This window comes from Geospiza fortis, unplaced genomic scaffold (assembly GCF_000277835.1).
Source record: "Geospiza fortis unplaced genomic scaffold, GeoFor_1.0 scaffold11, whole genome shotgun sequence".
Lineage (NCBI taxonomy): Eukaryota > Metazoa > Chordata > Aves > Passeriformes > Thraupidae > Geospiza > Geospiza fortis.
In genome coordinates, this window is record NW_005054304.1 from 477081 (window position 1) to 543099 (window position 66019).

Below are 66019 nucleotides of genomic sequence, written 5' to 3' on the forward strand. Positions count from 1 at the left end.
CCGCCGACACCGGCCGGGCTGTGGCTCCGCCGGGGAAACACGGTGCGCGGCTTCCGCCCGCTGCCCGCAGGTGAGTGCGCTCCGCGGCCGGGGAAAGAGGGCAGCACCGCGGGGTCAGAGCACCGCTGGGGTGGGGCCCGGAGAGCGCGGTGGAGGGGAGAAATGAGAGAATTGGAGGAGTATCTCTTCCTGCGGGGACTGTCACGTATTAGGTTATGTCCTGTACTTTATTGCCTTACTACTTCTGCTCTGCATCGAGCATCGCTGTCATCAGGCTAGCTGAGGACAGTGCGAGGGAGGTGGAGTAATTAGCGGATCTTCTCCGGAGTCCCCCGTGTGTTAGTGGTGTTCTGCACATGTAGCTTCTGTTGAAGCCAAAGGCTGATCTGCGCCTGACAGAGCCGTGACATGGCTTGGGGTTTACTGACAATGAGATGCAGTGGCAGATGAGCCTCAGTTGAAGCATGACTTTGGTGTCGTAAATACTTCATCTTGGCATCTTTGGAAGGGGCGCTTACACCTCCGTGATTACACACTGGCATGCACAGGTAGATGGGTGAAAATGTAAAAACATTTTCGGTAAGGGAGGGGGATGTGTTTAACATGCCAGCATCTCAAAAGAGCCATGTCCTAGCAGAAAGCGAAAAGTCACTGTGTTGGTGCTAACCCTAACCCTTCCCTCTTGTGGTTTTTGTGCATGTGAGCTCCACAAGGGCTAAATGGAATGGCCAGAAGCCAAAGATGAGCATCGCGGGATGTCCTTCCCTTATCTGCTGCACCCCAAAACCTTGCTGTGTTTGGGACAGCTGTCAGGGCACACGCAGAAGCCCCATTTGCCAGTCTCCTGCTTTTCTTTACACCAGTGCACTGACCCAGTGGCTTTTTCTTAGACAAGCATCAGTAAAAGTGAGAGCTGTCTGTGAGGTTCAGTGACTTGCTTCAGGTCCTTCCAGTCCTAGGAAAGAGAGCTGTGGGTGGCAGGCTCCCTTGCTTCTTCAAAAGCAATCATGTCTTTCATAAGGCAGCTCTGAGCAGAGATCAAATACAATGAGGAATGAGTGGCTTTGGTGTCTTAGGTTTCAACCCTGCAAGTATCTCTGTCCACAGGACAGGCTTTAGGCTCCAACCCTGGGTTTGGAGCATTGAGAGCCAGGACTCTGCCCAGCTGCTGCTCTTACTGAGGAGCTCTCTTGCCTTTCTAACGTGACTTGTTTGCTTCGTGAAGTCTCATGTCCCTGACTCTCACTGACTTAAGCCTACCAGAAGAGGGGAGGATGTAATAATATTCACTACAACCCCCTCCCAAAAAAAGGAGAGGTTGTTAATGACCCTAGCAGAGCAATATTTGCTCTGTTACAGCAATATCTGATTAAAGCCATTTATTGTTCTAAACCTAGAATGTTGTTGGTTGAAACCCCATCTCTGTGGTCTTTGTGATTATATTAGTACTCTCACTTGATGTTGAGTGGCAGCAGTCCTATAAACACACTGCTTGCTAATCCCTTTCCTCCTCCTCCAATACTTTCACAGATCGAGTGCCAAAGCAATAAATTGGTTTTAAAAATTGTTGACACTTTAATAACTATTTATGCAAAGTATTTAACCAGTTAGCTGTTGTCTTTCTCTTGCCGTTGGCAGCAGCAGCAGCTTATTTTGTGTGGTTATTGATGGCAGAAAATCTGTTTCCAGAAAGCCCTTATATTTGATGCTCCTCAGGACAGTGAGTGCAATGGAAAGACTTTTTCTGTCTTCTTCCTTGGGCCCAACTGCCTGACAAGGCCTGCCATGAACATGGCACATCCAGCAGTATTCCCCTTTCAAGGTACTTTGTCTCTAGATCCTCTGCTTTCACTGTTGCACTCCTTGGCTCCAAATTTCAGTCTCCCATAGGCTTTCCCTTGTCCTTAATGGGATGCATCAGTTAATTTGTGATGTTGCAATTGCTCCTTCACATTTTACCAGTCCCTCTGCCAGCCCCTTCAGGACTCAGCTTTTTGTCTGCTGGGAGCAGAAGTTCCCCCAGAATTGTCCCATGTCTCCTTCATCTACAGCAAGAGGTCTTGAAGCAAATTTTCAGTGGTTTCATTTGCAGTTTAACCTGGCAATTTAGTCTGACATATTCAGGAGAGAAACTCTTCCTTTTCTGAAGCACAAATATTCTGAGCTCTCAAGTGTAGCTGTGGAACCTTTCTGTTCTTGCTTTTCCTCTGCAGAGGCTTCTGCTTCTTCTGCAGCACATGGGAAAGGCCCTTCCCAAGTCTCCCAGGTAACCCAGCAGACAGATTTTGGAGGCTCTGGAGTGTTGTGTGATGAGACCAAAAGCTCATAGGATTTGTTGAAGCTCGTCCCTGTTTCTAGTCAGAGAACAGGGGTGTTGCAGCTGGCAGCTGTGGCCCTGTAACCAACAGCCAACAAAACCCAGCTAAGACTGATCGATCAAAACAAGCATCCTCATTCCTGGTAAAAGCAAGTTTCTCTTTCTGTGGCTCAGTTCTCTGAGGGGATGGGACCAGAGCTTCAGCCCCATGTGGCACCTCTTTGAAGCCTCGTGCCCATGCAGGAATGTCTGTACACGACTGGTCTCTCTTCCTGGAAGAGACCTGAGCAGAAATGTGCTTACCCTCAGCACTGCCTCTGGAGGTGTGCTGGTGGTGGCTGCCCAGGCTCAGGAGTTGGAGGTCATATACAGCATGAAGAAATAAAAGAGAGCGGAAAGATATAAGCCTCAAATGCAGATAAGGTTTGCTTCTGAAAGCATTTTTAATCCTAGCATCACTTAAGGAACACGGCTTGCAAATGTGTCCTGACTTTGTTTGGAAGGTCCTCCTAATGATGTTATAGTAAAGCTATACAGTCAGAAATTACTTTAAACTCTTTTTTAATGACTGAAGTTCAAGTAATTTCAGGTATTACACCTGCCCCTAGGCCAATTCTTGTGGTTTTAGAGCTATGTTCTCCTCCCTTTCCAAAGGCCTTTCTTTCCTTTGTTGTGGGCGAAGTGCCCACGCAAATGGGGGAAGCGCAAATGGGGGAAACGGAGCTCACTGGCTGCCATCAGCCTGCAGAAACCAGTCCAGGCCAAATGCTGGCCCCTCTGAGCACTAGAGTATCAGGGGTTCTTTGCAACAAGAACTTTACAAATATCCAGTCAGGAGACTTGTGTTTTTTCCTTCTGTGTGTTTCTTCAGTTTTGGGGTTTGCTGGGTTTTTTTGCTGCACTCATGTAAATACAATGCAAGCAGTAGCATCCTGGTATTTTTCAGGAACTTGACAAACATTAAGCTGAGATTTGGGTAGATGAGCCCAAATCTGCAAGCCTCTGAGGCAAATGGGCAGGATCTGTAGGTTTGGCCTCCCAGGACAGAGTTTTCTGGCTTCTGTCACTGTGTGTCTCACATGCATGTGTGTGAGCGACCTGTGTTGGCAGTTCCCTGCCAGTCCCTGTTTCTAGAACACATTGCTTCAGCCTGGGGAGCTGTGGCCTCGGAGCACAGGCTGTGCACAAGTTGCTTTTCACCCCAGCAGCCCAAGTGCAATGAATCATGGCTGTGAGGATTCTGCCTGTATTTGTGTCTGCTGTGGATGTACCCCCTTAGCCTGCTTGGTGTGTGCCAGCTTCGAGCTAGGTGCTGTGTTTAGTCTTCACACCTGCTGTGGTCCTCCTGCTTAAAATATAGAGAAAAGAGATCAAGTGGCCACTATGCAGTACACTTAGGCTGTGCAACATGCAGATTTGTGGGTTTCATACCATGAAACCCTCATGTAAGTTAGGTCCCAGGTATGCAGCTTTGCTGTTTCTACACAAGTTATTTATTTGAGCAGCTGATTGCTTTAGTCCATGGTGAACTTGCTGCTGTTTTATATCAAGTTGCTAGCTGCTGTGATGTTACCTGCTTTGCTAAAAGAATTGGTAAAACCAGTTTGGCACCCAGTCCTATGGTCTTTCAAAAGGGAGAACTGCATCCCATCTTTTTCTTTTGCACACAACACAAATTGGTAACTAGGAAGCAGCAGCCAAGTAAGAGGAAGATGGGAGAATAGAGAAAATCTGGTTTCCAAATCTGTTTTTGTTGAGGAGCTTGTTCCTGTCTCCAGCTCCTTGTGAACTTTTGTACATGGGCTGTGAAGTGATGAGAGCAGGATTTTACACCAGAAACACCGATCCATTCTTAACCAGGCCCTGGCGCAAGGGCACCTCTTTAATATCTCCTTTAAATGATGGCTAATGGTGACTGTATAACTAAATAGTCCTTGTTATTGCATCCTTTTTCACCCGTGGGATAGATTTGGCAGTCCATAAAAATGTCAGGGCATCCTCTATAAAGGTAAACACGCCACATGTTGGCAGATTCATTCCAGCTTATTGATGCCTGAAATCCCCCTTGTGACAGGAATCTGCCTGTGCCAGCGACTTTGGTCTTGACAGACGTACTGCACTTCCTTAAAAACATGTTTTTAAGGCCAGTCACAGGCCTTCCTTGCAGCTGTGGGTTGGTGTGGGGAGGTGAGGAAGTGTGAACCATGCCCCTAAGATCCAGCAGGTACAGGTACTTCGGCTGCTGTGCCAGGAGCTGGATTTGAGTAAACAGTCTGGAATGGTTTCCAGCAGAGCAAAAACAAAGTCTTGTTTCAATGAAATGAAATTTTCCTGAGCAAAAGATGCTTTTGTAGTATTTTAAAGCTTCCTTGACGTGCCTGTAATTTTTAAGGGTAATTTCTAACCCAGGGAACACTTATTTCAGTGCAATGCTCACACCTGGGAGCCAGGTATTGGTGTCACACAAGTGGTGTACTGGACCCAGTGCTCCCAAATTTTAATGGAACCCCAGGTTATGCAGTTGGGTTTCTCGAGGCGGAATCTGGTGGATCCACAGATGTCTGTGCTGGCCACTAGTAACTGTTTTGAGGTGATTTTGCAGATGAAAGACGGGAGAACTCAGAGCTGCTGAAGCTTGGAGGTGGTTGTGTAGGAAAATAGCACCATCTACTGCAAGTGCTTTGTCTTGGCATAGAGCTGCAGGCTGGAATTTAGCTTTTAACCAAAACTATAGACTCCCTCTGTGTCTGCCCCATGCTGTCCAGAATTTCTTGATGAACAAAAGGAGCTTCCTTTGTCTTCCAATACAATATGCCAGTTTAGAAAAGGCAGGATTTTTAAAGTGGCATTGGTAATAAAGATTAAGATCAAAACTTGTCCTTCAGCATACAGCAGTGATGCAAATAATAACTTCTTAAACAGGTGCCCATGAGACACCATGAATTCTGGCTCCTGAGACTGACCTACTCAGTGCCCTGCCAAAGTGTGTTAACCTAATTACATCCCAAAATATGTAATAACCTTATTACATCAGTGGTTACAAACCAAGCAGAGATCAGGTCCTCATGTATGCCTGGTGCAAGCATAATCAAGGGCTGGTTTTGGCTTGAGGAATAAAAAGTGGGATGGAATTCCAGGTAAATTTAGTTCCCTAAGCATCTGTTCTGGTGATACGTGAGTTTTCAGCACTTAGAAAGTTACCTATGTGCTCTGCTGTCAGATGAGGCTGAACGTGTAAACAAAGATGATTCTTTATATTTGGCCTTTTGACTCTTTTGGCCCTGTTCTACTGAAGAAAACATGGAGTTTTTTTCCATAATTCCGTGAAGTAGTGCATCTGCTACGTTGGGGAGAAGGGTTCTCTCTTTCTTCCTGCTTTTTTTAATGTACCGATTGGAATACTGTGACACAAAAATGTTCAGAAGAGGAGGAAGCTGCTTGGATTGCTGGGGTAGGGATGGGGCTGCACAGGGAGAGTCCAGGCGTTTGCTACACTTACCTGAGTGGCACTGGCCATTGGGATACTGAAGGCTGGAGGCACAGAACATGAAATTGTCAATGTCTGTGAAAGATGAGTACTGGAAATGATGTTTTCACTTGCCTGGGCAGGGGACTCCTACCTTGTGTGGAGGGTGGGAGTGGTGTGGCTGGTCATCCCTAGTCCATGGCTATCTCTGTGCTTCTCATTGCTTGGACTGACCCTTTGGAGAGGCTTTTCACATACCATGGTGTCCAAAAAGCATTTAATTCTGCATGCCCTCATTTCCTTAATGTGTCAGGATGTTTCCAGCCCTTTGGGCGGGGATGCAGACTGTACCTTAGCTACACTGTATTTGAGTTTTCCCGGCCAGCCTGGTTTTACAGCCTGACATTCTGATCTGTATTTCTCTTTTCTCTGAAGGACAGACATAACTGCAGCCCGCAGGGATTTTTAAAAGAAAAATTACACCTTCCTCTTGAGCCTTGCTGTTGGACTTTTTGGGGGTTAGAGTCCCCCACGTGTTCCACCCCACGACCCCTCAAATCTGGTTTTGGATTGGCTTTCTTTGGGCTGTTGGGGTTGCTCTAGTACCGTCTGCCTGCCTTCAGCTGTATGAGTAAATACCTTCTAACTCTGGCATGAAAACTGATGAAGTGTCCAGGATGGAATGGCTAAATGTACCCAGTGTAACTGATGGCTCTAGAGGGAAACTTCAGGTGTGATTAGTATCTGACTTAGCCAAAAGGCCATCAGAGCAGCCCTGTGTCCCCTCTGGATGACGTTTTTAGATGCCTGTATTCTTATGTGATATTCTTGTTTTTCTAGGGAGCCCTGAGGGCCAGGAGGTGTACGTTTTTAACCTGACATCACTCACAGAGTCTGAAAATGTCCTGTCAGCGTCAGTGTACTATTATATTGGTGATCTGCTGCACGTGAAGTGGAACTGTTCCCAGCCCAGTGACTGTTCCCATCACCAGCACAGGAAACCTGAAATGCAGATACACCTTTCAGTTTGGACCTGTCCTTCAGCTGGGAGCCCGGCTCGGAGCCTGGGACATTTCCTCATCAATGTCTCCTCTGCTTACCAGGATGTCCTCTCCTGGCAGTGGAAGGATATCACTCGGCTCCTGCACGAGGCAAAGCAAAACAACGAGCTGCTGATCAGCGTTAAAATGGATCTGCCCGGCCATCATCCCTGGGAAAGGGCGTCTTCCTCCCACGAGCCCTACATCCTGATTTACGCCAACGATTCCGCCATCTCCGAGCCTGAGAGCGTTGTGTCCACTCTGCGAGGACACCATCATCCTCTGGCCAGGGTCCTTCCCAAGCCACAAGGCCACAGGAGGAGGAGACGCTCTGCAAATGTCCTGTTGCCGCTGCAGAACAACGAGCTCCCAGGAGCCCAGTACCAGTATGGGGAGGAGCAGAGGTGGGAGGGCACGAGGCCCTACAAGACCTTCCAGCCACAGCTGGCAGACAGGGCCAGGAGCAAGAAGAAGCAGAGGAAGAGCCATCTGCAGAAGAGCCAGACTCTGCAGTTTGATGAGCAGACACTGAAGAAGGCGAGGAGGAAGCAGTGGAACGAGCCCAGGAGCTGCGCCCGGCGCTACCTCAAGGTGGATTTTGCAGACATCGGCTGGAGCGAGTGGATTATTTCCCCCAAGTCCTTTGACGCCTATTACTGCTCAGGAGAATGCCAATTCCCAATTCCAAAGGTATGGTGCTTTTTCACTGTCTGTTACCATAAACTGGGCATTTTGTTTGCCGTGTCCGAGGGGATCCAAAAGCAACGGATCCAGGCCCACTCACTTTCACAATATCCCATGGTTTGTATGAGCTGGTTGCATGTGAGTAGCAGGGGAGGCTGATGTGCTCCTAGCCCTGTGACCTGGATTGATGAACTCTGCTCCAAATGTCCAGTGTCATTCTTAGCAACATTCTTAGTAGGTCCTGGAGGCTGCTCAAACCTGGGATTTGAGGCTGGCCTAAAATGAGGGGCATGCACAAGTAACAGCTGCAGGAAACATCAGTAAAGGCAGGGCTCTTGGACTCACTGCAGCCTTTCATTCCAGAGTCTTTGGTCCTGCCAAAGACAGAGAAGCCAGAGCAGTTGGTTCCAAAATATATGTGGCATTCCAGCGGCTTAGGGAGCCAAGGGTCTCCCTTTGAAAGTGGTGGGTGGAAGAATGGCACCCAAGGGGATGGAGCCCAGGCAAAGCAAGCTGCAGAAGGTGGGGTCCTCTCCTTGGAGGAGGAGAAGACTTGCCTAGCTCCTGCTGCAGGGGCAGGCTTCAAAGCTGGGCATCACAGGATCTGCTGCTACTGAGAGTGTGTTTGCAGAGGGATACCCTGACCCTCAGGCAATAACAGACTAATCTGTGCCTCTGGGTACATCACATTCCCTTGCTGAGGGTGAGCCCCTAGAGTTAGCAACCTGGTGGGTAATGGAGAACAGATGTGCCCCTCACACCTCCAGATGTGCATGTTTTAGCCATGCCCTGGTTCTAGCCAGCTGGTTTGACTGCTGTCCAACCCACCTGTGCTGGGAGCATGACCTGGCACAGAGCTTGTGGGCCACAGAGATGTTCTCCTGTCAGGAATGAGAGCTCACAGCTGCCTTTTGTGCCCTGCTTGTAGCCCAGCTGCAAGGACACCCCGCAGGGCAGTGGGTGTTCTACCTTGCGGCATGTGATCAGCAGGCTCAGGACAGCTGTTGGGCCCCCAGTTATTCTGGGGAGAAAGCTGCCCAGCAGCTGAGTAAGGAAACGTGGCTGGGGGCTACCAGAGCTTTCACTTCCCTTTGAAGACAGAAATGATACAGAAATCTGAGTTGTATGATATTCCAAAACTTGTTTTTAAATCTCTGGCTGCTACTGCTGAGGGGTATAGGTACTCTTGGATTCAAAGCAAACCAACAGAAATGTCTTTGATCAGCTTAGATGGGGACTTAAAACTTCATGTACTAATGTGCTGAGCAAAAGAGATGACAAGCTGGAATTCACAGTTATTCCTGCTCTTTTTGCAGGGCCATATCTAACCCTTAAGACTGACTCTTTTTCCCAAAACCGAATAATCTCTCATTCTGACAAAACTGCAAGTTGAACATTTGGCCAAAATTACATGGTTCTGTGTATCTCTCAGGGACATGTGATGGGATACACACTAAGCTGTTTTGATTCCCAGATTGTGTGTGTAAGAACAACTGTAAAAGCCAAAGCAAAAGTCCCTGGCTAAAAGCTGTATCTTGTGCATTTTTCATGCTCATCTATCTCTTGTACAGATACTTGGATCAGGAAGCATTTCAGGGTTCAGAGAAAAACTTTGTGCTTTTCATTTCTCTGCGTTGGTTTTTTATTTTTATGAACACCTTAATGGCTTCTGGTTTTGTGACCAAGCAGTTATCTTACCAGGCAGATTAGCTTTCTCTTCAGAGCATATCCAAGCTCTGGTGTCCCTTTTTATGAATTTAGGGAACTTTGCCCTTTGAAGTTTCCCCTGAGGAAAATGTCACTTTAGTATGAGGCAGAGCTGTCTTGGAGGCTCACTTCCTCAGCAGTGCCACTGGCTGCAGATGTTCCAGCTGAGGGGTCTCAACAGGGCCCTTCAACAAAGCAATGTTATTGTAGAGTAGTGAATCCATGGCAGTGTGGGTGCAGTGACATGTTCTGCCGTGTCTTTCTCTTGCAGGCCATGAAGCCATCCAACCACGCCACCATCCAGAGCATTGTGAGAGCTGTCGGAGTCGTCCCCGGCATCCCCGAGCCTTGCTGTGTTCCTGACAAAATGTCTTCCCTCAGTATCTTATTCTTTGATGAGAACAAGAACGTGGTTCTGAAGGTGTACCCCAACATGACAGTGGAGTCCTGTGCATGCAGATAACGCCTTGGGAGGCTCTGGGCAATGCCAGGGTGAGGGCTTGCTGTCTGGGGAAGGGGTGGGCAGGAGTCTCATCATACCTGCTTCATATTTGCACTGCCATGCATCTCCTTTGGACAAGAAAATGTAAAGAAATCCAGTCAGTTGAGAGTGGGAGCAGGATGGATTCCAAACAGCGATTCCAAGGGAAGTGAACACAAACTTCATTTGTCTGTGATCCTGACCGAGACACAAGGCTTGGGAATGGCACCTGGCTGTACCTGTTGGAAGTGAGAGGGGAAGGAAGGATCTGCAGATTTTTGAGACTGCCCAAAGGACATAGTGATCTATTTTTGTACAAGATTTTGGAAGCAGCACAGGCTGGTACTTCCTATCTCTGTCCTAATGGTGACTAACGGCGAGGGGAGGTTAGAAATGTAATAGTCTTCATTTTAAAGCTAAGTTTCTTGCCTTAGGTTTTAGAGTAGTACAAGGCAGCAAAACAAATCTGACATCCTGAAAGCCATAGGTAAGCCCAGGTGACTGTGCATCTCCTTGGTAGGAGGTTACCCACCTTGTGTGCGAGTTCCTTTCCCCTGGCAGTGGTCTGTAATTGAGCCCTTGGGAGCTCAGCAGCCCCGGGCACAGGAGCTCCAAGCAGCCCTACTGAGGGCATCCCTCTGAATTCTGCTACGGACACTCAGCAGGCCAGGGCTGTGGAAATGCCACCCTCAGTCCGGTGGCTGAATGACTTGTTCACCTCGAGTTCTAGAACAGTCTTCCAAATAATCTGTGGGTTGCCTGCCTGCAAGGGCCCTGTGGCCAGGCTGTGCAGTGGCCTCTATTCCCAGGTAACAAATGACAGGACCAGGGATCACAGCCTCCAGCTGCACCAGGAAAGGGTCAGGCTGGACATTAGGAAGAATTTCTTCATGGAGAGGATGGTCAGGCAGTGGAAGGGGCTGCCCAGCAAGGTGCTGGAGTCACCCTCCATGGAGCTGTTCAGGAAAGGGGCACTCGGTGCTCTGATTTAGCTGGCAAGGTGATGATTCAGTTCTTCCATACTCGGGGGGCCCTGAACTCATCAGCAGCAGGGTGTCACTCCTGGAGCAGGGCTGGTCCCAGAGATTGGCATCCTCAGTTGAGGAGAGGCTTGTGAGTTTGCAGGATGAGTTTAGTGGCTCCTTTTTCCTTCTAAAACCAGCATTTTTAAATGATTTCTGGGGAAAGGTTTATCTGTGTACAGACTGTCAATTTAAAAAACTGAAAATCACCACCAAGAAAGAAAAGTTATTTTGTATATGGAAAGAAACTTTTACAGATGCTTCTAATTTATTTTGTATCCATGGCCCTCCTAATGTGTCCTCTGTTATCTCAGCACCCTTCAAGCCGTGCAGTTTTCTCTGTCAGTGCGAAGATGAGCTGCCAGGACTGTAGGGGAGCTCCAAAGGACAAGAGCACCCGCAGGGTGAAGGGCATGTTTCACTGCTGAGGGATAAGCTTGTCTGCTCTGTATTGTTTTCCTTCGGTCATGTGGATGTTGTGCTCGGAATTATGGAGAAGCGGAAAATAAAATGGCTTTTAAATGAACATCCATGTTTTCCTGTGTGGCACTCAGATGTTTCCAAGAACATTCAGGGCTGCCTGGGAGAGCCTTTCCTGAACCTCTTCAGGCTGCTGGTGCTCGGGGCTGTGGGGTTTGTTGTGCAGAAAACATCCCAGGCTGTCTGCCCCGGGTCTGGATGTGCATTTCCACAGTTCCTCAGAGTGGGGAAAGGCCAAGAGGCTGGTGGGAAGGGCTTCCTCCCAGGCCTGGGCAGCCTCAGGACACCTCAAGTTTTGTTTTAAAATGTTTGTTCTCTTTTGTTTCCAAGCCCAGGGCTAAGCTGGAGAAAAGGTGGAGGGAGTAGCAAGTGGGACTCCCATGTTTAGATCCATCCTTGGATTCCAGGTTCTCCCAGTGGATCTGTGCTGCCTGAGGGAAGGAAATGTTGGCAGTACCTGTTTGTTCACCTGTGCAGCTGGGAGGAGACCCTGAGCATGGAATTGCAGGGAAGCTGCACTTGTGTAGTGACTGGAGGAGAAGAATCCTGCCCCATGTGCAGTGGTCATTTCCCCTCTGGATCCTTGTTTCCCTCTATGTCTCTGTATCCCTCTGTCCTTGCTGTGTATCTGTTTTTTTCTCTGTCTTTCTCCATGTCTCACTCATGTTCCTTTTTATTCTCTGTGGCACTCCCCGAGACATTGTTCCTCACAGGATCCTTGTGTCCCGTTCCCTGTTCCTGTTTTTTTTGCCTTTTTTTCTGGCCTTTCTGGCCTTTTTTTCTGGCCTTTCTTGCCTTTTTTTCTGGACTTTTTTCTGGCCTTTCCTCTAGCCTTTCTTCTTGCCTTTTTTCCTGGCCTTTCTTGCCCTTTTTCTTGCCTTTCTTGCCTTTTTTTTGGCCTTTCTAGCATTTTTTCTGGCCTTTTTTCTTGCCTTTTCTCTGGCCTTTCTTAACTTTTTTTCTGGTCTTTTTTCTTGCTTTTTTCTTGCGGTTTTTCTTGCCTTTTTCCTTGAAAGCTATGTGTCTGGAGCAGTAGAAAATTTCAGGCTCCCAGGGAGTAAATAGTTTTCTTTAAATCATTATAGTTTGGGGTTCTTTTACTCCCAGGTAGCCTGAAAGTTTCTACTACAGAAAGAAAGAAAGAAAAGAAAAAAAGAAAGAAAGAAAAGAAAGAAAGAAAAGAAAGAAAAGAAAGAAAGACAAGAAAGAAGAGAACGAAAACAAGCCATAAGCAGTAGAAACATTCAAGCTATCTGGGGGCAAGAAAGAAGGCCAGAAGAAAGGCCAGGAAAAAGGCTAGCAAGGCCAGAAGAAAGGCAAGAAAAAAGGCAAAAAAAAGGCAAGAAGGAAGGCAAGAACAAAGGCAAAAAAATAAAAAGGCAAGAAGGAAGGCGAGAAAAAAGGCAAAAAAATAAAAAGGCAAGAAGGAAGGCGAGAAAAAAGGCAAAAAAATAAAAAGGCAAGAAGGAAGGCGAGAAAAAAGGCAAAAAAATAAAAAGGCAAGAAGGAAGGCGAGAAAAAAGGCAAAAAAATAAAAAGGCAAGAAGGAAGGCGAGAAAAAAGGCAAAAAAATAAAAAGGCAAGAAGGAAGGCGAGAAAAAAGGCAAAAAAATAAAAAGGCAAGAAGGAAGGCGAGAAAAAAGGCAAAAAAATAAAAAGGCAAGAAGGAAGGCGAGAAAAAAGGCAAAAAAATAAAAAGGCAAGAAGGAAGGCGAGAAAAAAGGCAAAAAAATAAAAAGGCAAGAAGGAAGGCGAGAAAAAAGGCAAAAAAATAAAAAGGCAAGAAGGAAGGCGAGAAAAAAGGCAAAAAAATAAAAAGGCAAGAAGGAAGGCGAGAAAAAAGGCAAAAAAATAAAAAGGCAAGAAGGAAGGCGAGAAAAAAGGCAAAAAAATAAAAAGGCAAGAAGGAAGGCGAGAAAAAAGGCAAAAAAATAAAAAGGCAAGAAGGAAGGCGAGAAAAAAGGCAAAAAAATAAAAAGGCAAGAAGGAAGGCGAGAAAAAAGGCAAAAAAATAAAAAGGCAAGAAGGAAGGCGAGAAAAAAGGCAAAAAAATAAAAAGGCAAGAAGGAAGGCGAGAAAAAAGGCAAAAAAATAAAAAGGCAAGAAGGAAGGCGAGAAAAAAGGCAAAAAAATAAAAAGGCAAGAAGGAAGGCGAGAAAAAAGGCAAAAAAATAAAAAGGCAAGAAGGAAGGCGAGAAAAAAGGCAAAAAAATAAAAAGGCAAGAAGGAAGGCGAGAAAAAAGGCAAAAAAATAAAAAGGCAAGAAGGAAGGCGAGAAAAAAGGCAAAAAAATAAAAAGGCAAGAAGGAAGGCGAGAAAAAAGGCAAAAAAATAAAAAGGCAAGAAGGAAGGCGAGAAAAAAGGCAAAAAAATAAAAAGGCAAGAAGGAAGGCGAGAAAAAAGGCAAAAAAATAAAAAGGCAAGAAGGAAGGCGAGAAAAAAGGCAAAAAAATAAAAAGGCAAGAAGGAAGGCGAGAAAAAAGGCAAAAAAATAAAAAGGCAAGAAGGAAGGCGAGAAAAAAGGCAAAAAAATAAAAAGGCAAGAAGGAAGGCGAGAAAAAAGGCAAAAAAATAAAAAGGCAAGAAGGAAGGCAAGAAGAAAGGCAAAAAAGGGAAGAAGAACGTCAGGAAAAAGGCAAGAAAAAAGGCAAGAAACACCCACAGCAGGACTTTGAAAAAGAGTATAATTCTATTGTTTACATTATAGGAAATATGCCTTTCTGACCCTGCAGTGGTTCTGACGCTGGTGGATGGCCCTACTGGAGGCAGTGACAGTATGATCTGTGTAGCACACTGGCATCAGTTTGATTTAACCAGTGAGAGTGCAGGGGAGTCCTATAGATTGCATCATGTTGAAACAAACACAGTAAGTTTTCATCAGCTGAAACTTTTTTTGCAGACCCTCACTGAGCATAATTTGTTGCAGACTCAGTGCATGCGGTGCTGACCTCCTAGGAATGTGAGGAGCTCACGTGCTGCTTTTTGCTTTAGGACACTGAGGTATTTATTCCTTTGGGGATACATGATGGTAATTCCCAAGAGAGGTAGTTATAAGATATGACGTTGGGAAAAAGCCTGTGTTGTTGGAATGTTGTTGTTGTCAAAAGTTAATTTTTCCTCCTTTCTTAGCCAGTAGTTAGTTTTTTGCTTTATTTTTGTGGTATCAGTATTTTATTGTTTAAAAAATTGCTTCAAAATAACTTCAGTGGTTGACCACCAGTATCTTGTTCAGATTTGCCTATTTGCTTGTAGCTAAAATGTTTACATATTGTTTATCATTCTATTTAAGAAACTGCTGCCCAGTCAACTGGATAATAATAACTGAATATCTATCTGTCTATGATATAGGGAGAGGATTTAGGTAATGTCTTTGTTTTCAGAAAAATGTTCCAGTGTAGTTTCTAAATGGAGATGTGGACATGTAGCTTTAGACCCAATTTAAAAAAAAAAAGGGCTTGAAGGAAGCACTGCGCTGCTGTCCAGGGCAGTTGGACTCATTCTGTGCCTTCTTTAGGGTTGAGGAAAAGGGGGTGAAGACTCGGGGCTCTGATGCCATTGGGGGCACCCCAAGGTCCCCTGGAGAGGGAGCCACACTGCAGTGGGGGAGCAGGTGGGTGGTGGATGAGGGGGATCATGCTGGGTGCCGTCCCCCAGAGGGACCCAAAGCTGCACAAAATTCACAGGGAGGAGTGGATGTAGAATGCTAAAACCTGTCCAGTTATTAGTTTTTATAGGTATTGGTAAAGAGTAGGGATTTGTCTCTGAATTCATTTGGGGAGAAACCCTCTCTATCCATTCATTTGTTTACAGCAATGTAGGAAACTCTGACTAGAGATGGGTAGTAGTTTTGAAAATATTGCCATAATGTTTTTATCTAGGAATGAACCAAGCTGTGCCCTGAAACCATAAGAACAGCTGCAGGGGCTGAAGGGAACGGAAAGGGCTGTCTGGTACCTTTTGCCTCCATTCTCTGCCAGTCCCCAAATCGTGTCACAGTCCTGGAAGAGGCGCTTGTCATCCAGAGTGCCAAAACAAAGACCTGTAAAATCCTAGCTCTGCCTTGTGTTTCATGTGGTTTTCTTACTTCATATTTATGTCATTACAGAAAGCAAGGAAAGAAGAAATGTGACTGGTTCCCACTATTGCTGTGTGAAGGCTTTTTTTTAAAGGCTGGTGTGTTTATATTCTTTTTTTTTCACTCCAAGCTTGACTTTTCCCCTCATTTTTCGAGGTCTGCTTCATTGGGTGTCCCAAGGAGGGTTGGATTCCTCAGCAGGGGCCTTAGGAATTGGTGCTGATTCTGCTTTTTCTGAAGGTGTATCAAAGTGTGCTACCAGAATGACAGTTTTCTCCACTGGAAAGCTTTCCCTCAATGCCATCAGAGCACGTATGTGTTTTAATTTTGGAACCAGACGGACTAAGAAAAGCCAACACCCGTGGCAGATTTCTGTTTGCTCTGTTTCTGTGAGAAGCGGGCTGTGTGCTGGACAGGGAGAGGCGCTGTTGGAGATCAGCGCCAGGTGTGAGTGTGAGGATGATGAGGGCTCGGAGCAGCCCAGGTGTGAGTGTGAGGATGATGAAGGGCCGGCTCCTGCCGGGGGGAGACTGTTTTAGGGGGAGGGTTTGCCTCAGCTCCCTTTTGCATGGAGCTGCTGAGTAGAGGGGTTTATGGGGGGCTCCCGGAGCTGTCTCATGGAAGGACTGTGAGAGCTTCTCACAGAGTCTGGGGGAACACCTGGATACGCTCTTGGATACGTGGAGCATTGCTTAAAGGAGGTGCTGAGGGACGAATCTTTGTGCTGGGAAGCAGCAGCCGAACAGGTGAGTCCGTGTGGATTTGGAGCAGGGACTTTTGTCCTTTCCCTTTTCAATTCCATCTTGCCAATCCCTCCCCGGTGCCCCCAGGAAAAAAAATGGAGCTTATGAGGACAAAAGAAATTAAGGAGAGGGAAGCAGCAATTCTTCTATTATTGTCTGTGTTTGAACTGAGGGGATCCCCCTTCACTTGTGGTTTTAAGGGTGTTGATTGAAGGAAAACTGCCTTTTCCAGGCTGTTAGGGGTATCACAGGGGTGACAGGGAATCCCTGCGTTGTATTTTAAGGAAATGGGAAAAGTATTGCTGTCATATTATGGGTTGAATTCGAAGGTAGCTACCTCATTTTCAGCATCCTAAGGTTTAAATTGAGGGTGCAGCCCTGGTGTCCCTCCTTTTAAAGGGTTTGAATTGAGGTCAAAATCTCCCTTTCCCCATCATTTGAAGGCTTTCATTTGAGGAACACCCCTTCTTTTCTGCTCTTCTAGGGGATGAAATTGAAGGGGAGAAAGTAATTCTTTGAGGTCTAAGCCTGTGGGGCGTCTTCTTGCATTTGTCACCCCCAGGCTTTCCAAAGCCCGGGCTGCAGAAACCCTCGGGGTTAACAAGGACTGACAGTGATTCTGGCAGCCAACACTGCCCTCCAGTGGGGGTTGTTTGAACTCCATTCTACAATGGCTTTCCTTTTTGGGGTTAATAAATGCATTTAGAGTGCATGGACGAGCATCTCACCCCATGACTCCATCTAAATTCCAGAAAATAATTTTAAAATCTTCACAAATAATTACTTACCTTTTTTTTAGGAATTACTTTGAAAACGTAAATGACTGTGTAAATATAGAAATATTCCTTCTAAATTTATATACAGTTTTATGTCCTGTGTAGTCATTTTTAAAAGCTGTACAGAACTGCTGGGTCGGCTTCAACAGGAATCTCTTCAGTGAAACTTGTGAGAGAGAAAGGACTTCATTCCTCCATATACTGAGCATTCAAACTATGATCTACCACAACTCACTCAAAATAGAAAAACATGGTGAGGTTAGAAACAGGCAGAAGCATTTTGCCATAACCTTTGCACATCTTTAACACACCATCAAGAGAAATCAGAATGTTGTCAGACTATTATCCCAGCAGATTTCTGACAGTCCTTATAGTATAAAAAATAATAAAATTCTTACAAATCTAAACACCTTCCAGCACCCTCAAAACATGAAGAGCTGTTCATCTCTAACCATGGAACTCGTGTCACAGTCTGCACATCACGTGGATATACAGAAACATGTCAATCTCCTTCAGAAATAACTGGGGCCCTTTCAGGCATAGCTGATTTTAATTTATTATGTAATCATCTTCTATCATTCATCTAGAAATTCCTGTGAAATTTCAATCCAGGATCGCAGTCCAAGACAGCATTAATACAACATTGAGTTAGTGTGCTCAAGTAGTTCCAAACAAGTCACAGAAAGATTAATTTAACCACATTTTGTCTGTCTTTACTACCAAGTAAAAGGGCTAGGACACAAGGAAATAGCCTCAAGTGGTGCTGGAAAGAGCAGGACATTTCTCCCTGAAAGCCTTTCAGGTTTCTTCTCTGCCCATAGCCCTGTAACCTCACTGTGCCATAGGGAACATCCCAAGGAGACCGGGAAATGCACTGGATTTACTGAAAATGAGCATGTTCTGTGTCCCATACACTTCCCGATGGCTGCAAAGGCACAGGGGCTGCAGTGACATGCCATGTGCCAGGTGGGATCTGGTGTTACCCAGGTGCCCTCAGCCCCAGGCTGGCAGGGCTCTGGGCCCAGGGCAGCTGCCCCTGGCCCCTTTCCCTGCAGCCCTCCTGGCCCCAAGGCCACAGGCCTTGCCCAAAGCCAGATGCCACTGGCAGCTTTCCCCCTTTGGCCCTGCACAATTCCCTCACCCTGAGGGGCACCACTGGCGCCTGGCCTGCCTGCCTGACCCCTGTGCACTGCCAGCCTCTTCCAGGGCACCCTGAGCCCTGTTCTACCCAAAAGGATGGCAGCAGCCCCTGCCCATGTGCTGGGGGATGTTGCCGGCCGGGGGTCTATGTACATGAATGGGATGGGACTGCTGTGGAACGCTCCTCAAGCTGTTTGTTTTTCAGCATCAGTCTCATTGCATGGTTATGCCAATGGGAACATGCCAGCAGCTCATGTCCCCGACAGCAGACAAAGAACTCAGTGTTACAACACAAAAGTTTTTTGACCAATCACACAAAGCAAAAGCATATTGACAGTAGTTCTATCCAACCACTATAGGCACATGTACCTTTGGTTAAAAGAATGCTTGCTTATTTTGAATAAAAGACCTGCTTGTAAGCCTTAAAACACAATGCACAGAGCTCTATTATTGAGCTTAGAACTTCCTAACATCTGGCTAAATATACTTTTCTGTAGCTTAGGGAGTTTTTATACACAAGCATTAATACACAGACCATTGTTCTATTTGTCCTTACTTTTCTACTTCTTATATCATTTTTCTGCTGACAAATCTTATGGCTACTGCTTAGTTCTAACTGCAGTTCTGCTGTCTCTGAGGCCTGCCTTTTGCAGCTTTCCCCAGACTCTCTGATTTTAAGGATTCCCACAGGGGATGTGTCAGGAAGCTCTTGGCAAAGCTGCTCAGCCCTTCTGAGCCTGGGAGCTGCAGCTGCCCTCAGGCTGCCAGGGAGAACAGCAGCAGGCGCCTCCCAAGCCTCCTTTGCTCCTGGCTGAACATGCCCAGCTCCCCCAGCAGTCTTTCACCAGCTCCAGTGCCATCTCTGGACATGCCCCAGCCTCATAGTGTGGTCCCAAACCTGAGCCCAGGGTTCCAGATGCACCCTCAGCAGTGCTGAGTACAGGGACATTGGTCCTAAATCATAGAATATTCTGAGCTGGAGGGGATACACAAGGGTAGATCCTAAAGTATGCCAAAAATTCTCACAGTAATGTTCAAATGTTTGGAGCAGCACAAGAAAGGAAGACATTTTTTATATCAGAGCATCAAACAACCTGAATTAAACAAATTAAATGAAGAAACAGGTTACAATGGAATAAACCTAATTTATTCGTATATTGCTTTCCATAATTTTAAAACTTGGCTTTATGTGATTGGTTTTTGGCATTTGTCACTTTCCTTTTTTTGAGTAGAAATAAAATAATTCATTTAAAAATAACACCAAGATGTACCCACCCCTGGCAGTAATGAAGGCCATCAATAATGGTGGTGATGTCTCTGGGATAAAAAAGTCAAGGTAAAAAAAAGAAGATGACCCCAGATTGCAGCCAGAGAAGAGGCCACAGTGCCAAGAGGGAGTCTGCCCTGGGGAGAGCCCGTGCGCTGCTGCCTGGCAGGGCTGGGTTCCCGCAGGGCAGCAGGGGTGCAGGCAGGCTCCAGCAGGGTTCCGTGCCCTCTGACCCCCGTGGCACCTGGACACTGCCCAGCCGTGCCTGGGACATTCTGTTGCCACCCGGGCTCTGCCAACGGCAGAACTGTCTTTGGGCAGTGCCCCGCAGAGTGCAGCAGCACAGAGCGAGCGCAGCTCCGTGCAGGGAGCACTGCTTGGCCTGAAAGCCAGTTCACAGCGCTTGTACTGCCACTCGGGAGCCATTCGTCACCCACAAGCCTGGTGGCTTGTGCCAGGTAATTCTGTGCTTTGTTGCCATGGGGCAAACAGGCCAGCCATGGCTGTCTCTGCTGCATTCCAGCACTGAGCATCAACAGAAACAGCTTAGAACCCAGGCTCTTGCTCCTGCCTCTGCCAGCTGACAGCAGTTTGCTTGGAAAGAGTCACTGACCAGGGAAATTGCCTTTAAAGCCTTCTTTATGCAACCATTTAGCATTATTACTCCCCAGCTTGCAGTGGGACAAATCACTTTCAAGTGGAGAGGGCAAGGTTGCAGGAGGGCTTGCTGCTGATTCAGATTGAATTTTAAGTGTCTCTGAAGAGCAGAAGAGCCAGGCAATCCCTGGGAAAGGAGAGTGACATGGGAAGCTCAAAGGCCCCTGGGTTCTGCCCCATGCACTGCCAAAAGGTGCCAATACTGAGAAGGAGAGGCTTAATTGCAGACCTGTCAGATGTGTGGCAGGGGGAGCTCTGGGCTTTTCCTGGGCAGGGCCTGCAGCAGGTGCTCCAGCTGGGGCCTGGGATTGCCCCGTTGGAAGTGGGAGCAGCTGCTAGAGGCTGCTCTTACAGTTGAACTGTCACAGCCAGGGACTCCAGGGAGAGGTTGCAAAGTCCATGTGGAAACACCCACATCCCAACATGAAGCCAAAGCTATTTATTTATATTTTTCCAGTTTTAAGGCTCAAGGCCATTATAATTACAATGGCCTTGTCTATATGTATATTTGTATATCATATGTATATAAGAGCAATGGCCACCAGAATGTTTGAATCATTCAAGGATAGGTTGGACAAGTCTTTGAGAAACCTGGTCTAGTGAGAGGTGTCCCTGCCCATAGCAGAGGAGTGGAACAAGGTGAAATCTTAGACCCCTTCCAACCTAAAACATTCTCTGCTTCTATGGTTTTATGGGGCTGTGGTTCTATGAATCTGGTGTGTTCTCTGACTCTATGTCAAGTTTTTCCCTTCAGATACCTCAATATATGCGAAACACCAAGCTTTGTCCATAAAAATATCACGTGAAGTTTAGTGATAGCAACATTTGAAGGAAAAGCTCTTGAGGTGGGTACATAAGGTTTAAGTTTCCAAGCAGCTTCCAAGCTTCCTTGTTTCATTAGAACACCTCTTTGCCTGTGGCTGGATGGAGAAGGCAGAAAGAAGAGCAATTAAATATGTCCTGCTATGGGATGCAGAAATGAGCCTGGCCAAAAAAAGTGCTGTCAAAAGCTTTTAAGAATTCCCATCAGGGTCACTGGGGTGTCTGCTTTCCTCTCCACAGTGAGGAAGGTTTATGTTCAGAAGCACAGCTTGGTTGCAAGAGCATTTGTGCCTTGTGCGAATAGTGTCAGGTTAATGCCGCCCGTGCAACCTCAAATCCATGGAGCTCCAGTGTGGCTGAAAACCTGGCCTTGTCAAGGGCATTTGACTGTTCAGTGGGATCTAGATTTCCTGCTGGCCACTTGTATGCTTTGTGGCCATCTTAAGGATAAGCTGGTGACAGAGCAGGCCTCCCAGCCATGCTGTTTATTCACAAGTAGGTGTGCATGTCTCTCTACACACATTATGTCAATGCCAGGTCCACTCAACAGAAGTTGGAAGAAAGTTGGAATGACTTCTCCCTGTATGCACTTGCTACTTCTCCCACCTTCATTTTCCTTTAAATTCAAGTGGGCACCTTGTTCTTTCAAGGCAGTTTGTTTCCCAGCCAACATTTTGGTTTTCACGATGGTGACGAGGCAGCAAAGATGCAGCGTTGCTTCCAGATGTGTCCTCTGAGCTTAGTGTGAGTGTCTATTCTTAGGCTTCCCAGCTGCATGGGGAGGTGGGGGTTTGACAGGGTTCCCATCTGTAATGGCCTGTGTCTCTCTGTGACTTGCAGAATGGCTCCTGCTGCTCCCTTCCCTGGTGTTAAAGCCATGGCCTAGAGCTCAGCTGCTTCACCTCTTCCCCCAAGTGTCTGTGCTCTTGTTTCACACCAGTTGTCCTCAGTGGGGCGGTTCAGAAGACTTCACAGGATGCTCCTGTAGCCTCCTCCCCAGTGAGAAATCTGCTCCCTCTAGAGTGTGAGATGCTGCAAGTGAATATCAGAAATTTAAATGTAAATGTTTTCAGTCCTTTTTCTGCATTTTTGAGATCTTGCATTTCAAGATTCCCTCTTGCATCTGCTGAGGGAATATTGTTACTTTTTCATATAGAACTGTCTTTTTACGGTTTTACCCTCCATTTCTTTCCTTCCTCTTTCCACAAATGCTGCCATTCATGTGGGGCCCATTTTGTTGTCTACAGGCAGGGTTCTTAGGGCACTTCTGTTCTGAAGATTGAACTAAATTTCCTGGAGCCTGTAGCAGTGGCCTGGTTTGTTGTGCTCTTGGCCAAATCTGGAGTTAAGTGCTGACTCAAAATGCAGCAACACTGCTGGGGGAAGGGGAAAATGCATCTCTTGGTTCTCCCATTCTCAGCTACATGTGTTTGGATGGTTTACATTTAGGAGCCCTGGAATGACTCCCAGTTGGACACTCCAGGTTCTAAGTGTAGCAAGTCCCTGGAGATCTTGACCTCCCCTTTAGGCATGAACTTGTGCAGAGAATCACTCCTGGTGATTATCTGTTTGTTCTCTTCCAGAGAAGGTGACTCAAACTGAGGCTTCATAATGGAACCGACAGACAACCAGAACAGCGACAATAGGTAGGAATTAATTTGAAGTAATCTTGGTTTCCCAGGTGCTGTGATGAATGTTGTGATGGTTTAGAAAAAGAATTCCTCCTCCAAAACAAGAATCAGAATTCCGGAGGGGGACAAATGAAGTAAGGATTGTCCCGTCAGTGAGAGTATCTTCAGAGAACATTGGTATTTTAAGAGCTTCTGTTACAGACCCAGGCCTGGATGTTATCATGGGTCAGGGCAGATTCTCTGCTGAACTTTCTGAAACCAATCTCTTATTACTGGAGCCAGGGGTCTCCCTTCTGCAGTTTGGGATGCTTTTGGCCTGGGAGTATTTTCCTGTTTCAGTCTGTAGCAAAGCACGAGTTATGGTTTTTTTGGGGTGGGGGTGATTTGTATGACTTTTTGCTGCTTGTGGAACATATTTGAAGATGATGAGAACTGAGGTGATATTTCAGGGCAGGCATTCAGTTTCATCTGCCTCCTTGAACAGTCAGGTTGTTGGGGTTTTTCTGGTGACACATCAAGTGTAGAGCAGCAGCAGCAAGTACAGGACTATTTTTAACTCTCCACTGCTGAGCTGTTTTCTCTCTGGAGATGGAGGGGTTGGGACTGTGCAGTCCCCCTGCACCAAGGCTCCCAGGTATTGGGCGTGTCGTGCTAAGCCAGGAGGTGCAGTCCCCAAAGCTTCCAAAGTTCCCTGGCCTCAAGGGAACTGTGCAGGGTTATGAATGGCAGCAGAGCTCAGCTTTGCAAAGGCTTTGAAGAGCATCTTGATAAGCAGCTTCAATGGCCAGGTCAGACATGGGCAGCAAAGGTGTCTCCAGGGCTGGGGAGACTGGGAGATCATGGGCTTATCTAAAAAGTCTGGGCATTTCAGTAGAGGGCAGACTTATATGCTCTGAATTAAGAATGCCATCCAGCGCAAAAACCTGTTTAGTTTAAGTAACGGCCCCTCGGTATGAGATGAGGCAGCTGTGCCTCGGCTCTAGGAATGATTAAACTTTCAGGAGCTGATTATTGGTGTGGTATTGAAGTGTCACTGCTGGAGCAGACAAGGCTCCCCCCTTGCAACATGGGACACTTGGGAAGTTGGATTTGCAGAGAAGAATTTTTGAATTGTATGTATAGAGAAGACTGTACAGTAGAGTAGAAATAGATACCTGCGTCCACTGTGCCTGCATGCTTTCCCTTCCCCAATGTCCGTAAATAGCAGAGCCAGAGTTTCCCTCATTTTGCAGTAGTCTTTCAAAGGCCAGGGATAGTTTAAAGGATCTGGTTTCCCACGATGGGACATTATTGGTGTTTTGTTGTGGGGCAGGTGTGATTGAGTGCATGCATATGTGGCTGAGGAGGAACAGGGGGATTTGACCTGGTGTTTTCTGAATGTCTGAGAACTCCTTTCTAATTACACAGATAGGATGGCTTTAAATGCAGCTACATGATTTTTTAGGGAAGCAGCTTTCCAAACATCTGTTTAAAGTAGAAAGTGAATTTCCAAGGTTGTTTATAAAGTGGACAAAGTTCAAGCCTTGAAAGTTGAAACACCTTCAGAATAAAAGATTCTGTTTGAGTCACGAGGGAGGAGACTGGGGTGAGAGGTCTGAAGGAGAACAAGACTGCCAGTTTCTCCCATTAATCATTGCAAGTGGATTTGCCAGCTCATGTGCTGATCACCCCTGTGATTTCACAAGGAAATGGGGGGAGAGTCTTTCCCTTCCCAGCCTTCTTGATGTCTGGGATCAGGAGTAGCAATCCCTGAGAAGGATGTGTGCTGTCCCCTGTGTGTCTCATTGCTCTGGGGCACAGCACACACTGGACAGAACTGATCTATCCACTCTCAGTATCCTGAGAATTTCAACATTGCTTTGCTGCTGGACATGTGCCCTTGTGGGAAAGCCCCAGTTTCTGCACGGAATATAGACAGGGGTCCGAGTGCTAACTCTCTTTCCTCTGTCTCTGTCTGAAAGCTGGAAAAACAACAGAGACTTGCTCCGTATTCTGGAGCAAGAAAGGCGGAGGAGGCAGGTAGCTCCAGAGGAGAAAGATCCATTTTTGGAGAGGACTCCCCTCTTTGCCAAGCCCTACAAGGTAATGGGAGTGGACTGCAGGCTGGAAGGAGAGAAGGAAGGAGGTTTGGGGTGGGAGAGGAGAGCTGTGTCTTCTGCATGGGCTGCAGACTTGAGCCTGATCCCTGCAAAGACAGCATCTTCCCATCTGCTGCACTGAACTTTCCTAACTGCCCTTGTGGGGATGCATGGTGATCCCATGAAGATGCTGAGCAATGTCTCTTGCTGGGCTGGATCTCTTGCTTGGGGTGTTTCTGACATTTCCCCCTCTATTCTTGTGTTGCAGACTGATAGAGAAGATGAGCTGTCAAGGCGCATTAAGAACTTGCTGGGTGATGAGGACTCCAAGGTGCTCCTGAGCCATGAGTCCCCTCTGAATCCCATATACATTCCAAAAAGGCCCAAATCCAACTTACAGGCCCCCAGTCACAGGCCAGCCTCCAGTAAGACAAATCCATATGAGGACATATGGAGAGAATCCTCACCAGAATCACTGGACATCGCACCTAACCCTAAGCAGAACTACGATGACAGCAGTGAAGGTCTCTCAAATCGGAGGTCAGAAGCCAAAGCTCCGCAATCCAAAATTCTTCCTGAGCTTGTCAAGGTGAGTTCAATTGTTGGTGCCCTCTGTTATTGGCAGTCCCTCAAGGCCAAGGGACCAGCACACAGGCCCTGCTTGGTTGGTGTCTCAGCCTCCCCAGAGGTCAAAACACTTGGTTCCAGGTGCATTTTGGGGTTTTGCCAGGCTCCTCCATCACCACTGGGATGTTGCTGTGCCCTATAGAATGTAGGAGCCCACAGTGCTGAGCCACAGCAGCTGGTCCAGGAGGGCCATGGCGATGGTTTTCAAATTGTGCTTGGCCTTTGGAAGGAGAAGGAAGAGCTGGAGGCTGCAGTCAGCTTTTCCTGGAAAAAGGTGTTGATCAGCTGCAAAGGGCTGAAGGCAACATCTTGTGGAAAATGAGAGGAAGCTGAGAGAAGTAGAGCACTGCAGGGCCTTGCCTTCTGCAGGAGCCATTCTTCATGCCAGAAAGACAAAGCACAATTCTGGATCTCAAACTCTTGAAAGTGCAGAGTACTGCAATCAGCCCTCAGGCTACCAGCAATGGGCAGTGTTTGTCCTGGCTGCTTGGAAGCCCAGCTGAGGGAGTATCAGTGTGGAGAAAGGAGCAGGGATGCTGTATCTTCCTTGGAGAGAGTGGTGAGGGAGGGGAAGGAGTGGGTGCCCAGAAAAATGTTTCTGAGAGAGGGGTGGATTCCTTGCCATCTTCTGCCACCAGCTGAGGGTGGACTCAGCTCTTTGGGGTAGCCCAAAGCCAACTTCTCTCCATAGTGTCTCTCTGGGCACCCCTGGGGAACCTCAATTGGTCCAAATTTGGCTGCTAAATCCATCATTTTGTCAAGCAATGGGAGAGTGAGAAATGAATTTGCATAAACTGTGGTGCATCTTTCCAGAAGTGTCAGAGGTCAGTGTCTTATCCAGACTGCTGTTGTCTTCAGAAGAATAAGGAGTCTCATTTTATTTGGGTGAATGAGAAATATTCCTCTTTCTCTAGAACTGCCTTAGAAGAATTGGGAACTATTATTTCTGACTTGTTTTCTTTTAACTAAGGAAGCTTTTTGAACAACTTTTTAAATGCAGAGGCAGCCTGTGCCTTTGAAGAAAAAGCTTAGCTGCTTCATAGTATAATAGTATAATTCCATAAAGGGAGAAGTCTGCACGGACATACTTACATAATAATAATAACAGTAATGATAACTAGCAGTAGTAGTAGTTTAAGAATGGAAACAAGATTTCCAGACTGCCAGGTTCCAAAGGGATTTCCTGTTTTTCTCAGAGGCAAAAGAGATGACATGGAATTTCAGCTGGTTTTCCACTTGGCCTCCATTATCAATTCCCCTTCAGTTGGGCCTTTTGATCCTTTGTAGCATTTCATTATTAATGGAATTGCATGACATTTCTAGAGTTGTTGGTAACCAAATGCTGCTGTGGGTATGTCAATTAGTAAAAAACCAAAACAAACTTGTTCTGCCTCCCTCATTCTTGTTTCAGAAAAAGAAGCCCATTGATGTGTCATCCACTGACAAAACTTTGAAGGTTGGTGCTCTTCCATAATAGATCTCTGTATTTGCTTATGTTTCACATACGTTAAATAAATGACTGGGGAAAAAATACATGGCTCAGCTCCTGTTCACTCAGCAGATGTTGCTTGCCCTGAAAGTATGTTCTGGGGTGGGCTGAGAAGCAGGGATAAAAGCTGTTGTTGTAAGATCAGCCTTCCTCTCAGTCTGTGAGCGTAACACTGTCTAGAGCAGTTCAGGAACCAGACTGACAACTCATGCCAGGCAGCCAGAGATGCTCCTCCCTCAAGCTGGGGGTTGCCTTTCCTGAGCACCCCTCATCCAAAGGCTCTGGACCTGCTGCCTCATGTCTGGGCTTCTAAATTTCAATTTGGGAAACAAAGGAAAACCAGCCCCATGCATTACTGAGAACCAGATGCCATTGTGCCTTGGAGTGTTTCTCATTGGGCCAACGTGGCAGCAAACTTCTCTTCCCTCTTTTCCATTGTTTCCAGGAGGCTCTGTATTTGTAGAGCTGTGACATGTTTGAGCCAGAGGAGGTAGATGAATGGAAAATGCTTCAGGGACTCATACTTTTGTTTCAGTTCTGATCTACAATGTGATGTTTTTCATGAACACTTGGAGCATGTCATCTGTGTGGAAGCACAAACCCCATTTTATCTTGATTGTCAGCAAAAGCATTATCTGAGAGTGTTAGACAGAAGTGGGAGTGCTGAGAGCGCTGCCAACCAAGTCAGTTTTAGATGTTGCCTACACCAGGCACACAGACACGCCTTTAAATCATCCCCACCTGTTGCATTGTGCTGAGTTCCCTGAGCTAACCTTGCCTCCGCCTCTCCTCTCTGTTTTTGTGAACAAAACAGGTTGTGGAAAAGCCAACTTCTTCACTTGGTCCTCCAAGGTACAGTTGTGTTCCCAAACTGCCCTCTAGGCCAAACAAAACTGCTTTTCATTTGAGGGGGACAGGGGAAGGGGTTCCTGGTTTCCCTTGAAGCTGCAGGCTTTGGTTTGATGCTGCTGAGGGCTGCTGTTGAAAATTGGTTTCATTTTTGTGGGGGTTTCAGGAAAGCTCCCATTAGAAATGAATAATCTAGGCATGCTGGAGTTTGCCTAAGAACCAGGCTTGTATTTCCCCAGGTGTTCCGTTCTTTTCTCTTCCTCTCCCCCAGTGTGTCTGTTGATCCTGTGTTTTTGTATTGACCAAGAATCCATCCTGAAACTTGTTACCCTTTATTGGAAGTGTTTCTTTTGGGGGTTGGGGCTTTCAGAAACACATTGGGCCGTTTTGGTATTTTTTTCAACTTTAGTCAGCTGAATGCAGCTTTACAATGTAGCAGTGAGATCCTGTCTGCATTCTTGTCTGGCTGCAGGTGAATTAAAGGTTTGATTATTCCCAGAGTGTTTTTTCATGTGGTGCTTTATTTTTGGAGCACGGCAATGTCTTCCTCTGGCCTTCTCCCCTCTGCTCTCAGTGCCCAAACACAGGGGTCAGTTCTAGTTTTGAATGCTGCCATGTCAGTGGAATAAGTAAGTAACCTTCCCCCCCTGCTGCTTCCTAATTTTGTCACCTGGTGGCCTTGCAGAGTTTGCCAGTCGCAGCACAAGAGGGTGGCACCAGCGCAGCCCAGCAGCTCGGAGTCAGGGAGCACCAGAGACTGCCACAGCTCCTCAGTCTCTGCACTTCCAAGAGCACCAGCACCTGAGGTGAATGCAAATCAAATGCAGAGGCTGCTTCCATAGCCCCTTGCCTCACACTCTCTGCTGTCTGAGGGCAGCCAGGAGAGGAGACCTTAAATACTGACGCTGTTCAGGTGTCCCCTTGAGACCTCTGCAGCAGCATCAGACATTTCTTGCCCTTTGCTTCCTGTCCAGATTTTGTCATTAATAAACCGTTCCTGGACTTCTGGTGCCAAACCTGGCAGTGTTCCTACTTGTCCTTTGGCATCATTGTCTAGCCCTTCTGGAGTTTTCACTCCAGGATTAGTCCATTTTGCAGCTGAGGGATGAAACTTTGAGTGAATATGCTGAATGATCCTCCTTTGCAGTAGGGATCTCTGGACTGTGGCTCCTGAGTGACTGGTTTCTTTTCATGGGTGTTTTGGACAATGGCTCTAAGTGAAAAATCCCTTTTTTCCTTTTCTCCTCATTTCTGTTCTGCTGATGTCATATAGTCTTCCTTCTACTTGCTCTGAAAGATGAACCTGTCTTTGGTAATAGAGTCCTGCAGTGCTGAAGCCTGGAGAGGGAGGAGGAGGAGGAGGAAGAAACAGTGAGGCTGCAGCCCTGGATCTATAGCCTGTGTGCTGGATGTTCAGCATGGGAGAGGTGACTGGGCCACAGGGCTGGGCTCCTTGGCTCTGAGGAAATATCCAGAGAGCTGCGCTGCATGCAGGAGAAAGATTCAGCCAGAGAAAGGATCTTGGGAAGGCTGACCAAGGGGGAGCCTTTGGCTGAAATCTCACCCCTCCCTCCTGTTTTGGGTGAAACAAGAGCTGTGGGGAGACCCCTGCCCTGCAGGGATCCTGACAGTGAAGAAGTCTAGAGCAGAAGAAACTCTGATGTTCTTCCCTCCTCCTGCTTTGAATTCCATTTGAATTCAAATTAAAGTGTTTGAATTCAAATTAAAGTGTTTGGCCTCAGTTATACTAGACAGCCACAGGCCAAATAGGATTCTTCCTGGGACCTCCCTGGACATCCCTTAGGACAGCCATTTCATCCAGGCCAGGAGTTTGGATCATTCAATGTTTAAGGCACATGTCACCTGCAGCTGGGAATTCCTTATTGATGGCTTCTTTTCCTGGCAGCACTGAATACTTGAGGCTTACAGCTGGAACAGGCAAGCAGAATCCAGTGCAAAGTGCATTCATCCACAGGGGATAACTGTGCAGGGGCTCATTTTGCCTTCACAGACACACTGAACAGCTCTTTCCCCTCTTCCCCAAAGCAGAACCTTTGCTCTCCTATATCACCCCGGCATCTTTAAGGCATCTTTCCAAATGAGGGGCAAGTCGCCTTAAAAATAGTGCATCAATGAAGCTTAGATGTATCTCTCATCCTCCTGTGCCAGGTTCTACCTCTTCTCTGAGCACCTGAACAAAGCTGTTTGCAAAGCCAGCCTCCTTGTTCGTGTCTTTAGGAGCCCCTCAGCCCAGCAGAGAGCCTGCACTGACAGACTGGGGTGTGTGAGAGGCTTCATGGCAGGGCCAAGAATTAGGAAGTGTCAGTGTGCAGAAAAGAACAGGAATGTGGCATCTTCCTTGGAGTGTGTTTAAAAAGAAGAGTCAAAAAAATCCCAACCAAATGAAAAAAAAAAGGGCAAGTCAAGCTGTGTTCCTCTGCAGTTTACAAAGTCTGGAGCCAGGAAGAAGAATTTGAGGACAACTCAAGATCACTGCTATTCTCAGGTAGAAGGAAGAGGTCTTCCTTGAAGTTGGCTGAAAACAGATGAAGAGTCTGCTCTGTCTTGCATGAGCTCCATGTGTGGGTGCTTTTCTTGTGCCAGAAATGCTCACCAGAATCAAAGCAACGTTGCAGAGCTGGCCCATTACCTGGGCTTAGTTTGAAGTTTGTGATCTCTGCTTTAGTCCTTCAGAAAACCTCCTGTGCCTGAAAGCCTGAACCATTTTCTGTGTTCAAGTGCTGTGTGTAATAAGTAGCAGGATGTCTTTCCAGGAGCCCAAGTGATGATGGTCAAGTGCTTTCCCAAGCAAAAGCTCAGTCTTGGCAGGAGGACCCAGCCTGGAGCCAGCCCGAGCTACCTGAGTAGGAACAGTGTTCTGAACTGGAAGCCAAGTACCAACTGCACCTTGCAAGGCTTGCATTTAAACCAAGGTTGTTTGGTTTTGTTGTTTGGTTGTTTTTTTTTTTTCTTACTTCAGAAAAATGAGTCTGATATTATTTGGGTGAATGACAAATATTACTCCTTCTCTAGAACTGAACTGGGAATTTCTCTAGAATTGGAAGCTATTATTTCTAACTGTTTTTTCTTAACTAATGGAACATTTTCTCAACTCTTTCACATGCAGAGGCTGCCTATGCCTTTGCAGGCAAAGCTTAGCTGCTACAATAGCAACTAAAGGAAGTGATCTTCAATAAAGGGAGGAGACTGCAGAAACATACTTTCTTAACAAGATGAATAAAAAGTGAGCAATGGAAACAGTGTTTCCTGACTGCCAGGGAAGCCAGACATTGATCTTGCAGGAAGTGACTGGTGGTTTCAGGGTGCTCTGCTCGGTCTCTGTTCCTTACTGCCCTTCAGATGAAACTCTTATTCCTTACTAGCATTCCATTATGAATGGACTTGCGCGACATTTTTAGAGCTGCTGGTCAGGAGCTCATGTTTACTGAGTGCATGTTGTTTGCTGTCAATGAGTAAAATACACAAACAAACTCACAATGCTTTCCTCTTTCTTGTTTCAGCCCATTGTGCACATTTATGTGCAGTCCATTGAAGGAATATTGAAGGTGGGTACTCTTCAATACCAGATCTCCATGAGAAAGCCTGTACAAATCCAAGGGGAAGTGGATCCCTCTGACTCTGGGAAAGGTGAAACTCTCTCTGTGTCCATCAGGAAAACTCCTGAGAGCTGCTTCTCTCCCTCTCTTTCCAGGAAATGAGCAGCCCCCTGCCACCTCTCCTGCCATCCCTTCAGTCACCTGTGAGAGTAGAGACTCACAAAATTCCATTGCAGGCAAAGGTAACCAGCCCACTTGATATATGGTCTCCTCGAGCCAGGTCTTATAAGCTCTTGGAGATTTATATCACACCCAGGATAGCTTAGCTACCTTAGAAGGCATAAAATCAGCAGGATGGCTTCTGTGGTAGTGTTGGAAACAGAAAAGTTTAATAAAAGGCAAAATAACAAAACTCTACAAAGAAAAACTGAGCCAGGTGCAAGAGGTTCTTGCCCCAGGTAAAACACCGCACAAAAATGGTTAGTTTCTTTGTTCTCTTCTTTTTCTAGTGAATTGCTTAGGCTGGACTTTTTGGCTTCTGTCCAATTGGCTATCCTTAAATTTGAGGTGAAGTGTCTCAAGTCCTATCAGGTGTCTTTTTACCTAATCGAGAAGAGAAACTTCTAGGCTTTTTTCTTTCTTAAGGAGACAAAGCATAGTTTTGTCACTCCATCAACAAGGAGCACATTCCTGTACCCACTTTTTTCAGGGCTTCCGATAAATTACAGGAGATCTTTCTGCTGAGCAGAAGTTCAGTGTTGGCAGAAGGAGCCCGCCTGGAGACCTGCCTGAGTTCCCTGACCATAAACAGTGATGGGAGTTAGAAACCAAGCAGAAACTGCACCTTGTTTGGGGTTGCATTATACCCAGGTGTTTTTGTTGTTTTTTTTTTTTTTTTCACTTCAGTACAAGAAAGAGTCTGATTTTATTTGTTTAAATGACGAAAATTCTTGTGAACTGTCTTAGAAGAATTGGGAACTATTATTTCTAACTGTTTTGAGTTTTTTTTTTAAACTACTGAGGCTTTATGCACAACGCTTACATGCAGAGGCAGCCTGTGTCTTTGCAAGCAAGGCTCAACTGCTTCAACAGCAACTTAGGGAAGGTGCAGTTTCATAAAGGGAGCAGACCATGAAAACATACCTTATTAAAAAAATAGTAATAATAAGTATATTATAATGATGATGATGATAATAATAATAATAAAATAGTGATAAATATATAAATATAGTAATAGTAATAAAGAGAAGTAGAAGTAGGAGCCGTAGTTTAGAAATGGAAACAGTGCTCCCTGATCACTGGATTCCAAAAAGAAAACAGACATCTGAGAGGAGGAGTTGACATTGCTGGGTTCAGCTCTCTCCATGCCTGGTCTCCATTATTAACTCCCCTTTAGATGAGCCTTTTTCATTCTTACTCTCTTTTTATTATTAATACATCTGCAATACATTTATGGAGCTGTTGGTAAGCAAAGGTTTGCTGAGTTCCTGCCAATTAGTAAAAAATGCAAACAAACTCCTTCTGTTTCCCTCGTTCTTGTTTCAGGCAAAGAAGCCCTCTGATGTGCCATTGACTGAAGAGATTTTGAGGGTAAGTGGTCTTCAATAGAAGATCTCTGTGTATGCTTATGTTTTGCATACATTAAGGAAATAAGTGGGGACAAAATACATTTTGAGAGCTGCTTCTCTCCCTCTCTTTCCAGGAAATGAGCAGCTCACTGCCAGCTCCCCTGTCACCTCTCCAGATGCCTACAGGAGCAGAGACTTCCAAACTTCCATTGGCAACAAAGGTGACCCAGCCCATTTATGCCAGGCCTTCTGATAAATTACAAGAGATCTTTCTGCTTAGCAGAAATCCAGCTCAGCTATTTGGCAGCTCTTAGAGTGTTTTAAAAATATTTACTCAAAACCGCACATGCCTATAACATGCCATTAACACAGTTTTGATGTCAGCAGATGTGCTGTTTAGCTACATGCTAAGCTGTTTTGTCCTTTTATTCTAGGAATCCCAACCTGATGGATCTGCAGCACAGAAGCAGAGTAAGTAGAAATGCAAAGAAAACACAGTTCTTTGTGTGCTGACAGGTAATTTTGTGTGTTATATGTAGCAGAGACCATCAAGGGCTCACACTGATTAAGCAGCATGGTTTCCTCTGCTTTGCTGAACAGGGATGAATTTGGGAATGGCTTAAGAAAGTGTAACCAATCATTACCTAGACCTCAAGGCAGCACTTCAGCAGAGGACAAGCAGTATTTAGTTATGAAACTCCCATCTGGAGTGATGAACAATCTTGATGGCAAACCCCTCCCTAGAAGAAAGTGACTCTCTAATCTGGTGCTGAGAGACCACAGGGTAAAATGTGCTACAAGGGAGGCATATAAATGCAACATTTTCATTTTTGCTTTCCAGAGCAGGCTAGCACAGCTTCAGAAACGTTGCCAAGTTCTCAGCCAAGAAAATTGTAAGTAACCAGACTCTGTTCTCATCTCTGCTGGGCAGTTACTTAACCTGGAATGTGCAAAAAAAATGGGTTATTAGTAAATTTTTCTCAGAAAACTTCATTGCAGGGAATTTTCACCAACAGAAAAATTGTTGTTTTATGATGGACTCACTAAATTGTTTAGATTTGAAAAGTTCTTGAAGATCATCAAGTCCTATTGTTAATCCAGCAATGCCAAGTGCACTAAACCATGTCATGACTACAATGATTGTGATTAAAACCAAAACAAAATAAAAGTGAAGAAAAAAACCTTAAGTCTTTGTGTACCAGATTGAAGGTTTTGTCTTCTTTTAATCTATGGTGTTTAACATCTTGTCACGCTTCGTACTTGTCAACCTACTGATAATGCATTAGGCTGACATAAATGCTAAGGGATACCAGCTGAATCTGATAATTCCTTAATATGGTTTGGTGCCTGGCAGGACAAGTAATGCTACAGCTACCTAAACTATATAGATCTACTGATGACATTTTAAAGTTATTTTGTTGTAAAACTTTCTTCAATTGACCAAGTAGAAGTTTTCAGAAAAAGTGTTGTAGTTATTTTATTTAAAAAGAAACACAAAGAAATATAGTATTTCACATGGACTTTTTAAGAACCTTACTTTATATGCTAATAATATAGCTAGTTGCAGAGTGGGATGCAGACAAAATTTCTATACCTATGGGAATTGTGTATGTTTGTCTGAATGGGTGTGAGTTGGAGGTTTGATAATTTCCAGGCATTTTTTTATTCTGGTGCTATGTATTTTGAGTATGGCAATGTCTTCCTCTGGCCTTCTCCCCTCTGCTCTCAGTGCCCAAACACAGGGGTCAGTTCTAGTTTTGAATGCTGCCATGTCAGTGGAATAAGTAAGTAACCTTCCCCCCCTGCTGCTTCCTAATTTTGTCACCTGGTGGCCTTGCAGAGTTTGCCAGTCGCAGCACAAGAGGGTGGCACCAGCGCAGCCCAGCAGCTCGGAGTCAGGGAGCACCAGAGACTGCCACAGCCCCTCAGTCTGTGACAGAGAGACCAGCTCCAGTGACAGTGAGGAGGACAGCCTTCCAAGGGTGCTGGACCTGCCAGTGCGTGAGGTGAATACAGAGACCATGGAGAGGCTGCTTCCATAGCCCCTTTCCCGCTGCAGTGTGGTGTCTTAGGAAGGAAGCAGATTACTCTGTTACCAGATTCTGCCTGGTTTGTTCTGGAAATACTGTTTTGTAAGACCCCTCTCACTGCAATGAAGGCTTAGGTATTTGCCACTGACTGGTTTATTCCTCACATATCCATCCATGGTGCTCAAGGAGCAAGTTAGTGCCCATGGCCTGTTAGTTCAGAGTCATTTTTTCACAGGCCAAAGGCCAGACTTTACAACCTCTGGGCAAGAGTCCTGGGCTCTGGTGAGCTGTGCTGGGACAGAAAGAGTCAAAAAAGGCACCAGTCTTGAATACTTCTATTCTCTTTTTTTGGCAGCCTGAGCCACCAACTGCTAAAAAGTGGCACCTTGACAACCTGGTGACCCAGACAAAGCAAGGAGCAGTGCCAAGACAGGGTCTCAGGGAAATTGCCCGTGGGAATGGACATGAGGAGGGTGTGAAGCAGGAGCGGGGCATCAGCAGCAGTTCCTGCCAGCAGCACTCCAAGGCAAGGGAGCCTCCTCACAAGAGCTGGGGCCAAATGGCCATGGATTTCCACAAGACCTTTGCCCAAGTGGCCAAGGACACTCCCAAGATCTGTGGCCAAATGACCAAGCATTTTCACAAGACCTCTGGCCAAGTGACTAAGGCTCCTCAGGAATCTCATGTTATGAGCACACACAGCTCTCTGAAGCCTCTTGTGCACACCAAGGAGGCGTTGCGGGTATCAGAGATCGTGGGTATCAAAATGCCCAGTGAGCCCCTGGTGCATGACAAACCCAGAAAAGTCCTGAAGCTGGAGAGTGAGCCTGGTCCTTTGGAGGTCAGAGACCACTCCTCCAAAGACAAGCTGAAAGTCCAAGAAGCAGAGAACACAAAACCTGCTTTCAGAAATGGCCTGAAGCTGGGAGTGCAAAAACACTTTGAGAAGAGGAAGCACACGGACCCTGACAAGAGCTGTGCCCACGTGCCCAAGGCTCCTGACCAGAGTTGTAGCCAAGTGGCCAAGGCTCCTCAAGAATATGATGTTACATCCAAACTCAGCTTTCTGAAGTCTCCTGTGCACACCAAGGAGGCCTTGCTCAAGAATACTCTGGCTATCAAAAGGCCCAGTATGTCCTGGGTACACGATGAATCCAAGAGAGTCTGGAAGGCAGAGAGTGAGCCTGGTCTTTTGCAGATCACAGACCAGTCTTGCAAGGACCAGCCCAAAGTCAAGAAAACAATGAAGCCAAAAGCCACCAACCAAAAAGACCTGAAACCAACACTTCAGAAGCCCTCTGAGAAGAGAAAGGACAAGAGCTCCCATCAAGCCAACGCCAAAGGCTTTTTGGAGCCCAGGCTCCTGAGACATGCTCAGGAATGCGATGCCCTCATCCCCGGTGGCCACAGGCCTGAGGATTTGCACAAGGAGAAAGTGCCCTTGCCTCCTGGGGACAAGAAGTTGTTCTCGCCTGCAAGGGAGGCAGACTTGAAGAGGAAAGCCATGAGGAGTCCTGAGGAGTCCCCTAGAAAGAGGAAGGTGAGAGGGGCTGGGGAAGTGGGTTTGGACAATGACCAAAGTGGTGTTTGAAAAACCCTTGTGGAGTTTCTGATTCATAGGTTGGCAGTAGAGCCATGGTGCTTCTCCTCTAAAGGGAGTTCCAGCATGTTATTTTTAACGTTTTCAACCAGAATCTATCAAACTGAGCTGTGTTGGTCTGTACTTTATGTGAACTTTTAAGACCTGAGTGAATTTTTCTCTCTGTTTTTATTCTTCCTGCTAGAGGGAAGACAAGGGAGACACTCCCAGGAAGAAAAAGGAATGAGACAAAAAATTCCCAACAAAATAATTTCAGCTTTCAGCAAACAAAGGCTCCAATAAACTGAAGTGAGTATGCAGTGATGGGATGTCAGAAAGATGTGTAAATCTAAGTCTCTCTTCAGAAGGGTAGGATGAAGAACTGTATCTCTTGTCCAGACACTCAAGAGTTTGCTTCTAACATGGTGTGCCTTCTGCAACCACAACTGCTGCAGATTGGCCTTAACATGCTGGAAGCTATTGTTGGTTGGGGGTTTATGTATAAATTATGAATGGGATGGGATTGTTGTGGAACATGTCTTAAGCTGTTTATTTTTTAGCATTAGTTTTATTACATGGTTATGACAATGAGAAGATGTTAGTAGTTTACATTTTTGGTAGCAAAGAACCGAATGTTACAACTTGCTTTAGAAGTTTTTTGACCAATCACACAAAGAAAAAGCATATTGACAGTAGTTCTATCTAACTACTATAAATATATGTATTTGTTTTAACAAAAATGTTTGCTTATTTTGAATGTAATACTTGTTTGAAAGCTTTAAAACACAATGCACAGAGCTCTATTATTAAGCTTAGGACTTCTTAATATCTTGCTAGATATACTTTTCTGTAGCTCAGGGAGTTATTCTAGAGAAGTGTTAATATACAGACTATTGTTCTGTTTTTCCTTATTTTTCTACTTATATAATCTTTCTGTTGATAAATCTTACTGCCACTGCTTAGCTCTAATTGTAGTTTTGTTGTCTCTGAGGTTTGCTTTTTGTAACTTTCCAAAAACTTTCTGATTTTAGGAATTTCCACAGAAGCTACCAGTGCAGAAAGCAGCTCTGAAGGTGTAGGTGGGTAAGGGCAGGGAGCCTTTCCCTTCTGACATTCTCTGAAAGCACAGAGGTGTCGGGGCTGATGATTGGCTGGGGGAAGGGATGTTCCAATTGCATTAGGAATGGAAGAGCTTTAATTCTGGAATTCCTCCCTTTTCCTAAGGGAAAGCGAGCAGCTGTCTTAGCCATGTGCTGGCCTCTTGAGTGGGAAGGGTAGGAGGTAGTTTTGGGCAGAGAGGACTCTGGATCATGTCAGGGATGGTGCTGTGCTCTGTGTCAAATCATCCTTGGTGCAGCATCAGCTGAGCCAAGGCAGAGCAGCTGGAGAGTATGTGTGCAGTGAGTAGGGACCAAAGCATGGGAAAAGTGAGGGCTGAAAGAGGTGAGAGGACTGTCCCATGCACAGCAGAGTCAGGCAAGAAGTGCAGCCTTACACCTGAGCCTTCTCACTGGGTTTAGCTTAATTTCCTGCTCTTCTGATGCTGCAGTGAGCTGGGATTCACTGCTTGGTGTGTTCTTGGAAACTTTGCAAAGCTGACTAAAAATGGTGGAAATGAGCAGTGATGAAACAAAGTTGAGAGCTATTTGGTGCTGCTTCTTTTTGCCAGAATTCCATGGACATCCTGATTTCAGATGATCAGAGATGTGCCAGGCCACTCTGTTATTGAAGTGAAAATCTCTGCCAATTCAAACTCCCTCTTATTTGAAGCCTCTCAGCTTTGAAAGTGTTGCCTTGTTGAGACAATGGCATGAATGGCAGGATGTATCCAAGCTTTTAAGAAATGCCTACATTATATGTACATCATAGTCATGAATTCACCTCTCTTGTCCAGAGCATCAGAAGATTCATTCCAAATTGAGAGGAAAAACGTGCTGCTGCCACCGCTGCCGGCCATGACTGATGCATAACGTGCACCAAGTTTGACCCAAATGGGACAATGACCCAAAAGAGACCCAGAACAGAGACTGACCACCTGGACCTGCCTGACATGGATTGCCCTGCCAGAAACCAGGATCCTTTGTTTGCCAGCACAGGGAAGTGGAGGAAGACCACAAGGAGGAATCCCAGGGCATCAACACTGGTATGCAGGAGAGCTGGTGGGAGTATTGCTGCAACCCACACATGCTGTGTGATTCACTTCAGAAACATGCTCTCAGATAAGTGACCATTTCTGACTGCAGGCAACTGCAGCTAAAATGAGTGTATTTATAAAAAGGAGTGGGTTTATGAAAAGAAATTGTGGTTTACTTAAAAATAACCCGTGGGTGTGACCATAACCTGGGCCTAAAGTTTTATATCATGCGGACAAAATTGTTGCATTTATGGGTTAAGAAATTAGATTTTTACAAATTTGGCTGTTTGCTGACGGCTCAGGGTATAGGGTCTAGGATGTTTGGGCAGGGGGGGCAAGGGCTGTGTGTTAGGCCTCACACTATTATGTGTGTTAGGCCAGACTGTGCACAGCATATTAGCTGCCTTCTAACCACTTGCTTTTTCCCAATAATTTTCCTGCTTCCAGCCCTCACTGCACTCCCAGCCATTGAGCAAGGAAACCTGCTGTTGAATTTCTCTGTGCTTGGGAAAGGTTTATTGGTACAAAGGACTGTGAGCTGCCAGGTGAGAAGCCAAGGTTCCATTTCAGTTATTGGAGGGATTGCTGGGAAAGAAGGCAAGAGGGAGAGAGCCCGGTGCATAGACTATGCCTGGGAGAAATGAACATTTTCTCTGGAAATTTAGGAAAACTGGCTTTGGAATTGCTTTAGGCATCTCTCTCTGACCAGCTTTCTCTCTGTGGTTTTTCATGGATCGGTAGGGGATGAGAAGAATCCTCTTCCAGTGATTTCTCTGCCACATGAAGACAAGACAAGAAGACCTGAAGTTAGAACAGTAAGTGTTTGTTTTACAGCCCTGCCTGTAATTTCTGAAGACAGCAGACAGGGCTGGCCCTGCAGCCACTCTGGCTTCTGCTTCCTCATGAGCCCTTCTTTTGGGAGCAAAGAGAGAGGGAGGGATGGGGAAGAGCTGCCCTGTCAGGGAAGCACTTGCTAAGTCGCTTGGCTACAACTAAACAGCACTTGAATTTTTGACTCCTTGCTGGGTCTTTAATTAGTATTGGCCAACAGAAATTCCTAGAGCTGCTGATAGTTTTTTTATTGCACATTTTAGTCATTACACGTGTTGCATTGTCCTGTGGTGCAAGCAGTGGGGAATACTGAAAAGCTGTAACCTGCCATCCCATGGGACCTTTGCAGTGGCATTTTCCATAAAACACCAAGTTTTGTGGGCTTCTCTGGGCAAAGGGATGCATTGCCATGATCTGCTGGCAAACTTGCAAAAGAAAATAAACAAGATGTGCCTGGCTGAATGGCTGGGAGGATGTAAAAATCCTCTCCAGAAAGAGGCAGCTGCTGAAAGCCAAGAAGTTTTGCAGGTCCTCTTGGAGTAAAGTCACTCCAGTCATTGATTGTGTTCTGCCAGGTGTGCTTGCTGGATTAACCCAACCAAATATTTTCTCTTTCCCTCCTTTTGTTCCAGAGTTTTCTGCTGAACAAAGCCAAGTGACATCACCAAGAGCTGGCCTGACCTCATACACGGAATGAGACAGAATTTACAGTGACCCAGACTGGAACTAAGTGCCTTAACTGAATCTCCAGGATGTAAATAGTTCCAAGTTTTCTGTTCCATTGAAACCTTACAAAGAGTTTTGTTTGGTTTTATTTATTGTTCAATGCAAAGGACCTGCTTTTTCTGGTTTGTTTGTTTTGTTTTAAATACAGTTGTAAGTTCTTTTGGTTACTTTTGGAGAGCTGTGGTTTTTTAAGGTAATGCTTTTCTACCTTGCAAAAGAGGGGATGGGGGAGTGATACTTGCCTATGAAATGACCTAGTGCAATGAATTGTCAGAATGGGCCCATGTCATGATGGTCTATAAATGTCTCTATTATGAATAACTAACAGGACAATTGTCACACCTTCCTTGCTGCCAAGGAAATCTGCACTCAGACTGTGTTACTAAGGGTCTTGCTCAGTTTCAGCCTTGTCAGACCCAAGTTTGGGTGGCAAAATGACACCTGAAGTGTGGCTGGAAACAGCTCTGTCTGTCTCCTGTGCTGGAGGGATAGGACTGATGGGGGGGATTCCTCCTCGGGCTGCTTTTTGGTGTTTGGGTTGGTGGAGATCCAAAACTGCAATGGGTCCTTGGGATTGCTTGGACATTGTTGTGAGTCTGAGAGGTTCCAGGGAAAGGAATGTCTTCTGACAAAGGAGGGAATAAGTGGCTGAATGTGGAACCTAAGGAAAATTTTGTATTTGGATATTTGCCTGCAAGCACTGGTGGTCTCAGTGAGTGTCCAAGAGCAGAATTTGGTACCAAAATTCCTCTCCTCTTCCTGTGGGAGAGGACACAGGCTCCCTCTCAGCCACACCCTAGGACAGACCCAGTGACTTAGAAACCTGTCAAGGGAACCCAAAAGGGAAAATTGAGCTGTTTGCAAGCACTTCTCCCTTGCCACGCTAACAGTGGAGGAAGCATCCGCAGCACCAGCGTGTTCAGTTCACACCCTTCTCTACCCAAAGATTTCCTGGGAGTTATTCTTGCAGTATGGCTCAAGGAGTTATTTTTTCACAGAAATCACACTTCTGTGAAAAAAAAAGAAAAGCCCAAAACCCTTCAAGTTTTTCAGTCACCTTTCAGTTGACCTTGATGGGCTTTGGATCAATGTTATTTATACAAGATATTTAGAATCAAGTTCAAAAACTGTTAAACAAGAAATTTTACTTGCATAAGTAGTTTCATTGTGCCTCAACACAGATGAGCAGGTTCTTTTTTACAGTCATATTCCCCCATCTACCTGCTCAAGTCACAGTATTGCAATATGAAAGCAAATTATTGGTAATGGTCATAAGACAGTGAATAAAACACAGATGCTTGATATCAGTGAGAGGTTCGGGAATCTTGCTTTATCACCATGCTAGTCCAGTGTGTTGACACCCTTGTCTACACAAAGATTTCCTGGTGTGTGGCAGCAGCATCCTGCCATCCTCCCATAATGGTGTGACTGCCTTAGCCCTCTGCTGCTGCCACATGCCTTCCCTATCTCTGACAGACCTGTGCGAAAGTGGAGAGAAGGATGGTATCCCACAATAATTGTGATTACAAGGAAGAATTATCTCCCTTCTCCACATCATTTTATGATGTAGGAACAGGTCTGCACAGATTTAGCAGTACTCCCTTTGTAAAATGCCTGTTTGTGGGTTTGAGGCTCAAGAAAATGAACAATAAATACCAGCAAAATGGCTACATTTCCAAAAGGGGTTTCTGCAGAAAGTGCTCCTGCCTGGAGTCATTCTGCCTTCTGGCCCTGCAGGACCACCGGGATTAAGGCTGGGTCTTTCTGCATCTTCAAGGGATTGGCCTTTTATGTTCACTCTATTAAAATTCTGAGTGCATTTCAGGGATAAGCTGCTCTAATGGGTGGAATGAAGGTCCATATTCCCCCTCCCCATTTTACTTATCAAACCTTATTTATTCCTCGTTCCTGGAGTTGTCCCTGCCCATAGCAGGAGGGTTGGAACTAAACCACCTTTAATGTCCCTTTCAACCCATGCCATTCTATGACTCTATGAAATAGAAAATTTTAAAAAATCCATTGTATTTCAACCTTGAGCCAGGTCAGGGGCCTGCAATAGGTTAGGAAAGATGCTCATTGTTTTCACTTGGGGCTATTCTAGGACATGAACAAGATAACTGTTTGTTCTGGTTTGAAAGCAAAACCAGTGAGAGACTCCAAGTCAAACACAATTTATTAGAAAAAGGGAAAAACCCCAAATACATGCAATAATACAAAAGAAAAACCACTGACACAGTCAGAATACAACCTGACACCCTGCTAGTTAGGGTGGTGGTAGCAGTCCAGATGAAATGGTCTTGTTGAAGTGGTGATCCCATAGAAAAGATCTGGTAGCTCATGTCCTCTGGAAACCAGTGGGTAAGTGTTTGTTCTTTCCTCTGCATGGGACAGCAGATGAAATTACAAACACTTTTCTTTTTAATTTGATTAGAATAAAAAGGGTGAAATGTAGCCATGATATTTTCTGAAAAATCCTTTCCTTAGGATTTTTCCTCCTGAGAAGCTGAGAGGCCTCAGGAACAAAATGTAAACAATGATTATCTGCTGCTGTGGAATGCAACAGGTGGATCTGTGATTGGTCTCATGTGGTTGTTTCTAATTAATGGCCAATCACAGTCAGCTGTGAACAAGCCTTTGTTATTCATTCTTTCTTTTGCTATTCCTAGCTAGCCTTCTGATGAAATCCTTTCTTCTATTCTTTTAGTATAGTTTTAATATAATATATATAAAATAATAGATCAAGCCTTCTGAAACATGGAGTCAGATCATCTCTTCCCTCATCCTCAGACCCTGTGACCACTGTCACACAGCCGGTGTTCAAACAGGAGGGAAGTCTGCAGTCTTTCTGATAGAAGTGGACACATGTATTTGGTTTATATTTTTAAAAATACAAGCATCATATGCTTTGCCTTATAAAACTTTCTGTTCTTAGATGAGCATTTTAGCAGGATGTCAAATGCAAAGAGTTTTGCTGTCCAAATAGCTCTATTAGGAATGAAATTCCATAGGGCAAGAGGAGAATTAAATAGCATTTGAAGCTGGGATAGTATAACCACATAGACCACAATCCTCTTTGAACATAAATAAGGTGTGGGGGGTAGGGCCTTCTACCACTGCGTGGCTGCTCTGTCCCTCAGCATGGAATAGAGGGGATATTCTTTTGTCATCACGGTCCCCTTGCCAGGACAGGTGTCAAATCACAACAGCTTTATGTGCAGGTAGGTCACTGCAGCTTGTCACCACAGTAATCCTGTATTTTTATTTCTTGTTATACTTTGTTGTCATTAGCACATTTCCAGCAATAGCGATTCTAAAACAAGTTCTGTACAAAATGCATTTAGCTGTGGTGCCATCCAAGATTAACAATGTGGGACACCACTGTTCTGGCAACAGGCTGTTCCTTATAAACCTGCTTTGCAGTTTTCTTGCCAGTCCTTAGGGATACACCTCCAGAGCCCTGAACAAGAGTGTTGGGGTGGGGGTGTACATTGAAATACAAATGAGATGCCTGTTTTAGGATCCTGTTCAGAGCTAGTACCATGTGACTTCCAGTTCTTCCCACATGGCAGAGAATCCCAGAGCTTTTGCTGTTACCTGATTTCCCTGCTGCTTCTCCCTTCGGTGCCTGGCAGGTGATGTGCTCAGTGTGGTTCACGCAGCGCATGTGTCACCCACAGGCTGCACCCACGGGTGCTGCACTTTCCTACCAAGAAGAGAAATGCATCAGGTGGCAGCCTGCACTGCCAGGCTACCTGCTTTCACAGCATAGTGGGTTTGGCGTAGAAGGGGGCCTGGCCCGCAGCAGGGGCTGCCCGGCCCAGCCACTGTTACCTCTTTTCAACCAGAAAAGAAAGAGATTTCCCATGATTTTTCATTTTTTCACATGAGTGTTCACAGAGGTGTATCAGCTTTCTCTTTACATCACTTCTGTGAGCGCCTCCTATGCAAGACCACTACACACAGTCAGGGCCATTTGGTAAACTCAGGGTTTGTGTTAGCCAGGACATCCATTTGGTCCCACAGAGGGAACTTTTATCCCTCCTTTTCACACGTCAGTCAGGTCCAGAGCCACAAGGGTAACCACATCCTTGTGAGGAGGGCAGCAGGGTGGTGCAGCCCATGGCGGTAATGCAGGATTCTCTCTGCTAACAGAAGCTTCCTGTTGAAAAATATTCACTGCAGAAACCAAAAAATACTCAATGCTGTAATGTTTCTCAGCACCAGTATGCTCCAGACATACAACAAATGAGGTGCTTTGAAGTAAAAATGTTTTATTGCATTATTTCATTATTTACAGTACCATTCCCTTTGTCTCTGGGTGCAAAAAGTACACCAAAGTGCAAAGCCATTTTGGGCAGGAAAGCCAAATGATGGTAACTTAGCAGAAACACACAACTGTGCCTCCTCACTCTGGCTGTCCTGCTTCTTCCAGGTCCTGAATACAGAGAAGTTTGCTGCTCTCCCTGGGCATTTGGAACAACCTGGTAATTGTGAAACTTTGGTCACAAAGGATTGTCAGTTGTCGGTCTGTTCAAGGTGATGCAGGAACAGGAATCTGCAGTCTTTCCTGCAGGACTTCACTTGGGATTCAGGGTTTGTAATGGTGTAACAAGACATCTTTGTATGCAGGGCTGCTATATTGCTATCTCAATTTTTGATGGAAGTACTGGTTTATTCCCAATTATCTTTCTTGCTGACTCTCTTTGATTCATTTAAAGTTTTGAGGTTATTTATCTGCTCCCTTAAAAGAGCAAGTAACTCAAAAATGTTACCAGAGTTGCTACCGGATACTGAAATCAGTCGAGTCTTCCAGTGTTGCACTTAAGAAGTTTTACAGAATACCACAAATTTTATTATGCATTTCTATTTTCTATAAAAATGGTGATTCAAAACACCACTGATGCCTACATTTTTACACACTATCATCTCAAAATAGGACAAATTATACTGGTTACTTCAGGACCTCTCAACAGAAACTCTCCTTTGGAAAGGGAGTAATAACTACAAATTCCATGGAAGACTAGATAATGGCAGTATTCCAGTGGCTAGACTCAGGTCAAGAATCCTTCCAGCTTTTTAACAAGTTTATTAGCTTGAGAAAGTACTTTAAAAGACGGTTTTCAGACAGAATCCCTGCAATTTCCATGCTTCCAGCATTCCCTTTGGAGATAAGCAGTGAACTTCTCTGCCTCAATTATCTCAGGGTACATCAGAGATGTCGTTACCTCTAAAACTAGAGACACCTTCTGTTACAAAGCTCTCGTACAATTGGGAAACATTTAAGACTCCATTCCAGAAAATAAGTTAAATGAAATGGCACTCGAGTCCTCCAGAGAACATGTAGCAGGGCTGCTGGGGGAAGCTCAGCAGCAGTAGCTGCTGCTGCTCTCCTTACCACATGCCTGATTTACAGTTCAATATTGAGTCCTTGCAACAGCTGCCTCAAATTATTTTGAAATTGTAGCTTCTCAAAAAATGGGATGACTGCAGTTCAGATGGCAGGTTTCTTCTTGTGGGTCACACTTTTATTCCATGTTTTCACAGGCATTTCTGTATCACTATTGATAGAAAGCCACCAAAAGCTTTACAGTTGCAGAAAATAGCATTTTCACAAAGAAAATGTACTGGATTTATTCCTTAACCTACCATACAAAGCACAGTGTTTAGAAGCTCTGTGGTGCCTCCCTTGTAGCATTCCTTTGGAATTTGGAGGAGGCGGCAGAGCTCACATGCAATCCACAACGTTGCTGGATCCTTGGCCCACATCCCGGATCTGGCTGCTGAGACAGGAGCACACGGCCACGCCCGCCCCTGCCCTGCAGTGTGACACTGAGCCCACGAGTTCCCATCTACAGGAGAAAAAGAAAAATAAGTTCCTGCTCTTTCTGAGCAACCTGAAAGTGTTTTCTGTGCCTGAAATTCTATTACACTGCCTAGCTCTTCACTCTGCACAAAAACGCACCCCATTTAATGCAAAATCAGACTGAAACAAGTAGAAGAATATAGACTGTTACTGAATGAAAGGGCGACAACAAGGACTACAGAGGAGCAGAGGAGGAGGTGCTTAAGTATTTACAAGACTGCCCTAGTGATATCAGCAGCAGTCCTGCATTGATAGCCATGGATATGACTCCATTATTACCAGGAAACAACAGCTAGGCTCCTCCTGCACACTGCTTCTATGCCGCTATGTTTTTACACAGGCAGATTTCCTTGTCTTATTAGGACAAACAAAACATTTGAAATTACCTGTTCACTATGGGATCAAATGCTTCCACTGTATTCAGGTACACGTTGCCATTATGACCTCCAACAGCAAAAATTTTTCCCATCAGTGTTGCTATGCCAACACCACCCCTTGGAGTTGTGAGCTCTGCCACGTATTCCCATTTGTTACAGCGTGGGTCAAACCGCTCCACCGAGCTCAGGGGCGAGTTGTCATCAAACCCACCTGCAAACAACCATCACAGGGTCAGCTTTTGGCACTCCTGGTGCAGGGAATATCCAAGACTGGCATTTTCAGGTCATTCTCAGCATTTGGGGGTCCTGTCCAGCACTCTCCTTACCAGAACCTTACAAGCTCCTAAAAATTAATCCAACACCTCACCCTCTTCTCACTGCTCAAGCATCACCTGAGCAATAACTTCCCTCTACTCAAGTTGCAAGGATTCTAATTTTATTATTTTTCCCTCTGAATTCATCATATTTATAATGAACAGCTTCCCAATTGGAAGAGAAAGAAACCTAACACCAGTAAAAGGATGGTCTCAAACTTCTTTTACTTTATGCAAAACACACTCTAGCAGTGTTCTCAAATTACAGCATTGACAAATATTTGAGTAGGGGAAAAAAATTTCATATAAGACTAAGCGATTTTTCCTCTTGCTGGGGAACCTATCAGAGGAGCATTTTGTTCAAATTCTATTTAAGCACTTACAATAGTACACAAGTCAGAGCTTTTTAAACTATCACTGTGGCACACCTACTTGGCATCTTCCTCTCTCAGGAAAGCAGGTAAATACAAGCTAGCACACAAGACAAGAAGCTGTGGAGTAAGTGCAAAAAAAGCTATTGTTGTCTACACTCAGAACACAACTGGAGTTATGTTTGAAAGCACGTGAACTTAAGAATCGTTTCCTAAAAGAAAACTCAAGAATAGTGAGTCTTCAGAGGATTTTCTAATAAAGACGTATTGTCCTGAACAGATCAGCTCTCTAAAATGTGGGTCAGGAGCTGCTCTTCATTTCCTTGCTAATGTACCTTCGTTTAAGCATGACCTGGTTGTGCTTGCATTCTTCTGCTGCCCAAGAACACCAAGTACAGGTCAGCTCTATCTGTTCCCGGTTCCTCTAGCAACAACAGCCTCTTCCAAAGCCAAGCACTTGGCAGCAGCAGCAGCACTACAAAATGCCACATCCTTACTCACCCACAACATACAGGCAGCCGTGGAGCTCACTGACACCGTTCCCAGCCCTTCGCTGACCCATCTCTTTTACTTCTATCCACTTATCCAAGTGGGGATCATATTTCTCCACACTGGAAAGAGATGCTACACCATCATTGCCACCCACGGCGTAAACATGGTTCTGGAAAACAGTTGTATAAAGATTATTTGTGATGTAGTTGCCTTTACTCAGCTTTTCATAAGCAGTGTTAAAATTATATGAAAATGCGGTATATCCATTTCATTTAAGAATTCCAACAACAGGTTTAATTATCTAACATAAATTCTATTTCTTCTAATGAAAGAAGTGCAACAGTGTTGCAGTGTTGCAGCTATTTTTCAGAGCATGGGGGGATTAAAGTAGAGCATGCATTTGGTACCTTTAAACATAATGACCATGACAATCCAGTCAGCTGAGTGAGATAGGAAGCACTATCCACATCATTAGGACAGTACTCCTCCCAGTACCTCAAATACTGTTGAAACAGTTCAATTTGCTGAGTATTATCTGAAGTATCCTCACTTTTTGCACAGGATTTTGATGACTAGAAGTGCTCAGACCCACCAGCTGCATTTTGTTTCAGACCTTGTGTTCTGCCATGTGAATGCAGCTTTGAAAAGCAGCTGGGCTCCCCAGCAGTGACTCACCACCAGGGCTACGGAGCCGACGCCTCCCCGGGGAGTGTTCATGGAAGCCACGGTGCTCCAGCGATCTGAGTCGATGTCATAGCGCTCCACGTCACTGAAGCACGTGTTGTCATCCAAGCCCCCAATGGCATAAATGGGGCCGCCCAGGGACGCCAGGGCGATGCCTCTCCTAGGAAACCATAGCAGCAACACCTCAGTGCAAGTCCTTAACCAGAGGGAGCCACACAGCAAGTGCTATGGTACATGAATGGCACCTCTTTCAAACTAGGGGGAAAAGAGTAATGTAAATTTTTAAAGTGACGTTTACAGAAAACCATGTTGCTGGCCCACTGCACATGTGTCCTTTTCACTGAATGTCAACTCTAAGGCCAAGTCCTCTGCTCACATATTTGGGTACATGACAATGTCTTAGATATGATTTCTCTATTTTATTAAATCTGAAGATGAACCAAAACCTTCTGGGTTTAACTTCATTGCTAGAGCTGGCTGCTACCATTTGAGAATGATTGGAGGTGATACTAATACACATTAAAAGGCAAACCTGTGCTGGATATTAAATAGCTGAACTCTAGCAAGATTTAATTGTGGTTTCTTCCGTTCTGGTGTTTTTTAATTGAGTGTTAAAATGGTTGTCAGATTTGTTTCTAATAAATCTACTAATATTAGAGTACAATCAGTATTATAAAATTGAAAGTAGGTCTAGAATAAAAGCATTAAGTTTCTGGTTTAACCACCAAGTGAGATGAACTATCATGTTACTGACAACATTGTTGTCTCATTAAAGAGGGAAGGTTCAGAGATGCTGAGGCAGGAGCAAGGGAGGCACAATCTTTCTACAGAATCAACACTGTGGTAATATCCTGGCCTTACCTTTTGCCTCAGCAGGTAACACAGACACCACTTCATGGTGGCATTTTTCTCCACTAAGTATTCCAAGACCTGCATGAATGGGAGGAGTGGAGCTGGGAGGTAGCCAAGCAGCCCTTTCATTTACCTGGGTACTCAGTAATAAATGTCACAGAAATCTATGGCTGATTGTTGCTGAGATTATGCCCTGGCGTGGAGGCAGGATGGAAGTAGAGCAAGCCACTTCTAGGAGTCTGGGTCTTCTACTTTAACTAGGTCACAGCTACAAATAGCTTTCAGACTTAAGGCATACTTATTATTTCACTCCTACTTGCACGTGATGCTTTGAAAAACAACAAACAACACAACGGAATGCAGAATTAGGGACATTGATTTAAATAACAGCAGAAAAAAAAATACAGATCTGTGAGTCCAGTAACTCCTTATAAGAAACTTAAATGTCAAGGCAAACAAAGTCCTCAATCTGACTTTCAGATTGCGTGTTTCTGGCCTTTTGTGTGGAAAACATAGGCAGCTATTTTTTCCTGCTGTAGTATTTAACTTTTTTCATTTTCACTATGAAGTATTTCACTTCTCATGTTACGCTGGCGGTTATCTCACTCACTCCTAAACAGAGCAAAAACTGCACAGAACCAGTTCATCAGTTCCAAGTTGAACTGCAGAATCTGTTCCAGGGCACAGCAGAAAGGCCCTGGATACCAGAATGTAAGCACAGCTGGAGTAGATGTCCCTGGTCCAGAAGCCAGCTCCTCCAAAAAAAGAACAGAAGGGTGATACATTCATAGCATAAAGCTCTGAAATAGGGGGAGGAAATTCCTAGAAACAGAACAGTTTGGAAACACTAAAAAAAAGCAGGACAGACAGGAGGTTTTTCAGCATCAGCAAGAAATGGTATACCACAGACTAGGACTTGGAGTGTGGGACACATATACCTCTTTGTGTTCATTGATGCCTTCATCATCCACTTGTTTGTGAGAGGATCAAATACTTCCATGCTTCCTAAGTGTTCATTTCCATCATGTCCACCTACTGCGTAGACTTTACCTGCATACACAGACATCTTTTAAAACAGAGATTGCTTGGCAACATTTCAGTGTTCATTTATATAACATCCCTGCCTATGTGGAGACAAAGAGATCAAATAAAGGTTAAAGTTTTAAAAAATGTTTTCAGTATCAGAGTTTTATATGCTATATTTATAACCACGAATCTATTCCAATGAGAACTTTTATACAAAGCTTGAGATGATGTAAACAAAAAACCTTCCCATAATTTAAGTACTGCAGGTCAAATCAATTTGGACACATGTACCAGTCTCTCCAGATTTTATATGAAGAAAAATTATCTCTGCTCTGCTGCAGAAACAGAGGGGCTGCTAAGTACAAGAGAAAGCTGCATTATTGGTGCTAAGCTGCTCTGGACTGCAGAGATCTGTTTTCAAAAGATGGAGACCCAAAAATGAAGCTAGGTCTGCTCTTGGAAGAGTTATGGTCTTAGGAACTTTCCAGGATGGATTTAAGTAGGAAGGGAGCTAGTATGAGTACTAGCAAATTCTGGGTGACGGCTGTGTAAGGCAATTTCTCTATAAATGGATTTTAAAAAATCACCTATTTAAGGCCAGAAGCTGTATACAGTTCAGTTGGGCTGGGAGGAACCTTTAAAGGTCACTTAGTCCAGCCCCTCTGCAATGAGCAGGGACATTTTCATTTTCAGACTGCTTATAGCACTATCCAGTCTGACCTTGAGCACTTCCAGAGATGGGACATTTACCACCTCTCGGGGCAACCTGTTCCAGGTTTTCACCAACCTCACTGTAAAAAACTTCTGCTTGATATCTAGTTTAAATCTACGCTCTCTTAGTTTAAAACTATTACCTCTTGTCCTGTTACAACAGGCCCCACTAAAAAGGCTGTTAAGTACAGAGAGGCCACAATAAGGTCTCTTCCCAAGTACAAAGAGCCCAACTCTGTCAGTTTGCAATAATGTTTTTTCCATAAGCACAGTCTCAGATTGGCTCTGGACCAAACATTCTTTCAAAGGGGGAGAAGCTTTACTAAACTGAAGACTATCCAACAATTAAGCAATTAGTTTGCTTCTTGTACAGCTAGTGAAAGTACCAACTCTGCAAAAGGAGCAAACAAGTCCCTTTTGCCTGGGGTTGCTTGAATAGGATTACTGACCTCCCACAGATATCACACCCACATGCCTCCTCCTGCTGTTCATTTCAGGGCCGAAGAACCAGCTGTTCTTACTGATGGAGTAACACTCAATGCTGCGGAAGGGGTCACCTGATCCACCTCTGCCACCGACACAGAACAGCACACCTGGAGAACACAAAACAGGTTTACAGAGAACTAGCAGGAGGATGGGCAAAAACAGTTGTATAGCAGAGCAAACTGAAAATTATGTAGTTTGGGGGAAGCTGTACTTCACTTCAAGGAGCACAGTCATTGCCCTTCATAATTGGGTACTGGATTTTGGCCTTTGCTTGACATACTGCTACGGCAATTAGCTATCTATGCTCTTGTAAAAACAATGCCTATTTTAAATATGCTTTTTGTGGTTTGGCTTAAGGAGATAAATCCATTGTTTGTTAAATATAATGATATAGAAATTATGATCTGCAGTCAATATTCATCACCCACTTTTGGTGTAGGTTAGTCAAAGAAGTTAGCTCAACTTGCAACACCAAAAGATAACTGTCCACTGTTTTCAGTACAGCTTTGAACAGATTGCCTGGTCATAACATACATAACAGCTCCAGCTTTAATAAAGATAGAGCTAATCCAGATAAATTATTAATGCTTTAAAGAAAGAAAATGACTGCTAAAGTTCTGCTAGGAAAATGCAGCACATCACTGAAATACCAGAGAGGTACATAATGGCTTTCCCAATTTTGCATTAAGTCATTAACAACCCTCGATATCAAGGTAAACCTGCTTTGATATCAAGACACCTGCACAAATGTGCTGCTTTTTCTCCACACCACTCCCTACTGGGTAACCAGACACACATTTAATTACCAGCAGTCTGCTTCCTTGGTGTTGTGCGAATGGAGTACTCAAAGTCAGGCACTGCCCTGCTGCTCAGGTGAAGGTGGTAGTTCCTTGCTTCATCCAGCAAATCCCTACATTTTAGATTCTGCTTGACAATCTCTTCCTTTGCCACAACACCCATAAGGAAACAAATGGGCAAGAGAGGCAGCCGTACCTGACATAAAAATGAACACAGTTGGAGAAAATGGCTGAACTGCTGAGTGTCACCATGCAGTGCTGCACACGCAGCAGCCGGCAACTCCGGAGCCAGTCGGCGGCCCCATGCTTCTCAATAAGGAGAGCAGCTCTCAGAGTTGTTCCAGACAACAGTGATATGAACAGTTCTTTTTGGTGATAATGTTTGCTACAACCATTTGCATTTCAGCCACAGTGGACAAGTGTCCCTTGGCCCAGGCTGTGCTGAGGAAAGAGACGAGCTGCTGCCCATGCTGCACCTGCACCTGCCCAGTGTGATGCAGGCAGCACCTGCAGCTTTATCAGGGCTTTGTCAGATTAGTCTGCTGTTGGGTATGAATGTTCAGCTCACTGCTATGCCAGTATAAGAGGGCTTGTTCATTGGAAAATGGCTCATTTTCTTTGGGTGGCAAGTCAAAAAGGAAACACTTAGTCACCATGAACTAAGTGTCTATAGAGGAGGTGTTGCTAGTGCAGTAACACCTTCCTTTAAGGCAGACTTGCCAGACTTCAAGCTTAAAAAAAAGTAATAAATATTGACAGAGTAATAATTGAGAGTAATAAATATTACTTTAAAAAAGTAGTAACTGTTTCCTGCTCTAAATCCTTCCTGACATTTATTTTAGCAAACCTTTCATCCTTCTTTTTAAGACAAACAATGCAGAATACAAAGTACAATCAGAGGCAAAGATGGGACAGATGTTAGTGGGGGGAACTGAAGCAAATCTCCACCTGACTTCCTAAGGTTTGGAGTCAACACTGTCAAGCAGTTCTCAGTAGGCTCAACAGCAATGGTGCAGAAGTCCAGTACCTCCAGCACTTCTCAGAGCAGCAGGATGGGGCTGCTACAGCACTGACAAGCATCTTTGTCTTGAAGCAAGCATGTGTCTCTACCTGTTCTTCCTCACCTCCTTGCTTTCCATCCCACTTTTTCCTTTATTTTGGCCCAGCTTATTTGAGGCTCCTTTAAAGCACCACTGTAGCCCCACTGACAGGCTCCTAAGGTTAGTGACATGGTAAGAACTCCAGGCTGTTAAATTCAGAACCTCATTATAACAGTGAAACCCATAAGGCTGAATATGACATAGATAATCATTGTCTAGAAGCCCAGGCATGTCTTCTGCTAGCAGTAATGTCCAAGTCAACCAAGGTCTCCATATGCTCTGGCAAACAGCCCATATTTACAAGAAGGGGTTTACTTTTTCTTTGCTTGAATCTAGTCTCTGGTTTCCATCAACAGAATACAACTGTTAATCTCATCTGCTAGCATAACTGGGCAATAAATATAAATTTCTTAAAAAAAATCTTTAATTATATTGCCTGTAAGTTTAAGTACAGCATAATAAAGAAGGGGTTTTTGTACCAAAAACCTCAGGCTAGTCTAGATGAAACTAAAGGTTTTTGGAAGACAGCTAATAGACCATTATGATCTTTTCCTAGGAAATGTGAAAAATTATTCATGAAGACAATGACAGCAGCATCTTAGTGGACCTCTCCTTACTTACATAATGCCAATATTATCAATTCAGCCAAATGAAAAATAATCAAGTTAGCATTCAGTGACAACTAAAACTGCCCAGTCAATCCTACCTGCTAAGACACATGGAATGTTTTGCAGCACATGGTGCGCAAATTCTTCCCAGTACAGGCTCTCCACATCTGTCTCAAATACTGTGACACGACTTGATGTTATGCATCTCTCTAGGAAAGTTTCCTTTCCTAGCCATGTAAGAAAACCCAACAGCTTTGCCTCCTTTCTTAAGTACAAATACATAACAGCAAGGACAGAGAGCATATCAGGCTGTAGGAGTGGCAAGCCAAGTGAAGTGATGGATTTATATTCTCTCTGTTTTGTGTCAATATAAAACATTTCTGCTCAACCACAGATGTAGCTTTTTGTTGGTTCCCCACCTCCCAGCCATGAGCATAAACTGAGTACTCTTCTCTCTACAGAAACAGGAGAATATCCTTCTCCCCAGTATTCAAGAACTCGCTTCCACTGTCAACTCCCAACCCTGAATACCGGTTGAAGCACCAAAACCCAAGAACATTTTTCACCTTGAGATCTAACCAAGTACAAAAAGGTGATTACACAACTAAATCAGTGATGAGACAGGGACTTAGTGCCTCGGTCTGCCCTACCTGTGCAAGGATCTCATCCAGCCATGTAGCATGATGCTGTGGATTGGCCAGCAGCCACTTGATAGCAGCATTGTAAACTTGCTTTTCATTTTCAATATTCAGGTCACTGGAGGACAGGAGTTTATGGAGGTGCTGTGGTGACACACTCACAAAGTCCTCGCACTCCATCACTTCTGTGAAATGTTCACAAGCAAACTGATCAGCCATGTTCATCAGGTCGACACGGTTGTGGCTCTCGGCAAACGCCCTGACTGCTAGGCAGTTGGAGGGGTGGAAGTGCAGCTTCATGTACTCACAGCAGGCCTTTGCCACCAGTTCTACCTGCAGGATGCAGGCGGCGTAGAGGAGGGGCTGCACGTTATCCACCGTCAGCGTGAGCCGCGAGGAGTACGCGAACTTCACCAGGTCCTCGATGGCATCGCCGTCAAAGTCCCTGATCTCAATCAGCTTCTGCTTGGCTTCAGCCATTTCCGAAAGAAACATGGCTCGGAAGTACGGGATAACGCAAGCTAGCACCAGTTTGTGGCAGGAGATTAGCTTTGAACCAACCTGAAAGAGAAAAGAACAAAAAACCCTCAATGTTTTACTGGAACGTCAGTTTTGGCTGTGAAAGCAGGAACAGTGAAACTGAAATAAGAATTTTGGACTCCATGTATTTTGTCCACTCAAATTAACCCAATTTGTGCTGTATTTCTGACATTACATCCAAGTATCCCAAGAAATTCTAAGCTGTAGCTTGGCCATGAGAGTAGAGCAAAGCTGTAACACAGGTAAGCAATAGCAGCGATGCACTGAACTTGCCTTTCTTCAAAAGCCTTATGAAATATCCTTAGAAATATTCCAGATGCATCCTGAAGACAAGAGGAGACTGCTAGACACTTATTTTATATGTACTCAGAGACTTTAAGGGGGGCAAATTAGAAAGGGACATTTTAAGACTACTTAATTTAGATTTCTGGACTTCAACTACTGTTGAAGAACTGATGTTTATAGAAGGAAATTCATGTAAAAACACAGGAATAACAGCTATTTCAGTGGTTATTAAAAGTTACCAATCACTTCAATATTTTTAGAATGTTTACCCACAAAAGACAGTGTACTCCCCATAAAGAAAAGGTATTTCTCAAAATTCTGATCAGAAAATGTAAAATAAGCTGTTTGTGTACAAAATTCTATAATTCCACTACATTAAAAAAGAATCTAAGTATTGAAAATAAATGAACAATCTACTTCTTATACATGTTCCAGGAGTGCTCTATACAGCCTTTGTCACTCTGCACTAACATAAAGGGATAGCTGGCTGACATAAGCAACCAGTTTCCCTGACAGACTCAAATTACATGTTCACTTTCAGATGAAGGTGTTACAGAGAGCTGTTGTGCATTTGAGAAAAGATACTAAATTATAAAGGATATTTTGGTTTTTTTCTAGCTGTGATTCAATACTCACTTGCTTTTACCTTTTTAAAGAGTATGATCAACACAAGTGTAACCTACCTGGTGAGCAGTGAGCTGACTACAGAAAGCAAACACACAAGAAAGAGTATGCAGATTAAAAGAGGAAAAGATGGATTCCTCAGTGTGAGATCACCCCAGAAAGAACAATTCAGACCTACCAAATGAACAAAAAGCAAACCACCAGGAGAAAAGCAGATGGTATTCATCTGCCACTCTTCACCTTCTAACAGCCTTCTAAGACTGTTCATATGATAGCAGCAGGAGAGTAGGTGAAATTCCAGAATTTAACTTTCAGAGCAGAGGGAGTCTTCCTGTGTGCTCCCACAGCTTATCATTGTTACACCATCAGCACTCCACCTAAGTACCATATTGATACAGAAAGATCAATACTACTAGTGGTCTGCTGTACCAGGGAAAGCTCTCAGGCCATTCTTACCTTCAGACACTTTAATTCTGCCCATCATCCCACTCTCTAAACCTTTCTTTTGAATTAAGTGGCTTTACTATGTTACCCAAATCTGCTTGATTTTAAATTACAGAATGGTTTGGGTTGGAAAAGACCTTAAAGGTTGTCTCATTCTACACCCTGCCACGGGCAGGGAGATCTTATATAGCATGTTCTTGCTACTTTGAAATCAGAGTTCCCCTCCAGTTACTAACTATCATATTTTAAGAGCAGCAGTTAAAACAATAATTGGTCTGAGAAAAGCAACGCTAGAATTGCTCACTAACTCAGGTCACATACAAAAGCAGAAAGTTCAGTAGAGATCTGATTATTCTTACAACATGAGTGAGACCTGAGCATTATGGGAAGAAAAATGGAGCCCCTCTGAAAATTCTAATTCAAGTACATGGTTTGCAGTTACTTGAAAATCCCTCATTTATGAAGCCATACAGTAAGATGTATGTCCACAGGTTGCTCCAGCCTTCACTGGAAGCCAAGCCATGTCATCTAACATTCTTAAGTTACCAAAATAGCTCCACATAGATCATACAGGTGAACATTAATACAAGCCTAACTTAGGGGAAGTTAAACTGCAGCCCCAGTAAAGTGTTTTTTCCAAGGCAAGTTTCCATAGCAGGAATATACATTGAACTATACTTATAAAATAAGACTTTCTGCCTTTTTTTTTTGCAATGGTAGGTGGAAAGGAAGGGAGGTAAGAATGAGGTCAACAAGAAAAGGGATGAGGAGGGTTGGTAACACCAGGGACATGCATCTGTCAAAGATTATCCCTGTTCATATCTAACAGTAAGTAGCAGGCTAACAACTTCTCCTAAAGGCATCTGTCATTTGCTCTTGGTTTAGGAACTGTGCTTCACCGCTATTCCTTAAATAATTATATTGAACTAGTAAGTTGTTTAGCTAAGCAATACTTAATATTCAAAGGTGCTGGCACCCACTTCTGTGCATGCTAAATACAAGTTTACTGTAATCAAGATATAAGCAATATACAGCTGTGTTAAAAATAATGCCTTAAAACAATGCTATGCAAGAATCATAACATTCGCTTCATCCCTCCCTTTCTTTATTCTTTGATCAGCTGTAGAACACAACCATCTGGGTTTCTTTTCCTTCTTTCTCTGAAGAATGATGGAAGTTAGATTTGTTCCAGAAATCCTGTTTGTTGAGAAGAATCTAGCAAAACAACACAAAAGGCAGACATGGAGGTAAAATTGGGGATGAAAGTATATTGAGAAAAAAGAGGCTACAAGTAGCTGGAACTGCACAGTAATTAGTGACCAACTGTGGGAACTTCTGAGAAGGCAAGTTGGATAAGCTCAAAGTCCTGTACTTCCACTCTCAAATCGTCAATATTTTAGGTGTTTTCATTTCAGCTGTAAACTTCCTAAATAAGGAAAAAAACCCTAGCATCTCTAGAGATGTCTCAGATCCAAGAGGTATTCTGTGGTTTCCACACCCTTGCCAATATTCACAGCCAACTCCCAACACACTTATCTGCAGCTGAATCTTCAGACTGATACATGCAACGGATATGTGGCAAGTATCACCTTCAGCGTAACATCACAGAGCTCTCCAGCTTCAAAGAAGTGAAGAAGAGAGCTGTGAAAATCCTTCCAAGCCTCATTTGCCTCAAACACGAAGACATCCTCATCACTGATGGAAGGCTGAGTTTGCTGCTGCTGCCGCCTTTTTCCCTTTATCAGATGTTGTTTTGCCTGCTCAGGGACCATGGATTCTGAAGCCATTGGCTGTTGCTTCTCTCACTGCATCTGTCTTCAAAAACTCCTGCCAAGGTAAAGTCCAGCTCATCAGGAGTTAGGTCCTAAAATTCAGTTCTGTTCATCATCCTGTTTAAAAACACACACAAAAAAAGAAAACAAGACATCAGGTAATGCTAGTACGCAACACTTCAATTACATTATAATAATACCTATGATCTTGGGGAAGGTTAGAGGTGAAGGGACCAAAAAACAGACCCACAGCTAAGAATCCTATGTAGGCACCTTTAGGAAAAGCCATTATTTATGAACTTGTTGTCCACACTTCTTGATAAAGACATGAAAAAAAAGGTAAATATGCACCACAGAATCATACAATTGTTTGGGTTGGAAAGGAACTTAAAAGATTATACAGTTCCAACCTTCCATTAGACCAGGTTGCTCAGAGACTCATCTACCCTGGCCTTGAACACTTCAGGGATGGGGTATCTGCAGCGTCTTTGGAAAACATGTTCCAGTGTCTCACCACCCTCACAGCAAAGAACTTCTTCCTAACGTCCAATCGAAATCTCTCCTCTTTTGGAACAAATTGGAACTGCTCCCATTTGTCCTATGACCACCTGCCTGAGTAAAAAGTAACTCTCCCTGTCTTTCATAAGCCACCTTTAAGTGCTGGAAGGTACTCCAGAGTATACTGAGAAGCATGTTCCTCTTACACTGACCACCTTTGGTTTCATGGCTTCCTAGTTAATTTATGATGCATTCATTCTTCATTCTATGCTAAGAGTTGACTGCTATAATTCAGGGATTTCTTCTCATGGACTCTGGTGTTGGAGGAAGTGACTGGCCAAAAGAACAAAAAATTCTTCTGCAATAAAAATTTAAGTCACATGTCTGGGAGCAGAAGTGATTTTCCTTTGTGAAAACTCCTTTGGGAGTGTCCATGTCTCTTACTAAATTTATAGCTCTTCATGCATCAGTACTGGAGAAAGAGCAGGAAGTGACCTGAGGCAACCATACTTGTTCTTGCTGTAGGTCACAGGGTTGCTGCAAGCAACATCCTGTGTGGTGACAGAGCTGGTGGCTGCACTGGGCCAGGCAGGTTCAAGTGAGATCAAACATGCAATATTTGCCTGTGGTGCTTTAAGTGAGGCAAGTATTCTTCCTTTAAAAGTTATGTAAGAGAAAGATCTTACTTCTTCCAAAACTAAAAATTAGCTCAAAGATATTATTGGTCATGGGTTACATATTTTATAGCAATGAATACTTTTTCTGCTGAAAACTTAGCTTCATTATACCAGATTTGACAAATTACTAAGGTATTTTTCTAGCTCATTGTGATATTTTGGTTCTCAAACTAATTCTCCATGACTGGTACTCATGTTTAAAATGTCCTTCAGAGGTCACTACAGCACTGAGATCTGAAGCTGACACAGAGCTTCAGACACAATCTCTTGAGGTTATAAAAATTAACATGAACAAACAAGAGGGAAAAGACTGACGTTGAGATGCTCTATAGAGATGCTGAAAGGCATCATTATTCATTCAACATTATAATGTAGGTAAAATACAGCACCTCTAGCCAACACTTGTAGGGAACTCATACTTATTTTGGTCTTTGATGGACACTTTCGCTTCCCCACTCCCTGCTTGCTCACATCCAACCATTGCTATAGCGACTAAAGACACTGCTTTTAGACAGAACTGCCACTGACTGCTAAATTAGAGTTCACAGCTCCCAAGTCATAAGGTTTTTCCATCTGACACATATGCTACATTTATCTTCCTGCTTTAACTGCAGCTGCACACAGACTTTTTTCACCGGTTCTGTGTCTCAAGGTAAAAAAGGCTGATGTGTACATTTTACCTATTCTGGATATGCCACTGTAAACACCAACATAAAATCCATGAGTCTTAAGAAAAAAATCAGTGCTGTTGGGGCGAATTTTTTATGCTACAAATGAACTAAGCAATAGTACAAAAGCCAGACATAACTGATTTTAAGCAATGCTCTTCATCCATATCTCATGCTCATAGCAAAAAAAAGTCTTGGAGATGCTCTGAGCTCTTGCCTGTAAGAAAAGAAATTCAGTGCATACTTGGATTTATATATTTGATACATACTAAGTACCCACTTGATATCATAGGGGAAGAAACTAGAAATTACCCTAGAGGAAACCAATGGCATTACTCAGGCACACAGCCATAGAGAAGAAAATCACATCTATGAGAGAGTGCCCCGTATTATGATATCAAATATGTGCATGGGAACATGAGAACAAGTCAGTTACTGTTCCTCAGGTAAAGAGAAGTTTCTGCAACATGTTAAAAATTAACATGTGTAATATAACCTTCAGAAATATTCAGACAGCAATCGACTGACATACTGCAGCTTTTTTCTGATAAGACTTGGTGGCAGGTAGATTTTTATTCTTCCCCCAAGTCACCAATTCAGCATCTTGTTTCTGTCATACATCTAGGTCATGTAAATCTTTTTTGACATCTATCTCCAAATCTTCCACTGGTCTTAATTACAGAAGCTCACAATTTGAGTGTTCAAACAAATCATCTGCTATGGAAAGTACCAGCTGTAGCCATATTTCATTTGCAAGAAAATACTGGCTAAAGAAAATCTTTAGCCACAAGCCTTCTCTGTTCTCAGATTTCAAACAAAAAAGAAATTAATTTTAGTGGCACTTGACTCAAGATACTAAATTCTGAAAATCTGAAGATCACACCAAATTTATGAAGGTTAGTATATTTCAACTCCACAAACTAAGAGAAGAGCTTTTACAGATTTACTCCCCAAACCAACAGTAATTCAACAATAACATCCAACTACCTGACGTTAGTTTCATCCTGGGTGAATACCACACACACACACACACACACACACACACAGCCTTTCCTTTCTAGAGCAAAACACTGCCATGGCCATTCAGAACTTCAAAACCACGTCCCCTTTTTCATCTTGACAATTAAGTCTTCCAGCCTGTATACATATTGTGATGACATTAAGGGCATAAGTGACCATCACAGCAAGTGACTGACTCTAAGGAAACTAAAGGAAGTGCCTCATTCATAACATCATCTATCAATCCTTGTAAACAGCTACCTGACACATTCCATGAAGAAGCAGCTGTCTGAATAAAAAAAAAAAAAAACAAAACAAACAAAACAAGCAAATCCCACACATCTTTACAGCTCGCCATCATTTGCTGAGAGCCAGTTAGCAATTTCCTTGTTCAAGTTAAATATTTAGAAGTACTGATGATGTCTGCTATTCTCAAGAGGACAGCTGTTCCAGACCCCAAAGTCTGAATGCTGGCCCTCAGGCAAGGGACTGAGGATCGCTTCCTAGCTGTTCCTCAAACTTATAAAAGCAAGAAAGGATGGAAGGTCAGAGCACAAAAAGCTATCTTACAACTGCTCTAATTCAGATAACATCTGAATTCAGTAACATCTGAAAGTGACATGACTTTGATTCAGACATTCTAGCTAAATCTTAAACTGAAGTGTAAAATTTCTCAAGTCACATTGAGTACTTGTCTCCAGTAGAGACAAAATACCTCCATTTTGAAGCAAAAAGAAATTAAAACAATAGGCAGTGATAGGACATGAATAACATCACTCTGTTTTCCCCCATTATGAAACTAAATCCCAGGAATCCTGGTGGACAAGCCAATTGTGATAGATGAGTAATGTGATGACTGACTCTCACAAGTAATAGACAAATATCATGTGTACAGGTTAAAAAAAGTTTTGTAGATTTATAGTTATATTTTACCCCCTCACGTGGTTATCAAGGGACAGCTGGATTTGGGACATCTGGGAGGGCTGGCTTGTCACTATGGCAACATCTGACCTTCAATCAGGATTTGAGGAAGAGATCTTCACCACTGGACAGTGAAGAAGGGGTTGATTGACAGAACTTCAAGAGGGGTTAAAGGGTTAAAAAGGGGAAACCTCCATTGTGAGGGGGCTGAGCACATGGCAGAGAAAATCTTGTGCTCCCAGCATCGTAACCTTTCTTCTCTCTTCAGTCTTTTGTTGTATTTTTGATAAGGTTTAATAAACCTTCCTAAACTAGGAAAAGGGAGTAGCTATTTCTCACACAATCTAGACATTGGAGTACATGGCCTCCTTTCCCCTGTGGAGCACCTCGAGAGGCAGTGTCCCAGAAAGAAGGGATCATCCTTATTCTTTGTCTGACACATGGGAGGAAGATACTTCAGTGATATAAAACAAACAAAACCATGACTGCCACTGTAACAAAAACTAGGCAGTGTTCAGATAAGAGGTATTAAAATTCATGTAAATCCAACAGTCCTTATGATCAGTGGTACAGAAGCTGGAAAAAAGGTGGCAGAAGTGCAGGAGAAATAAAGATACAGATGAAGTTCCCCCAGGTATCCTGTATGTAATTTTGACTACCTACCCCCAAGATGAACTAAAATCACATCATGATCTGTGCAAAGAAGGGTGGTGAGCCTCCCTCAAAAACCAAAAAGGCCTTTTAATTGAAGGAAACAAGAGATTTGCCTTTGTACATGTGGCTGTGTAAAACTAACTTGTCTAACACAGAGCCTGGTGAGTCTCTGTGGGTAAGGAAATGCTCTCACTGCTGCCCACAAAATCAGAACAGCAGAGGCAGCAACAAGATCTCCTCCAGTTTAATCCAGCTAACAGAGAAATTTGAGTTGTTGTCTTGCGTTGGGCTAAGAAAACTTGAACGCTTGGAGAGAGGACAGTTGGCAGAGCTAAGGAAGACCCCTTAGGGAGGGAGAGAAGCGGGAAGGGCAGGAGACACTGCAGTGCAAACTGCAGACAAGCAGCAGCTTTGGCAGGGACTGTGCCAGCAGCTGTTTCACTGCTCAGTCTGGCTACAGCTGCACTATCGAGAAGGAACATGGGGGGAAAAGCTGATAAGACAAAATAGTGTAGAAAATCCTCAGTTCACTCCCATTCTCCCCTCTCATCTTTAATTCTATTAAAGACGGTGTGGAAACATTATGCAAAACTGTTCAGATGCCCACATTAATTAGGTCAAATTAGACAAGGCTGGAAAACATGGGAATATTCAAATTACACACTGTATTACAACCCTAAGCCTACTGCACTTTTCAGCAGAAAGTTATTTAAAAGAAAGGAAAAAAAAAGTCAGAAACCACCCATCTAACTGGTTTAGTTTCTTTAAAACCACCAGGACTGCTTTTGTAGAAACACAGAGAAAACTTTCTTGGACAACACTAATTTACAGTTTCTAAATCCTTTCAGCATTTCAAAGGCTCTTTCCAGCAAAAGTGACATTATTGTTTTGTTTTACTTTTGTTTCACGCAGATAGCTCAGCAACAGTGAAATGGGTACAGCTAGCACCATCTCTCATAAGTTTGTATAATGAAAATCCCATTAGTGCTGCAGACACACAAGCTGTGAATGACTGCCCTTCCTTGGAAAAATGCAACAAAAAAGGTGTTTTGTATAGCATGAAAAACATAGTAAGATAAAATTTCATTTTGGAAAAAATTCTTCCTGCCAGTCTCTTCATGCTGTTTTGAGACAGCTTCTTCCCAGCTCGCTTTGATTCAGTGTTCAGTGAAGTTCTCCTGAGGTTTAATCCCAGCTTCCATGAAACACCAGAAAGGCTACCTGTCTCCTGGGATTTATAGAATGACAGGTTGACAATTTTGTTCAATTTTTTATCATAAAAAACAAACAAAACCCTCATATGCCATGATTTCTTTATGTTTCACTTTTACTTCCAAACAACCAGCAAAATCGCTCACAAGTCACCAAACAGCAAAGCAGGACTCTGCTTTGCAGATACAGGGGTAACTAAGGCACAGATTATTCACACAATGTAAACTTGGGAAGGCCCAAAGAGTAGAACACAAAATAAAAACCACTAAAAATCAGTGCAATGGGAGCATAGTGAAGTGCTGATGGATAGATACAAAACTCAACTAGCCTACTACATTCACAAGAACACAAAACAGTCCTTTACCAAGGAGAGGCACTATGATAGACCATATTAAAATAGTTTAATAGTCTCCACAGCAGCATTTAGTTCAGCCATTCCCAGGAAGTACTAACAGAGAGTAAAATTATTTCTAAGTCATTTGGCAGCTTCCTTTGAATTATGATTTTAAAAATTTAAGATTTTAGCTGAGGGTTAGAACCAATTCATATTGAAGTTAGACACACTAACGATAAGTTAATGATTATTAGATGCTTAAGCTAAAGCTAATTGTTATATTAGAGCTTATTTATAGAAGGAAGTGGAGCAAGCGAACCATTATGGAACATATTGAAACCAGTAGAAAAATGCCCAGCACCTGGACTCTATGTTAATCCATCATGAAGCAGGGGGCCTTGGATCATGCCAGAGGGTCACAGAGACCTGATGAAGACCTTCTGGACTTCATCCTTGGGACCACTGACCCAATTCGAGACCACCGACCCAATTCAAGAGAAGAACTGCACACACATGAAGCACTAATAACCTCATTTTAATACAAAGTGGGGATGGGAGGTGCTGGGGTTATGCACATGTATTATTTTGGGAAATAAACAGAAGGCAAAATTCCTTGTGCGGTGCAGTCACACATTTCAGGGATGATCCCACCCATGCCACCTGCCCAGAGTAATAAACATACCACTTCCTAACTTTAACTACTGAGGGTCTTTGTCTGTGATTTTTGGTTTTAATGATTCACCTTTATCCTAGACATGTAAATCAAGGCATGGCATCCACTAGAGCATTCCAGAAATGTAGCCAAACAATACTTCCCATGCACACAGCAGTCCCTTCCTCCCAGGACTCTCTGCCTTAGCTGCCAACCATCATCACATGCTCTCACTTAGAGCTGAGATTCCCAAGATAAACACCTCAAACCATAAAGCAGTATCACCTTCCTTTTGTCTAAGGCTGCAAGGCTCCTTCAAAATCTGGAATCAAGAGGTGGCAGAGGTAATACAAGACAAATGGCTTCACAACCCAAGATGCTGCAACCATTGTAGGAAATTATTATTACAAAAATCTGTTTGGTGAAACATGCTGGGGAAGAACTAAAGCACTGGCTAATGTGGTGCTGCGCTGCCTTGCATCAAATTACCGGCAGCCATTACACAAGGATCCTGTCTTTGTGTGACCACACTGATTACATTTGCCTTTACAAATAAACAGCCAACTAGAAAACTGGATGCCAGGCTACTGGCATTCCACTAACAATTAAAAAAATAAATGAGGTTATGAGCACACTGCACAGAAACCCCATGCACAACCTTGCCAGGTAATAATGCAGTCACACTTCTTTCACAGCACAAGAGTTTGCACAGATTACAGGGAACTCAGCCCAAACTAACTCAAAAATCTCAGACTACATTGCTTGAAGGTGGCTGAACCTTTTGCAACTTAACCTCCACTTCCAGCAAAGACATATGAGACACGTCTGTTGTGGTTTTAATCTGACAACACTTGATGAGCTATTTTACTTGTTGTGGTACTTCTCCATAGTGTGATTTGTTTCTTGATTATCTCTGCAGAAGCCTTTGCAAACATCGCAGAAAGCCAGGTTTCTCTGAGTTTTGTAACTCTGACAAGTGTAGGTTTTACAGGAATGACTAAAGCAAAGGTGGAAACACAGATACACCTCCCAGTGGCCAGTAAGCAATTGTCTTGAGTGGAGATGGAAAAGGGGAACCTACCAAAGGAGGAAGAAAAGCCAAGAAGCAGGCAGTTCCAAGAGCTGGGGGAGCTGTGACATCTTAAATTCTTATTTATTTGAGGAGGGGAAGCTAGGAACTCCTGAGACCCTCCCCAGTAACAATGGGTAATTTCTTGCTGTTTTTTCTTTTTTTAACAAAAGTATTTGTTGAGGGTTAAGCTAAGTGACTACTCCTTATCCTTCACAAAATGCCAATACTGAGCTGACTAAGGCAGTACCTTTGGCTGTGGTCTCCACATGGAGCAGCTTGAAACGCGGGGAACCCCGGCTCAGTCAATTTTTAATTAACATTTATCTCCTTCTCGGACGGTATGGCTGCAGGGGCTCTCTCTGTGAACGCCCACGCAGCACAAGCCCCCCGATGCCGAGCCCGGGCACGGTGCTGCCTCTGCGCTCTCTAAGCACAGTCCCGCCCTGGTAACCATTTGCACCGATTCCACCTTAATTCCCCCCACACCGGCGCTGGATCCAGCTCCCGGCTCCGATCGCGGCGATCCCCGTGGGCGAGGACGGAGCCGGGCCGGCCCCGCCGCCCCCCCCGGA

General features: G+C 44.3%; 2 protein-coding genes across 2 annotated transcripts; one reads left to right on the forward strand and one right to left on the reverse strand.

Annotated features, from left to right (window-relative positions):
* On the forward strand, positions 1–11243 carry BMP3 (bone morphogenetic protein 3; the record flags this gene model as incomplete). The annotated part of the gene is made up of 3 exons (XM_005418190.3): positions 1–70; positions 6624–7513; positions 9486–11243. Coding segments are annotated over 3 exons (1152 nt in total), but the record flags the coding sequence as incomplete, so codon positions are not given.
* A 31798-nt stretch (positions 11244–43041) lies between these two features.
* Positions 43042–57880, reverse strand: KLHL8 (kelch like family member 8). Its single transcript, XM_005418081.2, has 9 exons — positions 57578–57880; positions 54108–54656; positions 51759–51945; positions 50916–51059; positions 49668–49779; positions 47869–48037; positions 47203–47362; positions 46026–46227; positions 43042–45625 (listed from the first exon to the last, which is right to left on the reverse strand). The coding sequence occupies exons 1-9, from the start codon at positions 57773–57775 to the stop codon at positions 45502–45504; spliced, it is 1845 nt and encodes a 614-aa protein (XP_005418138.1). The 5' UTR covers positions 57776–57880; the 3' UTR covers positions 43042–45501.
* Positions 57881–66019: the final 8139 nt, after the last annotated feature.

Coding starts and splice junctions, on each gene's coding strand:
- KLHL8 (XM_005418081.2), bottom strand. CDS start 57,775: ATGGCTTCAGAATCCATGGTCCCTGAGCAGGCAAAACAACATCTGATA. Junction 49,780..50,915: donor GGGTGTGATATCTGTGGGAG/GTCAGTAATCCT, acceptor CTGTGTATGCAG/GTAAAGTCTACGCAGTAGGT. Junction 45,626..46,025: donor TTTGATCCCATAGTGAACAG/GTAATTTCAAAT, acceptor TTTCTCCTGTAG/ATGGGAACTCGTGGGCTCAG.